General features: G+C 39.7%; 3 protein-coding genes and 1 long non-coding RNA gene across 6 annotated transcripts; all 4 read right to left on the minus strand.

Moving 5' to 3' along the window:
* Nucleotides 1-5,912: 5,912 nt before the first annotated feature.
* Nucleotides 5,913-8,501, minus strand: gpr85 (G protein-coupled receptor 85). 3 transcript variants are annotated; one of them, XM_038286515.1, is made up of 2 exons: nt 8,322-8,501; nt 5,913-7,233 (listed from the first exon to the last, which is right to left on the minus strand). In XM_038286515.1, the coding sequence occupies exon 2, from the start codon at nt 7,067-7,069 to the stop codon at nt 5,936-5,938; it is 1,134 nt and encodes a 377-aa protein (XP_038142443.1). In that variant the 5' UTR covers nt 7,070-7,233; nt 8,322-8,501; the 3' UTR covers nt 5,913-5,935. The 3 variants fall into 3 exon arrangements, with proteins under 3 accessions (XP_038142443.1, XP_038142444.1, XP_038142445.1); XM_038286516.1 differs by lacking the exon at nt 8,322-8,501 and adding an exon at nt 8,039-8,285; XM_038286517.1 differs by lacking the exon at nt 8,322-8,501 and adding an exon at nt 7,367-7,598.
* Nucleotides 8,502-11,284: 2,783 nt separating this feature from the next.
* On the minus strand, nt 11,285-12,266 carry LOC119784466 (small integral membrane protein 30-like). The gene is made up of 2 exons (XM_038286513.1): nt 11,897-12,266; nt 11,285-11,811 (listed from the first exon to the last, which is right to left on the minus strand). The coding sequence occupies exon 1, from the start codon at nt 12,138-12,140 to the stop codon at nt 11,949-11,951; it is 192 nt and encodes a 63-aa protein (XP_038142441.1). The 5' UTR covers nt 12,141-12,266; the 3' UTR covers nt 11,285-11,811; nt 11,897-11,948.
* Nucleotides 12,267-20,295: 8,029 nt separating this feature from the next.
* On the minus strand, nt 20,296-21,423 carry LOC119784469. Its single transcript, XM_038286519.1, has 2 exons — nt 20,594-21,423; nt 20,296-20,500 (listed from the first exon to the last, which is right to left on the minus strand). The coding sequence occupies exon 1, from the start codon at nt 21,418-21,420 to the stop codon at nt 20,785-20,787; it is 636 nt and encodes a 211-aa protein (XP_038142447.1). The 5' UTR covers nt 21,421-21,423; the 3' UTR covers nt 20,296-20,500; nt 20,594-20,784.
* Nucleotides 21,424-43,261: 21,838 nt separating this feature from the next.
* LOC119784460 lies at nt 43,262-44,600 on the minus strand. Its single transcript, XR_005280935.1, has 2 exons — nt 44,470-44,600; nt 43,262-44,333 (listed from the first exon to the last, which is right to left on the minus strand). It is a non-coding gene; the product is annotated as an uncharacterized LOC119784460 (long non-coding RNA).
* Between the last annotated feature and the right edge of the window lie 27,489 nt (nt 44,601-72,089).

The following is a 72,089-nucleotide window of genomic DNA, read 5'->3' on the forward strand; positions in this document are numbered from 1 at the left end:
GAGCTAAAAGCCACTATTAGAGCAACCTGGGCTATCATAACACCTGAGCAGTGCCACAGACTGATCGACTCCATGCCACGCCGCATTGCTGCAGTAATACAGGCCAAAGGAGGCCCAACTAAATACTGAGTGCTGTACATGCTCATACTTTTCATGTTCATACTTTTCAGTTGGCCAACATTTCTATAAATCCTTTGTTTTTATTGGTCTTCAGTAATATTCTAATTTTCTGATATGATGAATTTGAGATTTTCATTTGTTGTCATTTGTAATCATCAAAATTAAACAAAATAAACATCTGAAATATATGAGTTTGTATGTAATGTATGAATATAATATACAAGTTTCACTTTTTAAATGGAATTACTGAAATCAATCTACTTTTTCATGATATTCTAATTTTATGACCAGCACCTGTAGGTAGTGAATTTAACATCCACATGGACTGACCAAGGAAGTGGTGGCTGTTTTAATATTTAAACCGTAAATCTCACCTAACATTTGTAACTCTCTGTTTTATTAAGCCAAATGCTCCCTGGAGAAAATTGTTTGATTAGATAAAACAAAAACTGAGCTAGTGTTCCTTTCAAACCAAAGAACAACAGGCAGGCATCAAGTAAGTTGGTGGCAGGATAATGCTGTGGGACTGCTTTGCTTTTTATGGGTTTGCACCAAGAGGAGTCTTCTACCTACACAGAAACAGGTTTTAGGATATATTAAGTAGACTAACAGTGCTTCTAAGATAACCAGTCAAATGCTTAAATATCAATCCTCTCAAAAATGTATGCTGACATCCTGGGTTTACGCCAGGAAATCAAGCAATCTAAATAAGGTCAGCAGATCTGCCAAAAAGAGAGTACAAATATTGAGCCAGATTAGTGTATAAATTCTCAGCATGCTTCAAAGGGACATTTAACAAAAAATAAATAAATGGTGTATGTGTATATGTATGGATATATATCTATAGATAGATGTTTTTGATTCTATAGGCATACTTTTTACAGCTTAAAGCAGTACATTTCATGCCATAGTCCTCTAGGAAAATGGATCATCATGTTCTAGAGCTGTCTTTGTCCTGCACACCTGATTTCAATTACTCATTATACTCAGCATGCCATCAATTGCAGTACAGCCCTCGTCATCATTTATTTACTTAAATCAAGTGTTCTTCATCAGGAAACAACTAAAATATGACACAGTCTGCTCGCACAGCCTTGTTTAGGGCCACATGTTCTACTGTTTGCACAGATTTGTACTCCAAATTCTTGTTTCTGAAATTAAATTATACAGGGGTTGTGTCCTTTCCAATAACAGCAACCTGTAAAAAAGAATGGTTTAGATGCATTCATATTAGACTGAAATAAGTGACAATTACCTCAATAAATATACTTAAATTGTTTCTGCAGTTTAAGTATATTAACAAAACTGCATTTCCCTTAAGTCTGTGAACACCATTTCATCACCGTATTTAGTATTATCCTTAGTCTTGGCAAAATTCATTATGAGTTTTTTGTTTTGTTTACATCAGTTTAATGTTTCTTGAGGAAGACTCTTTCTTAAAAAACAAAAACCCTCAGTTAATAACCATATACATCTTGTAAAGGTTTTGTTTGTTATTCGACCTTGTAAAATGTAATTATTAATGGAGGAAATTATAATTCCAGGTTCAGGTATCATAAAAAAGCTTATTTCAGGATTCAGTTTTGTTTTTTTTCTGATAAAACCAGCGATGACCCTCCCACCTCCGCACAAATATACACACACACACACACACACACACACACACACATACATACTCTCAGACATATCCATTCTAAAGAAAATGTAAATTTACTCTCATTTTCATATTTCACAGCTCATCTTCCGTGCAGATGCATGTCAATGTGACCTTAAAAATGAAAGACTAGAACAAGCTGCTATGTCATTCGCTCCTCCAGGGCCCAGCAAGCTGTTATCGGGCACCATTGTTCAATAGGGTGGCTGTATACATGTCATGTGAGATCCAGTGATATTTCTCTTTAACACAGAATGACAACCTGCTAGGGTTAGACGACCCAGAGATCAATTCAAACAGATTATTTCCATTAATTGTCGAAGCTGATTTACATTTAGTTACAATGTTCAACTTGAATACTGTAGTGAAAAGCTGCTCCAAAAAAACATTGGAGCGAAAAACTATTTTCATATGTAAAAAGCTCTTAAATGAATTATGCATATAAAACATTCAAGAAATGCCAACCAGCAATAGTCACTTAAAAACACACTTTAAAGTGATGCTTTTACACCAGTTTTTGATGTTTTAAAAAAAATTTCTGCAAGGGAGAGAGCAGTTTTTCCAATGTAGGGTTCTTTGATGGGGATATAAGTAATAATCATCTTACAGCTGACGATGGTATTAATTTAGACAAAGACAAATGGGTATAGGCATTACAAGTGGCCTAATGTCTAGTAAGGGCAGAGCAGATCATTTGCCAACTTAAAATCACTCAAATACCTACAAGCTTTAAACAAGCACTGCTCATTTAGTTTTTCAAAGTTAATATTTTATTTATGAGCTGTTTTTTCAATACAATAAAATAAATTGATTTAGAATAATATATACTTGATTTGATTTTTTTTCTGTTTTTTTCATTTGTTTAAAATTAAAGATTATTGCAACCAATACCACTTTTCATTTCCATCTAATGTAAAGGTGTCAGAGGTGAAAATGTTTCAAGCACATTGCCTAACATCTAGCTATTAAGGGTTTTGATTCAATACACCCAAAAAAATATTCAGCTCATTACTGTGATGCTCAACAACTTCATGACTAGGAGGAAATATGGTGATTATATTTTCTTATACGTGTTGGACCAGGAACACATCAAAAAGTTTCTGGGAGCTGGGCTTTGAAGAATAGCTGAGCAGGCTACAAGTTTTTAAGACGGGATCATCATAAATGAAACTGTTTTACTTCCAGGCTTCGTAATGGATGATATAGACTTAATATTTCATTATCATCATTTTTGGGATAAAAATAAAAACAACATAGAAATGAGGGCTATTAAAAAATCATTACAAAGTCACAGCTACTGAATTAATTGTTTATAATTTCTTTTTTATGTGTTGACTTCAGTCATGCTTTTATGGAGCAAGTTTTGGAAAATAAAGATAGTTAAGACAACACTATTAATAGCAAAACTGTCACTTTTTGGGTTATTCAGAATTAATTAATTCTTATCCACAACCCTGTACCTGCTCCAGAGAGGGAACGCCTATTAAATGTGTTTGAGAGCATGTTCAAGCCCATTTCTTGTCGTGAATGCTCTGTTTACAAGTTGCTGTTTGGATCGCTCATACAAATTTACTCTCCAAAAGAAGATTTGCGATTTTTCCACTATTTTCTCTTATGATCCTTTGCCATTTTTAAAGAACCGCGGTGAGAAAGGCGAGCTTTAATGACTAGCTGAAACCGTAGCTCACCATACATATAAACCTGAAGATTCGCATGCACATAAAAAGATAACTACCTAAGGGGATGAGCCTTAGGCAAACATAGTACCAGAATGATTGACAGTTAGGAGAACCACTTAGTTAGATGATCCACCCGGAAAAAAACTCCTTACCTATACCTTTAACTAATTTGAGATTTCCCATATCAAGGTACAATAGAATTCTTGACACAACTATGTTTCCATAATAGAAATAAATAGTACTTTAATTACCCACCCTGACTTAGGCTTACTAAACATTTCCTTGCTCTATTTCTCTGAAGAATTTTAGCAAAACAAGATACTTTTGTGATCCACAAGCAACAAGGATAATTATTATCAATTAGATTTTAAACCAAAGTTGAAAAAATTATTAAATGTTTTACACATGTTTATAGTGGACTTGGTTTTAAAATTTTAGTTTTACTTTTGGAATTTACTTTACCAGCTTTAACAGCTAAAAGCAACATAAAGCAGTTACCAAGAGTTGCAAGTAATATAATCAATTAAGAGGTAGCATGACAAAATTTCTCTCTCCTAATCCAAACCAAAGTGAATAAAGGAGGGATCTCCTGTTTCATGTTATCAGCACAATTCACAAATCTCATGAGTCATTTAAAATGCAAATATAGTAAGATCCATGTTACATCTTCATAGGCATATCAAACATAGCATAAACAGAAAAAACATTAATATTACCATTCTGTATTATCCCCTCCCAGTCATATGTATGTTTTAAAAAAACAGTTTCCTTTTCTTTTCAAAATTGATACTTTCTTTTATTTTCAAAAAGCAACAGATTACACAGTTAACTTTCAGCAAATGCAATCCTAACTGAAACCGTTACTCACAGTCGGGACTTCAAAATGAAAGACTCACATACTTACACACTATCTATAATATACAAAAATGAATACATAATAAATATTAAAATGGCCACAAGAGAAAAAGAAAGTAAGTCATTTAAAACAATCAGTAAAGATCAAATGTTGGGAAAGTAGAAACAAGACAGTATGCCTTAAATGTCTTTTTTTCCCTTTTATGTTTTTTACAAATTGTGCAAGATTTCATACTAAGGCTCTGGTCTTGAAGTGAAGGTTGTCTACCTCACACACAGTACACATCCACTGCAACACACACATCCTCTCTTCCATACACACACTCTCTCTCCCTGTGCTCGCCGCACTCTGTGGGGTGTAGCAAACCATTGCAGAATAAAAAATGGGCTACTCAGTGTATGGCCTGTGATGCTCATGGGAGTGGACCAGCTTTTAAAAAAATGGACATGCATTAAACGCTGATGTGACAAAAAAAGGGGGAAAAAACTCCCATTGCATTTACAAAAAAAAAAACTTTTCTTTTTCTTTTAGGACTGAATGGAAATATAAAAAGAAACCATGACAATATCATCACCATTAAGGCAAGAACACCCGGAGTGGCATTGGCAATACTGTCACAACATGATAGTGTTTAGGTACATGAATATGATGAAACATTAAACTACATCTTCAATGTCTTTTTTTAAGCACAAGTTCTTTTTTAAAAATCAATCACTTTGTAATTCAAACCCATACATTGCTCCATCTTTTTCTCCGTAAAATCAGTTAAGAAAGTAACAATGCGAGACACTATGGACATATGGATTGTAAAACTACAAGAAATCATTTCTAGTTTTAAGTTGCAACTTCAAAAAGCACAAAATCGCAAACCCCTATCCCCCTTATGCCCACCCACCTGGTAAATGAAAAAAAGTAATCACTTACATTAAAACCATCTTATCCTCTTGTGATGGTATATCCCAACAGTCACCATGTTTTGCTTTACTTAAGGTAAAGACAGTTGTGTTGTCTGTTGAAAATTAAAGCATTCATTGTTCACGTTGAGGGAAGAAATAAAACAAAGAGAGAGGAAAAAGTTGTCCTTGCAATGCAGCTGTCAACCATCGACCAAAGAAAAAGCAACTTTACATCTTCTTATTAGTGCAACTCTTACTGTAAAACATTTCCAATGATTCCTTGAGAGGTATTGTTTCTTCGTTTTGTGTTCATTTTTTTTCTTTTTTTGTATTTCACACATCACAGAGTAACTCATCTTCAAAATTTCCAACAAAGGAGGTTTTGTATTCATTTTGTCAAAGGAAAAATCTTAAACTTTTTGCTTTTCTGCATTGGCATGGCCTTCCACAATGTTTGTTTACTAGAACATAAACACGGGATAAGATCCATACCTTCTCTATATTCCCATTCCATTCGGTTTCCACGTTCAGTTGGACTTTTTGACTTGATCACCCAGGCAGAGCCGCATAAACGGCAGTTCGCCCTCTACCCTCCATGAAGGGTCGTGAATAGGAGGAGCAAGAGAAAATTGGAGGTTGAAGGGGAAGGATGTAGAACAAGAGCTGTACAATTGGGACAAGCCCACATCAAGATAAATCAGGGTAATGACTAAAAACCCCAGAAAAACCATCATATAACGCAGTAGGGTTCCCTTGGTAACCTGGATTTTCTACAGTAGAGGAGGGTGGTGCTAAAGCAACGCCGAAGCTCCCTGTTGGAGAAGATGCAGATAAAAGGATTGACCCCAGCCTGGGCAAAGCTCATCCACACAGCTGCTGTAAGGTAGCCTCCGGGGACCGCAGGGCCCCTTGCAAACACACGCCAATAGCAGGCAACCAGGTAGGGCCCCCACAGAGCCAGGAAGAAAAACGTCATTATGTAGAACATCCTACTAATCCTCTTCTCCGTTTTGAACTCGTCCAGTACTAGAAGACGTCTGCGACCGGCGGCGTTGCTGTTCTGTCGGATTCCCAGCAAAGTAGGGGGGGTGGGTCCCCGGCCAAACCCGGCCAGCCAGTTGGCTGCTGCCTGCCCACTGGCACCTGGCCCGTGAAAGGTCCAGTTCTGGCTAACGGCAGGCACAAACTGGACGGGCTTCATCTTTCGGCGGTCGTGGACGAAAAAGATGAGTTTGAGGTAAACCAGCTGTGTGGCCAGGAGGATGAGCGCCAACAGTAGCATGAAGCCCAGCGAATCGTTCGCCCTGAAGGACCGGTGCTGAAACGTGCACTGATCCTCCTCCCGGATGAAGGAGTACGTCCCGACATCTAGCACCGGAGGAAAAGCCATAGCCACTGACAACGTCCACACCATGCAAATGACAGCTAAGCACGTCCAGAACGTTAGCCTCTTGGTGTAGAAGCGATGATGGGCAATCGCCAGGTAGCGGGTGACACTTACACAGAAGAGCATAAATGCCGTGTGGAAACAGGATAGCACCCCAAGGAAGGCAATCACTTTGCAGGTCAGCGTGCCATAGGTCCAGGCAGATCCATTCTTTACAGAGGTAAAGACAAAGGGGAAGCAGATAGCGGAGCGCAGGATATCCGAGGCACACAGGTCCAGCAGGAAATAGTAGGGTGCCCGGTGCAGACTTTTGTCCTTAACCAGCAGGATGGAGATCAGGAGATTCCCTACCACACCAACTCCAATGATGAAACCCAGGGAGGTCAATTTGAGGAATGTTGCAAGAGGAGAGACATTCTGCAAGATGGTGTGGTCCCCTGCATGGCTATAGTTCGCCATAGATGGAGGAGGGATCATAAATGTACTGGGATAGCTTCAGCCAAGTATCATGATCTAGAGGTGGCAGGGGGAGGTGTTTGATCCATTTGGTGGTGTGCTTTGAAGAGGTTTCCAGGCGTACAGGCAACCTCCTCTCTAAGGCATCCTTTGTTTCTTTGTCTCATCACACCTGGAAAGGATCCCTGAAAAACATCATCCACCCATCAGCACTGAGTCCCAAACAACTGCACATTCATAGTCAATAAAAAGGCACCAGTTTTCCTCCTAACAATAGGCTAATAATTTGTTTTACATTAAACATGATGGAGAATTAACCTGAATACAAGATGGGATGAGAATCAGAGACATGCAGCGGCTGATGCTCGATGAAAGTGACATAAATTCCCTTTCATGACGCCTCGGAATTTCCAGAACAAAAGATGGCAACAGCGCAGTCCAGCCTTTCCTGAGAAACGACGCATCTTTACGCGTCGGAAAGCAGAGTTTTACATTTGCAAAGGTTTATGTTGCATTTCCAGTCCGCCCTCCAACCCCTCCGCTTTATGAGTGAGAGGAAGGAGGGGGGTGCGTTTTCGGCGCAACTGTGAAACATAAAGACAAATGCAGACAAAAATAAGCAGCTCTTGCTCACACCCAACATTTCCTCTTCGGAACAGAGGAAAGGATCTCTTTATATAAAATATACATTTACGCACAATGCAACATAAACGTTAAAGTGCCTCTATTTCTCTATCATTATCAGAGGTTAAAGGGATTATACGGTAAACACTACGCGCATTAACGCATCTACTGAGCCAAACCACCATTTTCCTCAGAATCTGTGTTTTATTTTGTCTTATAATTTTTCTCTCTGATGGTTCCTCTTCAAACGGATCGAAACGGATCGAAAAAAATGAAAACAATAAGCTGCCTTTTATTAATAATATGACATACTTTCGCATTGTTTACAGCTTTTTTCGGTTATAAAAGGCATTTGATTCTACTTACGCGTTTCATCTGCGTCCTCGTAATCTTTAGGCACCCGCAGCCGATAGATTTCCATCTATTGTTTTATTATTAATATAAATAACAATCAAAGGAACGGAATAATAGTCTGTGCATCCCACTGTGAGCGGATCCGCGCCTCCATTAGACTACAATCATTTCCAAGGCTCCGCTATGAATTGGCCAGAATTGCAGCCACCAGATTAGAAGACATGGGCCACAGGAAAAAAAAAAAAAAAAAGATGAGAAGACAGACATCCGATCAAACGATCAATCAAACTCCTACCTGTTGATAATCCCAAATCGTGTTCCTCTGCTTGGTTATTTACATTGCGCACGGTCGGGTTTTTTTTAGCAGTTTTTTTTTTCTTCTTTTTTTTCATTTAGTGCCTGGCCCCCCCTTTTTTCCCTCCACGGCGAATATCCTACAGTAAACGGAGCGCAATGCGCATGCGCCCTGCATCCCTCCTATTTGTGATCCAAGACGCGTCTTGTCTCTTGTTGCAGCAGCAGCAACTCTGTCTCTCTGACGGTAACATCTGCTCAACAGGGCCACTGCTGGACGGTAACGCGTTACTACAGTATGGAGGGAAAGGATTATTGCCTGGATTTGATACAATGAGCAGATAAAACGAGAAGTGATCATTACTTTAGAAGTTTAAACTAGTTTTTTTAGACCCTGTGAATTTTTTTTTATTTAAAAGATCTTTATTTTTTTTACACTTTTCCCCAAACAGGATAGTGTTTTGCAAAAGTATTCTTATCCCCTTGATTTTTCAACATTCGGGTCTATGGATGAATAAAATACAGATGGGTGCAGGAAAGTATTTATTCTCTGCCTTTTTTTTTTTTTTTTTATTACACAATGTTATTGCAACCATCTGGCTTTAGTAGCCACATAAATATAGTCCACCTGTGTGTCATGTAGGTTATTCTCAGTATAATTACAGCTGTGGAGGGAGAAGAAGCAGATCCACAGCCAAGGTGGAAGAATGTGATTGGATAATAATTATTCAACTCCACAAATCCTTTCAATCAAAGGGGGGGGGATAGAAAAGAAAAAAATATATATATTTTTCATAAAACTGCTATATAATGTGGTATTGTCATGACTTTATGTTTTAGAGTTTTAAATATTGGTTGATTCAATTCAGTTTATTTATATAGGGCCAGTTCACAACACATGTCATCGGAGAGCACTTTACAGTTCACCAGATCATACAGTCAAATTGATTCAAAGTTTTCTGTCTAAGGAAAACCAGTTGATTGCATCGACTCATTGACTCGAATGCAATCCCTCACACCAAGCATGCTTGTAGCGACAGTGGAGAGGAAAAACTCCCTCTTAACAGGAAAAAAAACTCCAGCAGAACCAGGCTCAGTGTGATCGGCCATCTGCCTAGGACACCTGGGGTTCAAGTTACTGGGGTTACAATTCAATCTTAAGATGACCTTTTCTCTGTAAGGCATATCTTCTACCCAATAAAATAGACTTAACACTTTATTTCCTTTTTAAATATTTCCCATAGCTATTATTTTTTATTTTGTTTTTCCAGCTCTAGTTGGATAGTTTTAGCCATTCTTATGTTGATTTTCAGGTTTATATGCCTGCAGTGTTCCCTCTTTAGAACATATCATTAATATCTCCTATTGTCTACACTTCTGGAGCCATTTTCCATTCTGCAAACAACTTTCTTTTGTTTCATTTTGTAGTCCAGCTGTTTTTTTTTTTTTTTGCTTTACCATCTGCTTTTATCACATTTTTTTCTTTACTTGCTTTTATTCATCTTTTTCTCATTCTATTGTGTTGTTTAATTCATGTAAATCACTTTGAAATGTCTTTGCACTGAATTATACTATATCAATATGATTGCCTTGCCTTCCACCTTTCTCTTTGCCTTCCTCTTATTATTATTAATATCCCATTTTTATATTATTTCTACTTCAGACTCTGATAAGATATATATTATTATGGTTGTTCCTCAATCAAATTAGCTTTGCTTACATATGAGAATTTCCAGCAATCCAGTAACACAGAAAACTCCCTAATCATCACCATAAGCACATCATTTTCGAGGTGAAACCTGGTTGTGGCATTGTCATGAGTGCGTGAAACAAACAACTTCAACAATATTGTTTTCATTAAATCATGTTAAGACATTAGGCCCTATCAAAGTATAAACATTAATCTAAGTGAGAAGCCGAGGCATCACAGGACTTAAAAATTAATTTAGAGACGTTTGATTCCAGCGAGGAATTAACACAAACCAGGCCATTATTTGTAGAATTATTATTTCATCCTTTTAGGAATTTGGTTCCAACATGACATAATGTACAAGACGCTGTCATTTCATGCTACTGCAAGGGTTAAATCTCGTTGCCTGGCTAGCTTTGGTGTTGCATGGGTTCCTATGTACGTGGGACATATGCATAATTCAGAAGCACTTTGCACTTGCACAGTTCATTCTGCCTGGTCAGCATAAGAAATTCATAGGATCTGATTTCTCAACCATGTACGGCAGACCTGTGATGTCACAAGCATCATAACCGTGGGGGAACAATGACTCAATCAGCCATATGCACTCACACTCAATACATGCTGGGGAGAATGCAAGGAAAACGACTTTGGATGGAGTACTGTAATGAACAGGAATTAGCTTTTATCACACATAAGGGAAATGTCAACTTGTAACTATAACTTCCATCCTGCACAAAACTTTTTTCATTATTGTTGGTACATTTTAAAAAACCCACCTGACTTTTTTTGTCAGCCTTGTTTCATCAAATTCCAAATTCAAAAACCTTAAAGTGTCCGTTAAATTCCTTTTAAAACCACATATTTTTGCATGTCACTTTAAGGTTAGGTAATAATAGTGTGAATAGGCAAAGTAGACATTAAGTTTTACAATTCTACTCCCAAATCATCAAATACTGATGCTTGGCAAAATCCCAATTTAATTTTTAACTCCATCCCTATTCCTATTAAGGAATAACATTTCTACAACATGAAGCTGCTATCTCTATGTTATGGGATCAAAATAATGACCAGTGTTGGTTTTCCTCTAACAGGCTTTTACAAACTCATTAAGACCAACATTTTGGATTACATAACTAAAAATAAACCACTCCAGCATAGTAAACAATAGTAGCTCAATCATTTTTAATACTTAAGAGCGATTTGTTGACCTCTACCGTGGAACGCCATTTTGTAATGCTCTGCCGGAGCTCTTCAAACATACAACAAAAATGCTCTGTTTGTATTTTTTGATTAAATATGCTTCAAATATCAAGTAAAAAATAAAATCATGTTTTTCTAGCAATATTGGGGAAAAACCTCAACCCAAAAATATGTATCTTGCCCCAATAAAATGCCATTTGCATCGACATTAAAACATGTAAATAAAACTTAAACACTCAAAAAACATAGCCTTTCTCCAGGAAATGGGAAAGTTGGGGATTTTGTATAGAAATGATTGAATGAACACATACAATTAGCATTCATGGAAGTTTGATTAGGGAAGTTTATTCTTTACAAAAGGTGTAAATCAAATCTTTCAAATGAAATGTTCAACGTAAAAGCACAAAATGTAAGAAAAATGATCATTTTAGACAACGTAAGTGGAATCCGTCAAACAGTCCTTTGTTTTAAGGAAAGCAGGCAGCAGTCTTTTTGTATAAAACAGTCTGGGCCATAATCCCAATTTTGCAGTCTGCACACTTCCTGGTTGTTTCTCTCCTCCCCTCCTCGGTTTCACGTGGTTCTCCCAGCTCCTCATCTTTGGAAATATACATCAAATAAGGCACATTTCAGAGCAGAACTTGCAGGAAATGATCCGTGGTTTAAGCAGGGGGCGCATCTACCTATTGGGAAGTTTGACGCAGCATAGTGTGATTAGTTCAGGCTGTTTGATCCTCAGAGCGGCCCGTTGCGCTTCCGCGCGTACCAACCCAGGCAGGCGCAGAACCCGACCACCGTCAGGATGGTGCAGAGCAGCAGGGCCAGTGCGTCGCCCGCGTCGTAAGCCTCCGCTGCGGGGATCAAGGAAGAAAACACCAGCAGTAACACCATCACTGCACCGCCGGGAGTTCTAACTCTAGGAACCATGTTGATCACTTTCTTTATCTGTCGATGTTGACTTTCGGAAAGCAGATGCGCCTGCGTCACAGTCAGATGACAGCACAGTTTTACTTCCTGGTGCGGTCAGCCAATTGCCTCGCTTGTTCAAATGAAACAGATCATGTGGATTTTAAACGCCCATCACATATCTTCTGAATTAGAGGATATCAGGGGCGGAGCTAGATGGGGGGCCAAATCTCTGGCCACCCCTACCACCAGAGGCGTAGCCAGAAAGTTTTTATAATGGTGGCAAGGCGAAAAACTATTTACACTGAGGGGTGGCTGAAAGTGGAAAGGTGCCAGAACCTCAGGGACAATCTACCCTTCTCCAAAAGGAAAATTAAAAAACTCAACATCCATATTATACCTTTTTTTTTGTCTTTTTTCTTATTTTCTGGTGTACATGTCCACAAGGAAAAAAAACCACTAAAAACAAAATCACTCTGAGCAATTTCTCTGTCCTTAGATCCATAAAAAGCTTCAGCTCACTTCAGGAAATCACAACACAGCCAAAGAGTTTTAACATTAAAAACACTGTAGATATTTTGTAAGGAATCTCCTCACCTTTTTGTTTTTGCGGCCACAGGCTGTGGAGATTTTTCCATCGGTGGCCATGTTGTTTTGCTTCCAGGTCACAGGCGAAAACACCAATTGGGTGCATATTAATAGATGCATATATTTAAACAGCTGCGGTTTCTGGATAAAAATATATAGTGAGTAAAATTCTTTCAGGTTTGACTTGTGGGGCAGACATCTTTTCTATTTTCATTACTTACCTACTTTTATTAATAATCCTTCTGCATAAAATTGATATTTAAAAGCACTAATATCTACATAAATTGATTACTTAATAAGTTTAAGTAATATAATGAATAAGCTAATAAAATAGTTATTTATCTATGATTTCACTGAAGACTTCTAAATTACTTGCAGAGACACATTATTCTCCCTTTACCCAATAAAACACAAAATCTAGCTCTGAAAAGAGCAGGAATTCTGTACTTATCATCTATATTGTTAGCATATTGTTAAACACAGTGCTTTTTGTTGTCAATAAATTGTTAATATATGAAAATTTTAAATGATTTAAATATTAACCTTGATAGTATCTTCCATATCAGGAAACAATTTTCCAGTACAAATGATTAATTTTGCTATTTCTACAATTTAACTTTTTAATCTCCATGCCTAAAATGCCTACTCTGCTAGGCTCTGAGTTGGGACCAAATACGCCAGCATCTTCCTCCATGATACAAATTGTATGGCTTGTTGAACCATAGGAGCTTGATTTTTGCAGCATCTGTTTGTCTCTGCGTGCTCTTTCTGTGGCGCTCTGCCTGTAATTAAATCAGCTCTAGCCAAAGTAAAATATTGACCTTGTAAGGCCGTCATACCTCTGTACCTGCACTGCTTTGCAGTGAGGAGATGAATGGCCACACGCAGTCTCTACACACTGCTTCCACGTTTGAAATAATCCTCTCCCTCACCGGCTCCTGCTGGCAGTTTGGCAGACAGTTTCACGTGATGCGCACACTCATAGAAGCTTTTGTGAGTTGTGTCTGATCTGCATGCCTGCCTTCAGCGGAGCACATGGCAATTATGAGGTTCTAAAAGAGATGTTTTGCAAGAACAAATCAGATAAAAATATGTTGCGTTTGATATAATATTTGTTAATCTGTAAAGAGTATAAAAAATGTTTTCTGAAAGATCTGGCACTATATAAACTCTGCTGGTGCGCATGTATAAAATTGTCTTTATCATTATATTCCTGACAATGCAAAGTATTTCTTTTGGGGGAAAAAAAGGCTTTATGATAGCAATAAAAGCTGCAAAGGTCATTTTTCATGTAGGAAGGAGAATTAATGAATAGGAATTTATGATAGAAATAATAAATCCTTCCCAGATTTCAAAGTTCTCATTTCAATTATGCATCTCCATTCTGTTATGGCAAGCAAATGTTTACAGTTCTATTTTTCTCTCACCTGAGCTTTAGTCTAACATTAATAAAAAAAACGTTATGCACAAGCCCATTTAAAAAGATTATATATCAATCTCATTTAAGTTTTCTGAAAAATCTTCCTGACAACAAGGACATTTGCAGCTCTACATAGAAGATAAATAACCAAGAACCCACGTGATTTGCAATACGTAGGCATATTTGGACATCTCAGAGCTCCACAATGACATGTACATAGGTGTGCGATTATCATAACTGAAAAAAGAAGCCTAGCCAAAGTGCAAACCATTACAGCTCAGTATATACCAAAACAACCAGCTTTGCTCAGGCTGTTTTAAGTTGTAGACATAATCAATGCTATCGCCGCCTTACGAGGAAAAAAGTCGATAGGATTTAGGTCTTGGGATCAACACTTAGTTTAAACTCATTATTCATGTTCTCACATTAGAGGCACATTCATGGACACTGATTTTATGCCAGATGTTCAGTTCATTAATCAGCTGTCTCATTAACAGAAACAAAATCATAAAAGCATCTGAAAGCACATGGAATTCATGATTATGTGTTTTTATAGTAAAGTAGAGGTAAAAGTTTGGGAGAATTATGGATGGTTTTGAAAAAACAGCTTAAAATGAATACATACAATACATACAAACTCTGTAGTTAGAGTTGTTGTTGAAATGCTTTTCCTTTAAATCTACTGTTTAAAATAGGAAGTTCAGCAGCTCAACTACTAACATGTATGTAAGCCAAAGGGATTGTGTATACAGCTTGTCTAACACAATAACTTTGGACCTCAAAGTTTTTTGCACTCATCACATACTTGTAGCAAACAAGTCTTAAAACCGAAATTGTGTTTTTGCCTTTTAATAATCAAGCAAAAGGGTAACATAGAAAAAGAAATTGGTCTCAAGACTTTTCTGAAAAGCTCAACTAAAAATATGTGTAATTTTATAATACTAAATAACTGAAATTCTGATACAGAAAATAGAGCAGGGATGTTCTTAAAGGCCATATCTCCCAAAAGAAGATGTTTTGGCTCTGAGTCTGATATTTATCTGTGTACCACTGGCAATTTCTCATGGAACACTAGGGAGGCAAAACATTCCTGTAAATTTCCTAAAACTTTTAGTAAAATATGCATTTAAACACATCATTAATGTAGTCATTAAACTGCATTAAATATGCACTAAAATCTTTCTGATTTCATGAGCGTGTTGCGCATTATAATCAGCTGTTTATTCCGTTCTCAGACGCGATCCCCCCTTCACTCTTGAGTAGCAGGACGCTCTATGAGAAATCTTTGTTGAGGTTTGAGCCTTCATCTATTGAGTTAAGCAGCAAGAAAATAGAGCCCTAAATGGATAACATGCCAAAATACGTCACTTTCAGTGAGGCTAAACCTCTTAGGGGGTCTATGGAGCAGGGGAGGGTCATGAAGCTGGCTGCTCGATGCTGATATGTAAAAATACTTAAGGATTTTTTGACTGACAGTGGCCAGAAAGCGGAGAGATGTTCATTATAAGTCGAGACAGAAAACAGAGAATTCCTGTGTTTTTTTTTTATTTCAAAGTGCTTCACAACAGCTATTTTTAGCGTTGTAGCCATGTTTTACTATGTGTTTCAAAATTCGTTAATGCAAAATGTGATGTTTGGACTTAATTAACACCGTTGAATCTCCCCTGTTTTAGACAGCAGGAGCCACTACTGCTTTGTATACCTTAGATGGCCGTATATTTTTGGATTATTAGCCAGCTATAAGCCTCACTGATTGGCAAGGGTAATTTTTTATGTAGATTTGTGAGGCTTGTAGATTAGAATGAACCTGTCCCAGCATTTAATTCCCATTATTCCTGGCAGAGTTCCTGAACCTTTAAAAGAGAAACAGATCAATACTTAAAAAAGTAAAATACCACAACAATCTCCACACCTGCCTCTGATCACGTGCTAAGATAAAGGCCAATAGCTGCTATAGGTTAGCCCAAAATAGCCATTGCATTCTTTCAATTCTCTAGTATTAAGCTTTGAAGATTTATTTTATTTTCTTTACATCTTTTAAACTCTTTTAAAAAATCTCCCCGTCATTCTGACTCCTAGGTTCCGCCTTATGCATGTGATAAGTGTCTGTGGATTAAAAGGGCTGTGGGAAAAAGTTAATGTTTTTAATATATAATAATTTTGTGTTAATTTAATAATAATTAACTTTTTGGGAGTTGCAATGTTCATTACCATTCTCTTTTAAAAAAAATGTTTTATTGATTGTTTACTCCCAGTCTTCCCTGCCTGATTTATATGCACTTTGCGACTCCAAACCCTTCCTAATGACAAATTTTATTTTGTATTTTCACTCAAATGGGATATGTTTTACTTTGTAACCGTGTCACTCTTCCTGTCAGACCCATGAAACTCACTGAATTGCTGCAAAGTCTGCAAAGTCTATTTCAGTCAGAGCTACGCAAGCATCCTATCTCTTTTGGTTGCCTTCTAAAGAAAAATAATGCTCTGTCAGATGGTTACTTCAAATATTTTTATTGAAACTGTGCCAAACTATTTTAGAATTAATACATACATTAACCTATATGTCAAAACTTTCTGGCAAAACATTACCTTTTATCTTCTGCACTGACAGTTTTTAACCGCATACCTCGTGAAATGCTTAAATTCATTTTTAGTCAATGCAGAGGAATATAGGCAACGGGAAATCGCCAAGTCCCTGTCTATTTTTGACAGCTCTCTCTTGAGATTCCCTAAGCTACTACTGCCAGATTAGTTTAACTAGCTCAGTGGCCAGACTGGTCTGTCAAAGGGACTCTGCCATTCTATAAACATATTTGAAGTTACAATCATGATCTTCATCAACAGACTACACAGATGAAGTTTTGAGGTGCCCTTTTCCTTTTAAAAACATGTTCAAATAACTTTTTAATTGACCATCAATGACGGATTCTCTGACTGATATTAAAGCTGCCGTTAGCCGGTCACACTCCGTACCCAGGCATTGTACATTCATAGACATGACCCACTCTGCTCGGGCACTAACCCCTTTACTACAAATTAAAAGTTTTTTTTTTTTCTTAAAAAAATGACTACAATGATGAAGTTTTGAGGTCTATTTTCTCTTTTAAAAAAACATCTCAAAATGGTGTTTTGTGTTAAAATAATTTCTGGGTAATGACCATCTGACTGACGGATGTTGCAGTTGTGTTTAGCCAGAGCTCCCACTCCTCATACTGACTTAGTAAGCAGCACACACCAGCCTGCCCTAATGACCCGAGGCTCTGCTGCTTTGACACAGACTTCAAAGTACAGATACTAGGTTGAGGGAGTATTTTCTCGTTTAAAAACCTCTTAAAATGTATTTCATGTCAAGCATAAGGTATCACCAGTACTTGAGTTGAGTGGGGATGGGGGAGGATGGCATCCCCCTTCTTTAAAAAATAAACAAAAACATCCCCCTTCTTAAATGACCATCCCCCCATACCATCCCCGGTGACATTTTATTACTGAATGTGAAAAGTTCTACTATATACTATATTAATTGTAATAGCAACAATATTGCCCTTTCAGCATTTGGCAGGCTGTGGGCTTATGAGTAGCCAGAGCAAAATAAATAAGATCAAAGAAATGGCCCACCATGACAATGAAGCTGATCCCAGTGGTATATGTTTCCTCTGTATTTGTCCTTAACTACGTAGGGGTAGTGATAGCCATTCCAGTCCAGGGACTGATTGCAGTTCTACTGTAAGGTGCGTTGATCACAGTCAATGACTGGCATACCTGACATTTGACAACTCTACCATGCATATTGCTTTAGGTTAACAGACTGTATTGATTAGGCCATGTATCCTTAAAAAAATAATAAAAAATTCCACAATCCCTTTTTTTAGGCAACTAGACTACTGGGTATCGTAAACAACATTTGTACATTCATCTTCATTGGCTACTGCAGCTGTACACAAACCATACCTCAAGAGCTGAGAAAGTACTGAGTCTCTAGAGGAACCACAGCTTCTGGAAAGTAAATTTAATAAGGTGGAAATGTTACCTGGGCCAGTCTTTTGATTGAAAATGGGAAAGGGGCTAGTTTCTTTTATTTGTGTAGGTGTGGCTTCTTTATAGATGCCTCTTAAACAACCAATTGGGATTCCAGATATTATCTATTGATAGTGACGGTGACTGATACCTGATGATCTCAAATTACCAACTTTTTTTGTAGTTCCCCTTAATAAGAGCTGTGAAGATTTTTTTCTTTTTTATTCTTGCATCTTCGCAATACATGTTATTTTTTTCCCTCTCCTTTCAAGGATGGTTGAACATTCCCATGGTGTCCACATAAACATGAAACTTTCAGCCATTCTGGAAATTGTTACTATAGAGGAGCCAGACTGGACGAGATCTGTTTTCTTTCTGATTGTTATGCTTCTGTTAGGATATGTTTGTTTTAATGTCAGAAGGTGAAAATAATTTTCTTTTCAATAGAGCACATTCACAACGGGGGACAAATTTCTGATTCTCTAACTTCTAGTTTACAATGCAAGTACCCTGCTGTTTAAACAGTTCTTACTTGGACTAATTTACTGCTCTTATCTATCCTCAAATTAAGATGTTTCCTCTTCATGTTAGAATATGTTTTTCTTTATCACAAGACTGAAGAGGGAATTCTATTCCAACCAAAACAACACAGAGAATATCTCCCCGAGGATTAATTATTTTCATAAATTGGTTTATCTGAAAGCACTCCACGATGACCCTTCCTAGCAAATTCTTACTTTGCCGTGGTTCCATGCCAATATATATGCAGTTATGCTGTGAGGGACATGGCAAAAAGATCATTTAGTGCATTTCATGTTTGTGTTCAAGATGGTAAATATTTAGGACGAAAAACAAAAGTAAAGCAGATTGGATAACACAGTGTTGTACCAGGTGGACTAGCAAACTGTTAGGGACGTGGGATGAATTGAAATGCATAATAAACCTGCTAGGAGAAGAATGACCCAGTGTAATTATCTATTCATACTGCAAGCGAAGGGGGAGTAGGAGGCTGGATGCTTGAGAGTCACGCTTCTGTGTGTTACACTGACAGTTGCACGATGTTTTAAAGGGTAATGCATTCATCCTAATATTGTCTCTTTTGTTTTTGGCAGCCCCTCAGATGTGGTTTAACTGAACATTTAGTCATCTTTACTACAATGACACAATTTGTGTCATCATTTCAAATCACAGATTGCAATTTCAACCTTCCCTTCAAGCTGCATTTTACTAAGAGAATGAAACCATATTAAAAAACATCACTTTGGATACTTGGATCATATTTTGGCTTGGTAGGGTCACTGCTGTGAATTTTGTTCACATTCTGTTCTGTGAACTTGATTTTTAGATTTGCCAACAAATTCCTTGAAACCACTAAACAATAACAATGACAGCTGTGATTGATTTTCTTAAAAGAGACAGTTCTGACAAGGGAATTTACTGTAATGCAAGGAAATTAATCGTTTTTATAAAAAGTGGGTCATCAGTCTTAGACAGTGGTTCCAAAGCCGGGGTCTAGGGTCCCCTGTGACTCATAAGAAATGCTTGACATTTAAAGCTGTATTTATAAAATGCAACCTGTGATATTTCTTTATACCATATTGTTAAAAAACAAAACAAAACAAAAAACTTCAAGCAGGAATACTGATGAGAATTAACATAAATTATGTCCCTAGATATTACCAGTAAGCTATTAGGTTGTGTAGCAATTAAACAAGTGCTTACTAGCTACAATAGAATATGATAGACACCTTTTAATGTGACCCTGCAAATGAAACGGAAATGGAGCATTGAGATTCACACCATGGTCAATAAAGATAACACAATAGAAGAATAGGATATTGTGCGGTAAGACCAATTTTGTAACATTAAAAGATGTTGTATCCAAATGAGTATAATAAAGGATAACATATGAATGGGTAAATAAGCAGGGTGACTTAAAGAACTGTTCAAAATGCCTGTGTATATTTATGCATAAAAAAGGAAACTGACTATTTACACATGTAAAGAGACTGTAATAACTTTAAAGATATACATGCTGATAGATTTGGTTGGAGCAGTGATATTAGTTCACCATGATGTATGAGATCTGATGAAGTTACTCTCAGAAATGTTCATTATTATGACAGATTTCAATTTAGTATCTGTTTTGTGTGAAGGCTAGGTGCTGGACCCAAAATGCAGACAGCCAGGCTAGGAGAAAGGTGCAAAGTTTATTCTTTGGTTCACAGGCTGACAGTGAAGGAAGGTGTCTCTGGAAGCAGTGGCAGTTGGAGGTGGCAGGCAAGCTCTCAGCAGCAGTTAGAGTTGAGGGAGGTGGGTGGTGTGGCTTGGTAGCTGGAGACAGATCAGGAGCTGGATCCTGGGTAGACAGAGCACAGGTAAGATTAATTCTTCCTATTTCAAAAAATCAGAAGAGATAATTTCCACAAGGGAGAGAAGTTGGCACATCTACCAACAAACGGTGACCATCAGGCAGTGAGCACACAGGTGGCCAGGCTTCAAATACTGCTCCAGAAGAAGATTAGTCTCAGCTGTGTGCAGCCAGCAACTCCCAAGCCACACCTATTAGAGAGGGAGAGAGAGGGGGAGAGGGGACTACCTAAACTGCACATTAACAGGCTCAGACACCACAGTACCCCCCCCTTAAATGACGCCTCCAGGCGTCTTTCCAGGCTTGTCAGGAAACTCCCGGTAGAAGTCATCCAACAACTGCCGACTGAGAATGAGCCGACGGGAAATCCAAGATCGCTCCTCCAGACCGTACCCCTCCCAGTCCACGAGGTACTGAAAACCATGTCCCCGACGCCTCACATCCAAGATCTTCCGCACAATGAAGGAAGGATGGCCATCAATGGACAGGGCGGGAGGCGGGGGTTCGGCCGGAGGGCTAAGGGGACTGAAGGACACAGGCTTTAGCAGAGAAACATGGAAGGTAGGGTGAACCCTTATAGAGTCCGGCAATTTCAATCTAACAGCAGATGGATTGATAACTTTCTCCACCTCAAATGGGCCGATGTAACGGGGGGCGAGCTTCCGTGACTCCACCTGTAGAGGGAGGTCCCGTGTAGACAACCATACCTTCTGACCAGGTTGGTACAGGGGGGCAGGGGAACGATGTCTATCTGCTAGTACCTTGTTGCGTTGGGCAGAACGAGAGAGGGCTGCTCGGGTGGCCTTCCATACTGCTTGAACTCTGCGAAGATGGGCTCGAACAGAAGGCACTGCAACATTACGTTCCTGGGTGGGGAACAGAGGAGGCTGATAGCCATTAGCGGCCATGAATGGGGACATACCTGTGGCAGAGCTGACTAGGGAGTTGTGGGCATATTCTGATTAGCACGCTCCGTCTGGCCGTTGGATTGTGGGTGGTACCCAGATGACAAACTTGAGGAAGCACCAATGGCTTGGCAAAAGGACCGCCACACTTGAGAGGAAAACTGAGGGCCTCTGTCAGAAACTATATCCACAGGAATCCCATGAATCCTAAAAACATGTGACACAAGGAGGTCTGCCGTCTCAAGGGCAGTGGGTAACTTGGCGAGAGGGACAAAATGAACAGACTTCGAGAAACGGTCAACAATAGTGAGGATGACAGTGTTACCTCTAGAAGGTGGTTGACCAGTGATGAAATCCACAGCTATGTGTGACCATGGGCGGCCAGGTACAGGGAGAGGCTGTAGGAGACCAGCAGGTGGAAGGTGAGAAGCCTTACTTCGGGCGCAGACGGTACAGGCAGCCACAAACTCTCTTGTGTCCCGAGTCATGCCTGGCCACCAGAAACTTTGCTGGAGGAACAGAAGGGTACGTCGAAAACCAGGATGGCAGGTGAGTGTGGAGGCATGCCCCCACTGCAACACTTGGGAACGAGCCGTTTCAGGGACAAACAAGCGATTAGCTGGGCCACCGCCAGGATCAGGCGAGGTTTGTTGAGCTGCCCGAATTATAGACTCAATCTCCCACTGTGCAGCTCCCACAAAACAGGAGGGCGGCAGGATGGGCACAGGCTCAGAAGAAGTTGAATCAGGGGAAAACTGACGTGAGAGAGCATCAGCTTTGGTGTTTCGGGAGCCTGGGCGGTATGAGAGCGTGAAGTTGAAGCGGCTAAGGAACAGGGACCATCGAGCCTGCCGAGAATTTAGGCGTTTTGCAGAATGAAGATAAGCCAGATTTTTATGATCAGTCCAGATGAGGAATGGGTGTTTGGATCCTTCCAACCAGTGTCTCCACTCCTGTAAGGCTAACACTATAGCCAACAGCTCGCGATTCCCAACATCATAGTTCTGTTCTGCTGCAGAGAGTCGCTTGGAGAAGAAGGCACAGGGGTGAAGCTTGTTAGTCTCTGGATGGCGCTGAGAGAGGACAGCCCCCACCCCCGACTCAGATGCATCCACCTCTAGCACAAACTGTCTGGAAGAGTCAGGGTGGAGGAGCACAGGAGCACAGGTAAACAGGCACTTCAGTCTCTGAAAGGCATGCTCGGCCTCAGCTGACCAAGAGAATGGAATCTTAGGGGAAGTGAGTCTGGTAAGAGGGGTAGCTACTTTGCTATAGTCCCGAATGAACCTGCGATAGAAGTTAGCAAACCCCAGGAAGCGCTGCAGTTGTTTGCGTGAGGTGGGGGCAGGCCACTCTGCCACAGCTCTTATCTTAACTGGGTCTGGCTGAAGTTGACCCTTGGCAACAATGTACCCCAGGAAACTGACTGATGACTGGTGGAATACACATTTCTCTGGCTTAACAAATAACTTGTTCTCTAGGAGGCGCTGCAGTACTAGGCGAACGTGCTGGATGTGCTCCTCTAGTGAACGTGAAAAGATTAAAATGTCATCCAGGTACACATAGACGAACTGAGTTAGCATGTCTCGGAGAACATCATTAATGAGGGCTTGGAAGACAGCAGGTGCATTGGTAAGACCAAAGGGCATCACCAGATATTCAAAATGGCCTAAAGGGGTGTTAAATGCTGTCTTCCACTCATCTCCCTCACGTATACGCACTAAATGGTATGCGTTGCGGAGGTCGAGCTTAGAAAAGATTTGGGCATGACATAGAGGCTCAAAAGAGGGATCAATAAGGGGCAGAGGATATTTATTCTTCACAGTTATGTCATTCAGTCCTCTGTAATCTATACAGGGGCGAAGGGTTTTGTCCTTCTTCTCAACAAAGAAAAATCCAGCACCTAACGGGGAAGAAGAAGGACGGATAAGGCCTGCTGCTAGCGAGGAGTTAATGTACTGCTCCATGACCTCTTTCTCAGACCGGGAAAGGTTATACAGACGGCTGACAGGATATTTGGCACCAGGGAGGAGGTCGATAGCACAATCATATGGTCTATGGGGTGGAAGGGAAAGAGCGAGATCTTTACTAAAGACTGCAGCAAGGTCATGATAAACTAAGGGGACACTGGAAACATTGGGGGGTTCATGTGGCTGAGACTGTAGTGTGCTAGAGGTGGGAAAAGCCGCATGGAGGCAGTAAGAGTGGCAGTGTACACTCCAACTGATGATGGAGGAAGTCTGCCAGTCTATATGGGGATTATGAAGTTTTAACCAAGGGAGCCCTAAGACCACAGGGGAAACAGGGGAGGGGAGCACATTCAACTGAATCTTTTCCCGGTGGTTGCCAGAAATAACTAGGGAAATGGGTTTAGTTCGATGAGTTATGGAGGCCAAGTGTCTGCCATCTAGCGCATTAGCATTCAAGGGTTTCTCGAGAGGGATTTGCAGCTGATTTACCAGCTCAATATCAATAAAATTGTCGTCTGCTCCTGAGTCCACTAGAGCTAGACAGGGTAGAGTTACCCCTGCACTGGTAAGAGATGCAGACACATTAATACGAGTTGGAGAGCTAGGTTTTGAAAAAGTCTGGCTCACCAGGGAACTCTCCCTTACTGATGAGCCCGGTCTTTTGGGGTGTGAGGGCAGGTAACAATGAAATGACCAGTCTGGCCACAGTAAAGGCAGAGTTTAGATTGCATTCGCCGTTGGCGTTCCTCAGGGGTTAAACGAGCCCGCCCAACCTGCATGGGCTCCTCTCCTGAGCCAGACAAAGAACTATTGGAACTCGGAGGGTTAACTGGCGGACTAGAACGAGGCACAGCTTGGGAAAGGGAGAGAGGAAAAGCGGCAGCTACTCGAGCCTTGTCAGTCCTTTCTCTAGTCCTCTCCCTCAGACGGTTGTCTATACGTATTGCCAGTGAGATTAACTCATCTAATGAGCTAGGCTCTTCATGGGAAACTAACCCATCCTTAATCTGGTCAGAGAGACCATTTACAAACACAGCTCTCAACGCCCTGAAGTCCCACCCACTTTCAGCGGCTAGTATACGAAAATCTATCGAAAAGCTAGCTACTGAGGAAGTCCCCTGACGTAGGCTTAACAACCTCTTTTCGACCTCCCGACCCTTAATAGGATGGTCAAAAACACGGCGTAGCTCAGAGGTAAAATCTTCATAAGACTGAAGAGCCCCTGACTCCCCTTCCCATAAAGCAGTCGCCCATTGACTAGCCTTACCTCTAAGTAGATTGATAACATAGGCAATTCTAGAGCGATCATCAGGATAGCTGGATGGCTGCAGATCAAAAACCAGGGAACACTGTAACAGGAAACGACTACAGGAACCAAAATCACCTGAGTAATTCTCTGGGGGTGGAACAAAAGGTTCTCTAGCCATAGGTGGGGGGTGTGCTTGAGCCTGAGAAGGAGGATTACTCACTGCTGCTGGGGTTTCAGGTGGAGTTTGAGTGGGAAGCCGAGAGGCAATGTGAGCTACCTTGTGACTCAGATCCTGCAGAATGCTCATGGCTTCTGTAAGTAGCTGGTCATGCTTTCCAATTAAGATTCCTTGGTTGGAGAGGGCCTTCCGGAATTCTTCTGGGTCTGCTGGGTCCATGGTGTGGCCTGATGGTACTGTGAAGGCTAGGTGCTGGACCCAAAATGCAGACAGCCAGGCTAGGAGAAAGGTGCAAAGTTTATTCTTTGGTTCACAGGCTGAAAGTGAAGGAAGGTGTCTCTGGAAGCAGTGGCAGTTGGAGGTGGCAGGCAAGCTCTCAGCAGCAGTTAGAGTTGAGGGAGGTGGGTGGTGTGGCTTGGTAGCTGGAGACAGATCAGGAGCTGGATCCTGGGTAGACAGAGCACAGGTAAGATTAATTCTTCCTATTTCAAAAAATCAGAAGAGATAATTTCCACAAGGGAGAGAAGTTGGCACATCTACCAACAAACGGTGACCATCAGGCAGTGAGCACACAGGTGGCCAGGCTTCAAATACTGCTCCAGAAGAAGATTAGTCTCAGCTGTGTGCAGCCAGCAACTCCCAAGCCACACCTATTAGAGAGGGAGAGAGAGGGGGAGAGGGGACTACCTAAACTGCACATTAACAGGCTCAGACACCACATTTTGTTTATTTAACACATTATTTCATGACCCTAGCATCTCTAAAAAACTTGTTTAAAATTACTATCAATTTAAAATAACTATAATACTAATTATAACCTGTTTACAGTTGATGAAAATGGCCATATAGAAAAAAATGTTTTTACCCTCCTGATATTTTTTTATTTTTAAGATCATATTTTTCTTCTTTACTTTGACATTTTGACAGTCACTACTTTAATATTTAGCTTTCTCCACAGATTGTCACAAAGTTAGGACTCTGACCTCAATGTTACTTGTAGAGAGAATATTTTTTTGGTAAAATAAAATTATTACCCCTGTTAATACCCCTGTTTGCAGCTTGATATAGGTGTCAAGCAGCAAAGAACAAATACTTCCCGACCTTACTCAAGTCGAAATGTTGCCTATCTACTCTATACATTTTGCACAACTTTTTATTTCTTCTCCTTACAGTTTTGTTATGGTCTGTGGGTACTTGAAAAAATAAAACCCAACAACATTTTTTGTTTCATCCAGACATTTCATTTCTCTGTGTTTGGAGCTGGTGCTGCACCAGCTTGTTGTTCATCACATACCTCAATACAAAGTTTTTCAAGATGATGCAAAGTTAAATTTGACACTGTTGCCATTTTTTTTTTTTTTTATAAAACTAAGAAACTTAAGTCTAAGGAAGTTTTCATCCAGAATTGTAGAAAATGTTTTCCTTTTTCTCTGCATTATTTTTACATTTATACTTTAACTAGTTTAAAAAATTGTACCTTTACACTTTTACTTGAATAAACAGCCTAAGTTGATACTCTAACTTCAACAAAAGTGTTTTTAAACAGTAGGATTTAAACTTCTACTTGAGTAATAAAAATTAATACTTTCGACACACTGTTAAATAATGCCTTTAGGGTTATAATAATGCCTTTAGGGTTAATTGCATTGATATTGTCAACACATATGAAAAGAATTAGGGAAAATCTGTTTTCAGAGGCCCATTGCCAGCTTCTCCTCAAAAAGCTTCAACCCTATGCAATTAATATGTGGCTGTTAAGTCACTTATAAACAGGACCATTTAAAGCAAATTTTTAAACCCATTTCTTGTCTATTTAGGCCTCATTTGTAAAATCAGACTATTTGGTGGAATGGCACCCCACACATCTATTAACTAACAGTGATAATACATATTTTGGAAACTGCCACAGAATGATCAGGTTTCTGGTATAAGTAACAAGAAAATAATTTAATTTGATTCCGAGATGAAAACGAAATAGTTTTTATAAATAAACTTGTTTGAATGTACTTGTCTTTGCTAAGTGTGTGAGCAAAACCACAAGGGGTTCTAAAAAGATTGAAACAAGCAAAAATAGACTGGAAGGAATTTTCAAGAATGTGAGATTGCATTTCATGATTTCTTTAACAGCTTTGCTAATGACTGTCTGCAATCGAGAAAGAAAGATAATGAATATGTGCAAATGATGGAAGATGTTATATGAACGGATTTACCCTCAAGGTATTGGAGCTTTTTTCCATTCTGTAGCCATGTCAGATATGGCCGTTGGCTAAGTTCATCACGTTTATTCATAGCATGCAAGCCTCTGTGTGCGTATATTTGCAGGGGAGATTGATAGCTCATCATTTTTCCTGTCATAGTGTAAATGTCACCTCTGCTGTTGGCTCTGATAACAGAACGATCGTGCGGCTTGCTCATCGTCTGCTGTGTGTTCATTTACATTTAAAAATGGTCAAATCAGTTTTTGAATGCAAAAAAAATGAACAATAAAAACATGTATTTTAATAAAAGTTAAAGTTCTTTCTTTTTTATGTCAAATTCTGTTAGTGCAGTTTTGAAAACAAACCACAGGAGTCAGAGTGTATGATGACCCAGTGCATTAAATTACATTTTTCTTAGAGACAAGAGTAAACTTAATAAAAAAAATATCTTAATCCTTTTGTGCTGAGGCTAGAAGTGTGGTTTACTGTATTTGTTTACTTTTGTAGCTCCAAAAATCTTAGTATATAAAAAATATATATTTTTCTTTTCACTGTTTTTAAAAGTGGCTAGGTATGACAGGGTACTCACTCATTAGAATACTGTCTACACTTAATGTGATTACTATCCCACATTTGGATCATATTTACTGTTATGATTCTGGCCTTTGTGGACTTTTTTTTAGTTTCTTTTTAGGTTTTCAGTTAAACTGCTATTTTTTGTTTTCTTGGTCATTGGTTTCTTTTCTGTTTTGTCTCGTTGTAGTTGTTTTCTAGTTATATTTAAGCAGTGTTGTGTTGCTCTCTGTTGCCCCCTTGTGCCAGTCACCTTTCCCATTGCTTCTATCCACACCTGCTGCTTATCAGCTGATTAGCCAGGAGTCTTTGTAAAAGATAACAAGTCTGATTAGTCTGATTTTACAAATGAGGACAAAAGATAACAAAGACTTTGTCCAGTCTTTGTTATCTCTTCCATATATACTCCTCCCATGCAGTTTGTCAGTGCTTCATTGTTTTTTATCCTCATGTGTTTCCCCCCTGGTGTTTCCTGGTTTTGATTTCTTATTTTTTATTCCTGTATTTGTGTTTCTTTTGCCACCTGCATTCAAATTAAATCTGCAAGAACTCATCTCTGTCTCCTCAACTCTGCATTAGGGTCCTCAAACAACCTCCACCCAACCTTGACATTTTCGAGTTTTTGAAGAAAAAAAAGTACGAGTTTTAATAATAACTGCTTCCAAGAGTTGCATTGTTAGTACATTTACGTGGCTGTTGTTCTTGGCTGGTAACAAAGAGGCAATGGTACATGTAATTTTCAGGCACAAAGCATTTTAATCTGCACCGGTCCTCTTGAGCGCATTTTTTGTAAACGAAATTGTTGTTTTGCTACAGCCTATGAAGTAAACAGCACTGAAGAACAATGTGAATAAAAACTCACAGCATCACCTACACAAAATAACATCACTTGTATTTACATAAAGAGTGCATTAGTTGTAGTTTACTTTGGCACTTTTTAAAGCATGTATCAAACTTAATACTATGGGCCAAAATTTAGTTGCCATTGTAATTTATTTGGCCTTTAAAAGTCTAAAAGGGCATATCATGTCATGAGGTAGAAATTTAGATAAGTTTAGATAAGTTTAAACTAAACAGCATCACCTTATCTAAGTAATACCAAAGATTTGATGGAGTTCTTAGTTATTTTTTAACCTGAAAAAAAAAAATAGAGTAATTTCATATAGCTGCAAAAGACTTGATGATGTTGATGTGGCTTGATATAAAAATATATTTTTTAGAGGAACAAACATGTAAAGCAATGAAGCAGGTGGTTTTCATCAACTTTATGTATATCCAGCTAAATGGTGATTTAGAATGGCATGGCGAAATAAAATGGAAGGTGTTATTAAAGTTGTTGGTAACAAACATTTGCCTTACCAACTCTCAAACATTGTGGTGGGGGGGTGGTATTGGTTTGTGTTGCAGCTCCAGAATCCAAGTAACTTGTAACCACTAAGTAAACCTTGAACTCAATGTCAATTCATTAGGTGTCAAATATGTGACTGTCTGACAAATAAAGCACAAATACCCACAATCCCATCAATGTTTTTATGGACATCTGAACTATTGTATTTGATAGGTCAGATGGAAAAATCAAAATGAAATGAAATTCCTCTATTTTGCAAAAAATAAAATATTAATAATCCTGAAAAAGGATTTAATGCACTAAACAGGAGATGGAAACACATCAACAAATGGAAACACGTTTGAGTTTTCATGTAGCTAACATTTATTTATATACCATATAAATGGTTTTGTCCAGTCTCTGCTGTCTGATTTTGTCTATATTGCCCCTTTAAGTCTCAATGTGAATATCATCTGCAAGTGACTGTACCATCCATTTCAATATACAGTTGGGGGTTTTACAATAAAGGCTACTAAGCAGTGGACACCTCTACGGCTGAAATGACAAGCTGTAGTTGACTGAGTTCTCTTTTTTCAAATATAATAATAAAAAAATCTCTTAAAAACTGCTCAGACTTATAATCAATGACTGTAGGTGTGTGTGTGTGTGTAACTCACTTGTGTTACTGTAGTCCCAACATTTACTCACAACCTTGTATATTAAGTTTTGTGGGCAATGCCTCCTGTGACCTGTTGAGGTGGACAGATCCTGTCTACTGCGTACCAGATTGTGTCCTTACCTAGTGGTGAAAAGTGTTGTGCATTACTTTGACCTCCACTGCACCTAATGAAATATAAAGTACAAAGACATGACTGGTTATGCTCTTTAATCCTAATGGCAAATTAGAATGAAAATAGCTTATAGCAGAAACAAACTGTATATTATAACTAAAAATTTAAATATCTCAGCTTCAGCAACATCTGACCGATCCCAGGATGTTGATAATGTTCATTTTTGACCATGCACTGTTTGCCACCAAGGTCCTCTGGGATGTTATCTACTGGACAAAGAGTCCCTCCACTTGCAGAGTTTGAGGTTTAGGTTGCTGGTTTAACAGATACATATGCATTTTGCACATTGGCTTGAAGTAGTTCTATGTTGCAGAAGCATCTGAGGATCTATAACAGGTGGTGCATGGAGTAGTACCATCACCTGATAGAGGATAGATGAGCCTTTGATGGTAGGCAAAGTAATGTAACAGCATATTTAAAAATCAAGTCATACAGCATCTATAAAATATAAACTCTGATGAGCTTCATTTACTAAAAACAGGGTAAATGCCAAAGAACTGGTTGAAAATCGATGACATGGGTGGTGGTTACGTTTAAATGTTACCATGAGTGACTTCTGAGTAAATTTCGAGTTTATTTCTGAATGACTACTTTAATTCCTTTTGGATGCTCCCTTCAGGGTTTGCCACAGCAAGTCATTATAACTTTTGCACAACTTGACTCCAGAGGGACAATATCTAATGCAAAATTGAAATATGAAAACTACACTATGGCTCTTGACTTTAACTGGGTCACTTTACCAGATGAATACGTTTTGACCCTGACAATTTTATTGACACTTCAGCTGGTGAACTTTGACTCCCAGGGTTCAATTCTTTTGCAGCCTCTGACAGTTTTTTTGTTTTGTTTTTTTCCCAGAACTGTCCCATATTTATTCTCTATGCTTCATCTCACCAGGCTTGATCAGCAATTGCTTTGCATCTCTATAACATGAGGGTAGTTGTAAGAGATTTCACTCTGCTGTTGTAGTGTTCTGGAACTTGTGTAAAGGGTTAGATTTGAACCACACATGGCATTGTGTGTGGACCAAATAATTTAACCATTCTCCTACATGTTTGTAGTGTCCTTTGCATGGCATGTGGTAAATCTTAAACTTGTAGCCCCTCAATGTTCCTTCAAGGCGTTTTGGTTTTATTTAGTTGTGGCACAAAAGAGGAAATTATAAATATGCATGTTACTGTTTTTGTATTTGTTTACTTACTGCATTTTTAACATACTGCATATGTTTATCTAACACATGAAAGTAAAATAAAATATATTGAATTTGATGGTTTTAACATAACAAAATGTGAAAAACTGTAAGGCTTCTGAATATTTTTGTAAATCACACACAGTATGTCTGATTCAGCAGACAGCTTACAGACCCCTACTGCTGTAAATTATTCCTTTGCACTCCCAGGAACACTACTCACATCATGGAGGGTAACAAATCAATGCTGGGAAGTTGGAAAGATTCATTTCTTGAGATTCTGTCATGTAGGAAGGCTGCAAACCAAAAGTAATAAAAAAGGACTCAGTCATTCTGCTTATCTGGGGCTTTACTCATCATGCGGAAGGAAATACACATTTTTACATAGACAAATGTCTGTTCATTACCTTCTGGGTCTTGTCTGGCCACAATCAACTCACCTTATTTCACAAATAATGTGCACCCACTCAATGTTTACCTTATTCTCCCTTTTAGTCCTAGCATCTTTTCAATATCACATATTGAACCTCAGCTGTCTCTTGCATTATGTCAAATTGCAGCGATGAACAGCCTATTATGTGACCTATTTATCTGGGCCAATTCTGCTGGCTCACTCAGCCCAATTACTTTGCTGCAGGAATCTAGTTTGTTCTCCTTCACATTCTTTTATGATTAAATCAATACTGTCCGAGAGGCGGAAAGCTCTTCTCTTTGCGAGCAGTCACAGCAGCACCTTGTGTTACATAGTGTAAGAGAAATTGTAATATTTTTTACCTTATTTTTTAAATATTTGTGTTTCCATCTGTTGGTGAACAAGGTCTTTTTAGTGGGGAGATGTTTAATGTACTGCAATGCGAAACTGAGCATTATTTGCATTTTTCTGAATGCTTAGCAAGGAATGCTTCATGATGTCGGTTCCATTTACTTATGAAGTTGTACCAGTGCATTTTCCGCAATTGAGCCGTCAGGGGCTGTCAGTCAGGTGAAATTAACGAGTGTGCTGATTGTGCTGCTGGTAATTACAGAGTGCAGCTGGAACAGTGCTGTGTCAAGCCTGGGAGGCATTTCAAGCTTACGTCTGTCCTTTCTCCCAAACAGTCAGGTCAAGCAGTGTATCTGCAGAGAATCAAGAAAAAGAGAGCACTGACCAAGCAGCAGGAATGTTTATACTGTTATAGAAATCCCAAAAATTTAGTTATTGATCGTAGATCTAGTCACCATCCTCCAGGAAGACACCAAAGTGTGCAGTTAAGGTTTCAAAGAGTGTCAATAACAATCCACTTAATATGTGGAGGTATCAGGACTATTGTGGTTCACAAGTGCAGCTATTAGCAGGTCAGCCACAACCCCAAATTATTGAACATCTAACAGCTTGTTTGCACACTTCAATTCTCCATGATTCAGTTTTGAACATCTTCTTGAGCCAGAGGTGGAGTATCTGCCAGCTGCACTAAATGACCTCCACGTTAAGGATGATAACCAGCAACAAGATTGCACGCCAAAACAAGGTATCTAATCAGACCCTGAAATAATGTGCTAACCAACTCTTGCCATCCTCAACCAGTCGCTGCAATGTTTTTTATTGCCCCCGTCTGCCTTAGGTCCTTGTGCCTTTGCTGAAAAAACAAAAAGGACATCAAGGACACCATGGAAGTCGCCCTACAGAGGGTGTTGTCTTGTTAGCACCTTACACAGCCATGACTCATTTGAAGAATCACAACATATATGTTTGAATGATATTTGCTAACTTCTGTTCAGCTTTATAAACCGTCCGTCCCACAACAGACCCCACAACCTGGACTTATCCTCACCACCTTTTTACTTGATCAGTGACCTCCTCACCAACAGGCCCCAGGCGATGAGGATGGGGGAAATTCACATCTATAACACTGATCCTCAACACTAGCACCCTGCAGGATTTTTTTCTCTGCATTGCCCTCTTTATTCTCTTTACCCATAACTATTCTGTTAACCACACAAGGAGCATGGTTGTTTAGTTTGTAAGCAACACTAACACACATGTAACGTGATGTCCAGCTGGGTGTTGGGTCTTTTCTTGCGTCAGACCAAGGTCCTGAGGAAGAGAAAAATAAAAAAAGGTTTCTGGTGGTTTTAAAGGTGCTGTGGCTAGAGGATGTGATTTCAGAGGGATGGACTCAGATTACATCCATAATCTGATGCTCTGACATGGGAGTTGTAGTTCTGGAACGGGAAGTTGTAATTCTGATCTATAACACTGCACAACACTGCACACATGGGAATGTTGTGGAGGGTAAGGTCCACATAATGTTCCTAGGTATTTCCTCTAACCACTCTTGGACTGAAAGGTCAGAGGAAACTAAGTAGGCCCTCAATGGCTCTTCTTTCATAGAACATCAAAACAGACTGTTCTCTCTACTCAGCCCTTTTTAACTTATTTGGGGCCAGGATTAAAAGCTTACGATTTCACATCATGTCAGCTTGGCATAGCAGCTCCACAGCAAAGGACAACAAGGACATATCTCAGCCTGCAAAGACTGCATAAGAGAAAGTAAGATCCCATCTCCTGGATCTGGAGTCAATTCATGCTGTACAAGGCCATAACATTGCCAGATGCATTGTCAGATGATTACATCCAGAACATCTCCATTATTCACAATCTTTTAGTGTGTTCACTATTTATCCTGCATTTTATTCATACCAGTTACTCTTTCTGTCTCCCTGTCTATTGTATCAGCTAGTTCCAATTGTAAATAATTATTTTTTTTAGATACAGACTTACCATAAACACAATTTTGTATTTTTCTGTAGATTTCAGCTTTTGTAAACAATATATACAATGCTTTAAAAACATCCAATGATAGAGACTTTTTTTTACCTTTTTTTTTATTTAGGTCCATTATATAATTAGCTGGACGTGAAACAACTAGCATATCAGTTACTTAATGTTTAGTTACATAGATTCTAAATTATCTGACTTACATTTGAATATTATCAGAGTAAAAAAATAAAGAATATGACACTTTTTCTTCATTTACATAAGGCTTGCAAACAAACAACACCACATTTATATAAATTCCCTTCAGAATTAAATATTTCTTTATCGATTTTGCAGTTTTTTATTTACTTCCGAGCAGAATTATTATTTTTTTTTCTTTATTGCTGACAGCTATTAAAAACAGGCGATGCTGGAGTACAATCCAAGGTGAAATGCTTGCACAGTCAGTCCATAAGGCCCTATTTAGCAAATGGCTTGGCTGCTTGGCCTCCAATGTGTCTTTTAAATAAAATAAAAATGCAATAAGGGACTATATAAATGTCCTCAGCAAACTCCACTTGTTATTGAGTTAGATTCACTGTCTAGGAAGACATTTTTTTTTTAAAACCAATAGATTAAATCTTCATGAGGTTTTCACCAGCCAGATGTGAACCCTCTACATGAAGACGGTTGGTAGGAACATACCCTAAAAGACTAAAGGCTAATATTAATGCAGTAAAAGATGCACCAAAGGCTTAAAACTACATGTACTCCACAATTTTCACATTTTATGTCTGAGAATTTGTATTCCACATTTCATTTTGCTTCCACTCTCAATTAAGTATTGCTTTTCTGTTGACATGCAACATAAAACCCTCTAAACATGTGTTAACTTTTGCGGTTGTAACATCAAAGGCAAAATGAAATTATTATATTATTTCTCATTAGAAGTACTACAATATATTACAATAGGTTTCCAAGTTTGATTGGTATAAGTATATCATCTTAATGTCGTAAAACATAAATAAAAAACATTTATTTCCTCATATGTTGGATTTCATTGACTACTTTTAATTTCTAAGTTCGTCTGTGATTAATAAACAGTTTTCTGTCTCATGCATCTAATTCAAAGACAAACTTTCTGAGTAGCTCATAGTAAAATGAATAGATGCAGAATATAAATTGAATAGTACTTGCTGATTTTTTTTTCTTCTTAAAAGTATCTGGAATGGATGCCAAAAGTTTGAACAAGGATCCAATATATTTTTGTGTAGTTTCTGGTCATTTCATGTGGATGACTCTCAAAATACTAGTTGTCAGTTGTTCTCTAATCAAGGCTTGGTAAACAGCATTACATTAAGAGGCGCATCATGATTTGTTGCCATTAAAGCAAATATATGCAGGGGTTGTCTTGATTAGTTATGGGGAAATTATTGTGCTGTAGTTCTCTTGAAATGGATCATTTTAGTGTGAAGAAAGGCAGTAAAAAGTCTGAATTAGAGACATTTGACAATATAATGGATTAGCTTTGTAATGTACAATAACATATGTTTAGGTAAATAAATTAACAGCCACAGAGTATGAAGATAAGCAAAACTATTTTGCTTAGTCAAATTCTACCATCTTGGTTAAAGTTATCAATGCTTCTAGCAATTTTTTCTGCAGATAATCAGTTACTACTTTGCTGGTTTCCTTGTGCCTTAGTTTCGCAAATCTGATGTTTTCACCCTTCTGATTAGTAAATCGGATTAAATGCTAAACTTTTTCGGCAAAACAACAATAGGCATTGATCTGAGCACAAACATAAGTCAGGCCTTGAATACAAATACCCACTTAAGATGAGCAAACCTTCAAGAGAACACACCTATGCTCACAGGCTGCTGACTACGTGTCCTCCGCCTTTATGCCAATCTTGCAGAATGGTCAAGTCTCTTAAAAGTATAATGGTGGATTTTCACCAAATTTTTTAAAAGACCCGCCCCCTCTGCTTTAAAAAAGAAAAAAAAAATGCACATGCACAACCCGCTCCTGAGGGGGAACGTCTATTTAACACGTGCAAGAGTGTGCACGAATCAATTTCTCCTCATGCATGCTTTGTTTAAAAGTTGCTGTTTGCATCGCTCATATGTGCTTACTTTAAAAACGATTTACATTTTTTCCGGTATGTCAGACTCGCCAATAGTTAGTGAAAAATGGGGACGAGCATGTAGGACGGCCTTAGATATTCATATCACTAGAATGATTGACAATTAGGAGGACCACTTATTTTGATGATCTATCTGGAAAAACATTCTCCACTATAACTTTAAGTATTCTCAGGTTCTCTTCTATTTCAAACACTCCATCATCATTCTAGTGCTCATGAAACTTATCATCACAAGATTACATTTCTGTAGACGTTTGACATTCATGTCTTTAGTTATTAAATAGACTGCTATCAAACCATCTGTGTGACATCACAGGTCTTCTATGGATCCTTTGTAATTTGGCGTAGTGGGCCAAAAGTTTGGCAGATGATACAGTAAGGTTTATTTATATAAAACCTTTCTCAGACAAGCATCTCAAAGTGCTGTACAATATGAGGCATAAAACACATATATACAAAATACATGAATAAAAATTAGTCTAAAATGCTTGGTTAAAAAAGAATGTTTTAGTTGTTTATTTAAAATCAACCATGGAGTTTACCAAATGCAGGTAAAGTTATAGTCCATTGCACAGTCTGGGTGTGAGAGCTTGGGAGGACCTAACGCCTCTCGTCCTAAAACGGCTTCTTTCAGACTGTGAGAAGAAAAGTGAGGCTGAATCAAGTCTAAGATATAAGATATAGCCTGTCAATGCAGGGCTCCAAAGGTTAGGACCAGAATTTTCAATTTTGATAATCCAGCACTAGTGACTGGCCTGAGAGCTGGTCCTATTGTCAGGTGAGCAGGTGATTCTGATGGGGAACAGGGTGGAGCTGACAGGTGTGTTGAATTCTGAATAAAACCAGCACAAGTGCCAGGAATCAGACCATTTTTCAATATTTTTTTTCCACAAGCAAAACCCATCCCAAATTGTAGTCAAAGGTGGTGTTTAAAAGGAGGAAAAACAACAGATGTTATGTAAAAGAATTTTGGTTATAAGAAAATAGGCAAACTTGTGAATCACAGAAGCAAGAGGTCACTTAGCTCAGATAAAGAAATCAGACAGGCTAATGAAGAGAGTAGTGGAGAGTTGTTGGAAGGCAATGGCGAATAGCAGTGAAAACAAGCGACACAGAAGTTGTGCGGTTATAAAGCTGCTGTGGCAGAATAAAAGCAGGGAAGCTGAGGAACAAACTAAAAAACACAAATAGAGGGGAGCTTGAAAATATCTATTGAGCAAAAGAAAATAATCTAAAAGTAATACAATTTAAATGTATAAAACACTGAACAGAAACACAAATTTAGGAGCTAACACTTTAATAGTACAAAAACGCCCTTGGATATAAGCATCAAGGGTATTCTAAAACGAACCCAAAGACCTGGGTAGCATGACAAGTATGATTTTTAGAAAGCATATAAAATCTAAAAAAACATATCAAGTGATCTGAAAACACATTTGAGCCTTTCTTGGAAAAAGGGGTCAATGGCTTAAAGTCACAGCTTCACTTCAGCTTAAGATTTGTGTTATATAATTCTTTCTCCATCTCCTGATTCACATCTATCAGACCGCGCTCACCCAGCTGTCTATTCATGCAGTTCATGTTGCAGTCATGGGTGCTAGGCTGCTTGTTTTTATATGTGTATGTGAGACCATCAAGCTTACATAAGTGTTGTTGTTTTTTTTTATTACAGTAAGACTGTTCCAAGATGACGATCGGAGAAGCATTGTCAAGGATTAACTGATGTATTCCCTATAGGCTCATCCCTACAACCAGGGCAATGGATATAGACTTAGCTGTGCAAGAAACATAAAAAAAACAGTGTCATTCCTTTTCTCTCACTCTTTTCATTATATTTTTTTTGTATAGCTGCTACTATGCATTACAGTTTTTGCACCCAAAAAAGTCATCACCGAAAGGTTTACAATGGCTCTTATTCTTCTTTGTCCACATTGTTTGTCGAGGCTTTTTTCACAAATTCAAAAAAAAAAAAAAATTATGTGAACAACTAAAAGTTTTTGCTGTGATGAAATCTGAAATCCTGTATTTTGACTTTTTTTTTTTTTTACAGCTTTACCAGTTCATACAAATATAATAAACGGTGCTAATAAATTGGCCATGTAACAATGTTGGCATACAAAAGCAAGCAGCAATTCTTTTGATACTGGAATTACAAGCTACTCTGTATTCTGTTCACATTTTTGGCACCCTCTGATAAGTAGTTACAAAATAAAAGAGAAAAGGTAGAAACTTTTTGGAATATTGAAATTGTTGTTTTTAAGTACAGTAAGCAAACTATTATGAGTGTGATAGCAGTTGATGGCTGAACAGACTGGTAAATGGCAGAACAGGCTGGAGAAAGATAGAACAGACCGTGACAGGCAGAGACAGAAGCCAATAAGTATCCTCTGATTTTCAAGGTGAGCACAGGAACACAGAAAGGCAGCACACAATTACTGGAATAAACATACAAGCAAGGAGAAAATCTGGCGGACACTAATAGAAAAAGACAGGTATTAATACGCCTTATCACCACTGGAAGGAATGAGGTTGACAAGGAGAGAAGCAGGAAAATCTACTCACTCTAATTAACAGACTGGAGCACAAGGATTATGTTCTTCCGGGGCTAAGGATAAAAACTGCAAATTAAACAAATGCAGTAAACAACTTAAAGGAATAGTACACCCAAAACATGATTAGCCTTCATTTTCTACTCACCCCCATGCTGAACAACACTCTGGAGTACTTTTTTGATATCTCAAATGCATCTGGAGATCTGGGAGGCTTCTTGCTGTCTGCTGACATTCAAATAATGGAGGTCCATGGTGCCCGAGACAGAAAGGTCCATAAAAGTCCACAAAAAACGTGTCAATATTCCTCCATACTGCTCGTCCAATGTATTCCAAGTGTCCTGAGTGGGTAGCATCCAGAATTTACTCGAAACGAAGTCATTTAGAATGTTTTTAGAGCATAAACAGTAGTGTATAGGATTTCCTGAAAGCGCGCACATGCGCGCTCACGACGCTACGGAAACCGGCAGACCAAACCAGATGAAAGTGCGCATTCAGCGTCTGCTCTGCCAATAATGCAAGCGTAGATGAAGAAATGTGCTGTTTACCTGTGCAAAGAAAGAAACAACGAAAGAAAAATGTCTGAGGACTTCAGTGTTGAGGAAGAGCATGAGTTCTTTGCCGAGCTGAATGCGCTGGTTTGGTCTGCCGGCTTCCGTAGCGTCGTGAGCGTGCATGTGCGCGCTTTCAGGAAATCCTATACACTACTGTTTATGCTCTAAAAACATTCTAAATGACTTCGTTTCGAGTAAATTCTGGATGCTACCCACTCAGGACACTTGGAATACATTGGACGAACAGTATGGAGGAATATTGACACGTTTTTTGTGGACTTTTATGGACCTTTCTGTCTTGGTCACCATAGACCTCCATTATTTGAATGTCAGCAGACAGCAAGAAGCCTCCCAGATCTCCAGATGCATTTGAGATATCAAAAAAGTACTCCAGAGTGTTGTTCAGCATGGGGGTGAGTAGAAAATGAAGGCTAATCATGTTTTGGGTGTACTATTCCTTTAACTTCTTAACTTTAAACCCAAGACTAAGAGGGTGTGTACGTCTTCACGTGCCACACAGAGTACATGGGAAGAAATTATGTATTGTTATAACATTTTGTGAGCTTGCCTGTAAATGTCCCATATAGGTCTATTTGTCCTGGGAAGCAAATAATTGTATGCAACCATATAGCTCCTATGTTGTAGGTAGGAACATTAGGAGGTCAGTATGCTACATGAACAATTAATAGGAAGCACCCCACCTCCTCCTCCTGACCCCCTTTCTTTCTGCCTGTGCTATTAAGAGTACACTTAGATGACAATGTTTGATGCTCTTTCACTTTGGTTGAAGTATCCTCATTAATTTGCCCAATTCATCTAAAGAATCTAAAGAACTAGATACAGGTTTAACCTGTACAAGGAAAATTATGTTTATTAATTTCTCAGGCCAGGTCTCTAAAACCAAACTCTTTATGCAAATTACACATGCTGAAGGTCAGCTCTTTGGTTCTTCTGATTACTATAATCTTGCTTAGTCACCAAATAAGTGTGGCAGCCAAAACTTTCAGCACTAACTATTGTGTAACATTTTTTTCATATTATCCTGTCACAGTGATTACTCTCTATAACTTGCATGAAGTCAGCTCAAACTATATGGATGGATGCAATTGCCACAAATGTTAAGCGAATTTTACCAATGGGGACTTCTGTGTTTACTCCCATATGACAAAATAGAAAATGGCACTTCAACCCACTGTACTAATGGCATAATTTCGACTGTACAGGGGTTACAGTTTACAGGTGAAAATAGGCTATAACTCAAAGGAAATATTAAATAATAAATATATCAAAACCATCTCTCAGCTGTTGGTGGACAGCAGATTTATATAATTCTGTTTTCTATTATTAGTTTCATCCATCCATCCATCCATCCATCCATCCATCCATCCATCCATCCATCCATCCATCCATCCATCCATCCATCCATCCATCCATCCATCCATCCATCCATCCATCCATCCATCTTCTTCCGCTTATCCGGGGTCGGGTCGCGGGGGTAGCAGCTTCAGTAGGGAGGCCTAGACGTCCCTCTCCCCAGCCACTTCGGCCAGCTCCTCTGGGAAAATCCCAAGGCGCTCCCAGGCCAGCTTTTTTATTCCTCTATGTAAGAATACCCCACCCCCTGATGATATAGAGAAAATTTAGCAGACCATTTAAAATCTGTCGGTAAAGTTACTCCTATAATTTATATTCTATGTTGTTGCCATCGCTTCTGATATTTCTCTTTAAGAAAATAAATAAATAAAGCAATAATACTAATAATCCCCAAACTACTGCCGCGTTGTTCAGAAAGATATTACATCTACCTGTTGATCTCCGTAAAGCAAAAATATTATTCATAGATCTGTATTAATAAACCGGTTTAAAATAAGTTGCCCATAATTTTTCATTGTGAATAAGAAATCTGGTGTGTCAGTTCACTTATCTTTTTTTTTTTTTCATCTGTCTTGTCCGATGATCCCATGACCTTCCATCAACCCATCACTGCCAGTGTTCTTTTCTCGTCCAAAGCAGTGGGCATCCAGTCATTTCCTTAATGTTCGCATCTCAGCAGCTGCAAACCATCCCTCCTTCTGTAGTTTAGGAGCAAAGTTAGTCTCTGTGTCCCCTGTAGGTTAATCCATCCTGCGACTCAAGAAAGAAAGTGTCCAATGTCTCTCCAAACAAAGATCCATTGTTCATTTTGAAACATTCCCATCCGTAGTGTAGTCAAAACTATTCAAAAAAATTTAACATGCGTGCCACGTCTTTTTTTTTTTTTTCATAAAGGCTAAGATGTTAGTAAACAAACAGAAAACAGAAAACAAACAAACATACAGACACAAACAACGACAAACATGTAAGACAACAAAAAACCCCAGTGGTGCCTCCGACTTCTCCAAATAGTTGTTGGTTCATCTTGTCATTCGTTAAATGCCTCTGTCAGCATGACTGCTCTTAATGGGGGCGCAATTCCACCCCAACAAAAGTCTGTGAGCTTCAAACCACCACATCAATCTGTACCTCATAGCTCATATCAGAACCAGAGAGGAATTAAAACAAACCCAGACCTCACCAGAATGGCCTTCAGCCGGGAACAAAACATGCAGCCACAATCTCTACACCCTGTCTCTGGCATGCTGCGTTCTCACACCATCTCTCTAATGTCCTAATCCATGGTTCCGATCCAGTCCAGTTACTAACCAAGTCAGTCCAGTCAGTTCGAACCTATTCAAATCCTCCTATCAAAAAGTTTTCAACTATCTTAACCCCCCTCTCTCTCTTGCTGTAGTCACTCTCAGCCAAGTTGTCCATTTCACATGCCAGAACTTCTGCAGCTGTTGGGAAAATAAGGGTTAATGCACATCTTAAACAAAACACAATGAAGGATGAGACTTTTGTCAGCCTGTCCTGGAAGAAAAAATGTTAACATTTAAGGATTGTTACAAACACAGCCTGAAAAAGAAAAAAAGAACATGTTTAAGCAAAATGATCTCCTGATCCTCCTTAAATGGGCCTCTGAATAATCCTGCCTGCTCCCTGACAGCCGCACTGTCACTCTCTACAAGCAGGGAAAAAGTAAATGACCCCTCTGGTTTGTTACCAGGAAAAAGCAATCAAAAAATTCATCAATTAGTCAATAGTTAATCACTTCATTCACAGAAATTTGTAAAGTTAGCAGAATTTAACAAGTCATGCAAAGAAGGTAAGGCCCAGATGAACAGTGAAAAGTGTTAGTGTTAATAATGATTAGAGAATCAAATTAATCAGTTCGTGCTTAGGCAGTTTCCAAGCGGCATTATACACAGATAAAAATACTTATGGATAAAAACTGAAGGCTGAGAAAACCCAGGGTCAGGTCACACCGAAATTGTTCTTAACTCTCCAGTCTTGTTTATAAAAGTTGACCCCCCTAATCTGCTGAGCTCCTGCGGGTATCTTGGCCATATGCTGTGTCCAGTTCCAGCTCGAAGTGTGATTTATCCTGTCCCTAATCAATCACTAATAAAATCCTAATGAGAGAAAAATGAAACTAATCAATCTCTAATGCAATTCTAATGATTGAAAATGAAACCACCTTTAAATTAAAATCATGTAATGCCCCCGTCTGAAATTTTTAGTTTCCCAAAAAGTAAAAACACCCACTCCCATAATTACTTATATATTTAATTATTATTTTTTTTTATCTATAATCCATTAATCTAGAGTATCTCAGCTGCACTCCACACTCAAAAATTACCTCACACCTTACAGCAGCAACCTGCTCTGGTCTTGTCATGGCCTCTCCTAGGTGGGGCCCCTGAGCAACATGTTTGATACGATTACCCTTCTGTTATGCCCCCAGTGCTCCTTCTCAATCCTGTAAAAATGCAAATCATGTTAATGTCACATCAAAAAATATTCTTAATCATTCCCAACTTGACCACACACATTCTACCTCACATGCATTCCACATTTAGGACAGACAGACAGACATTGGCCACATAAAGTTTGTTTAATCCATCAGTATCAATTTAGATTTATCTTCTTAGAGGATTCTTTCCCAATTTAAACAAAAATCATAATCTTTTCACCAGTCTGGTCTTAAGACCTCTGCACCAGTGCTTTTCAGCCTCATTTTAGGATCCTTGTTAAACTATATGTGCACATTTATGGAAACCTAAGATTTATTTGCTCACGTTAGACACCAAAATAAGTTTTCACACCCAATGATTTTTAATTCTAAACGTCCCCCAAAAATGACATGTTTGAATTTTCAAATATGAGAACACCTCTAAGGGGTTCTGAAAAAGTGGTATGTTTTGTTTTTCTCCTGAAAATCCCATTACCCGTGTAGTTTTTTGGCAGGTGGGCACATAAAGATTCATGGGGCTGTATCTGGCCCCCGTATTAACCATAAAAGTACAGTTGCTGCCCTCAATCAAAATATCTATCACTGCTGCTGGAAATTTCTCAAAAACTACCTCCATAACTAAACAAATAGTGGGATCCCGGCCTCCCTAGTATTGCTGCATTGACTTCCTTTCTCTAATTCTTACTGAACCCGCACATCGATCTTCTTTGCCCATTTCTCCCCTTCTCTATCCAACTCACCCTCCATTTCATCTACTGCTGTCTGCCTCTCTTTTATCCACTGAACTCAACCGTCCTAATTTATCTATTTGATGTAACCCACTCTATTCTGAACAGTTGACTGAGTAAAGATCCATTTAATCCACCTTAGAGTATCCTCAGTGATCAGTGTCTAATTTATATTCACTTTGCTACAGTTTGACAAACCTAGCTTGTGTGGTCTAACATTTTCAAATATAAGCTCCTGAATCAGTCACTCTAAATGCAGATTACAATACCATTCTAGTGTAGTAATTGGTAGATGTCTTTAAGGTAAAAACTGCTTCTAGACTCCTGGGCCCTGCCTCTGCTGTGACCGGCCCTGTGCGCACTCAGTCTCTCTGTGTCTTCTTTTTCTTCTCTCTCCTGCCTCTAAGTGAACGGCTGCTCTGTGTGATCCACCTTCTGGAGCTCAATGTTGGGCGGGGGTTTACAGCACTGAAAATGTACTAATTGATCTTCTTACCTTTAAAATGTTCATTTCAAGACATCGTAAATTGTAAATATATCAACCTCTTATATTTTAAGCTTTCCTTTCCATTTGTATCATATCTTCCTCATTGCTATCCGTATGTGGCTTCCTCTGCTCATCTCTCCCTCTTAGACTGTCAGCTGCCCCTAGACTGTGCCCTTCATGTTCTGTGCCCATGCTATCAATTGTTGACATTCGCTGAAATGCTTTATTTACCGCCTCCTCTATTAAATCTTGCATCTGAAACTCCTTTCGTACCTCTTGTCCCAATTCTTCCTCTGTAGGCCTTATTTCACAATTTATCTGACCGTCACGCAACTCCATAACAGGCATCTGCACACATGGGTTTGATGGAATCATTGCATCACCAGCCTTACGAAACATTTCTCTGACACCTTGGTGTGGACTGGGGTCCATAATAGGCTCTGTTTCTGCAATATTAGATGTACTCATTAAAGGTTTTTCTTACCCTCTGAAGTGTCGAGTGCCTGCTCACCTCCCTGAGCCCCGTTTTGCTCCACCTGTTCCTGTTCAGGGTCCTTGTCAGAAAAATAGTTACTAAAATTGAACTTGGTTTGTCTAATCAAATCCAAAAGTTTTTTCCTTCTGGTGTTTGTCTCGTCCGAACACACCAGCACCAGCCATTTTTTCACGAGCTTGTGACAGTCTATTTTTTAGTGTATCCAAATAAAAACCACGTTGTGAAGTGTTTGGAGGGGGCCCCTCTAATTCCCCAAACATTCAATTTTTTCAACCCATTCATCAAATTTTCTAATGTGGTGTTCTGCATCCTTCAATGGATAACTCGCCATGATCATATTTCTCCCTTTATCCAGACTCGCTTTTAACGAGGTGTTTCTGGATTCAATTTCTAGTCCACATGCATCCATCTTTCACACCTTCCGTTCACACAGTGTATAAAATTAGACCTCGACGTCTTACGTGAGATCCCTCGGTGCTTTAAACTTTTTACCTATAAACTTCAGTGAGCCGCTTCTCTGCTAAGGAAGTGCGTCCGTCAAAGAAATACGTCCGTCAGTGAAAAGGAAAAAAGAAAGGAAATTTAGAGAAAAGAAAAGATTTAGATATAGTTCCGCCTAGTTCACTCCACCAACTTTTAGGATTAGACAAACAAGTTACCTAATCCGGGCATCAGTCTCTACTAGTTTTATGAGGAATATCATTTTATCGTCTCTCTCTTTTCCTTTTATAAGAGAAGGAAAGAGAAAAACACCTCAAAGGTCCGTTCCAACCTGATCCGCGCCTTATCATCAGTCTCGGTTTTTCGTAAATGTCCTTATGGGAGGTATACTGGCAAACTCTAGCCGGCTATGTGACTGGTTGTCTGTGCGTCTGTTTTCAGAAGTGCATCTTTCGTGTCTGCAGGCAGACCGGGAATAAAATCACCGTCCCTTTCTGCATGCAGAAACCGTTGGGCTTTCCAACCAACTTATCCTAGTGAGTAGTATAGTTCTTGAAGACGTTTGCGCAGTCGCCTTCAGTCGGACTTTCAACCGCTACCCCCAGCAGAACGCACGACTTTCTTTCTCTCTCTCTCTCCTTTTTCTCTCTTTTTTTTTTTTATGTGTACACGTTCGCAATGTAAAAAAAAAATAAAAACCAACAAATACAACAAAACAAAAACCGCAAAAACAAAAAACTAAAATCACTCTGAGCAATTTCTCTGTCCTCTTTTGCATAAAAAGCTTCAGCTCACTTCAGAAAATCACAACACAGCCAAAGTGTTTTAACAGTAAAAACACTGGAGATATTTTGTAATAAGGAATCTCCTCACCTTATCAGTTGTTTCGGACGCAGGCTGTGGAGCTTTTTCCATCGGTGGCTCTGTTGTTTTGCTTCCAGGTCACGGGCGGAAACACCAATTTGTTAAAGTGAGGAAGATTTGTCCCCTTGGAAGTAAAGGCTGTAGCGCCCCGGGGCCTCCTCACACGGTTCTTTTCCTGGGAGCAAGTTATTTACTACTCTTAACTCAAACTCGGTAAAACCATATAAAAAGGACTATAGAAACAGGAGTAAAAAAGTGACAGAGTTTATTCTAGATCAGGTCGTTACAGGACAGAGAAAAATGCTTTGAGCTATGCACAGCTGTGGTCTCAAAAATCACGTCCGCAAGCGTCCGGCAAAGTTTGAGCCCCGATGAAGGTCATCCCCTGCTTCTTATACCTTGTGAGTCTATGTGTTGCATCATGTGGATGCTTAGCTGTCCGTATCAGAAACTGACACGCCATCCATGTCTTGAACTCCATGCAGGTTGCCTCTCTGTCTCAGGGTTACAGATACAGCAGCTCTCCTATCAGACCGGCTCCAAGATGTGCCCATATCCTTTGTACTCTTAGAGACACAAAGGCTGTCTTGATTAGATGACCTCCGCACACACCGTGATATCCACAATGTGAAGGAAGGCCTTCTGCTCTGTCTAATCTGACAAACAAATTAACAGTGCACATGATGTATAAATAATAAACCCTAACAGAAAAATAGTCCCTCCAGCGTGTCCTGGGTCTCCCGCTGGGCCTCCTCCTGGTGGGACGTGCTCTCTCTTCACCACAACAGAGCGGTACAGAGCCTGCTTCACAGCAGACGCCGCACCAATCCGCCTATGGATCTCCCGCTCCGTCTTCCCCTCATTTGTGAACAAGACCCCAAGATACGTCCTCTCCAACCCGGATATTATTAGTTTCATTTACTTTAAATTCTTTTCTAGATATTTTAAGCTCTGTTTTGTTACTCTCTGCCTTCCCATAGTGCCAATCTTCCTCCCCCGGAGCTCCCTTCTAGCTACTTCTGTCCAAACCTGCTCCCAAGGGTCCTACTCCTCTACTGCAGAAAATATTTGCTGGATTTTCTTGATTCCCTCCTGAAGTCCTGCATTTCAATTTGTATTGGTTCCTGTGTTCCCTGGTTACTTATTTAAGGATTTATGTTTCTGCACCACCACTGAAATTTTAAAATCTGCAAGAAACAACTAAGTGTTTGCATACCATGTTAACATCGAGCCCTGCTCCCGATAATTAGTCCTTGTTGGTTCTCAATGTTTCTCTAAGTTCATTCCCTTCTTATTATCTGTTGTGTATCTACTCTGCCAAGGTTCCAGTAGAGGTCGGATTACGTCTTACCTTAAAGTAGGATATTGTCCTCCTGTTTCTTCTTCTGAGGCTTTTAATTCCTGTTTCTAGGATTCACTCTCTAAGTTTCCCATTGGACCCCCAGGTTAAATTCTCCATGACTAGCAACTGCTCCCTTTGGCCTCCTCACCACTCATCTGCCAACCTCCCCATCCTGCCTTCTCTGTGATGGTTTAGTCAGTCAAGCCATCCATTCTATCAGTCTCGGGACCTCCACCCAGATTTCAGCTCCAGCCACCAACCACTCCCTTCCTGGTGTTCAAGATCTCCAGCCCAAGTAAGAAGAAACCATTCTTCCTCTCAAAGTTCTGCTGTCCCAAAAACACCTCACGCTGTTTCTCATTTCAGAGCTTTCCTGCCGTAAAAGACCTGTTGCCAGCTGCCCAGACTCATTCCCCAGCAGAACATTCAATAAATCATTGTTAATCGTTGTCTCATGAGAGCTTTCATTAATTTGGTAAGAGAATTACATAAAGCAATGACAGAACACTCAGAAAAGAATCTAACATTTGCAGGGAGGATAAAATGTTTTTGGTAACTCTCCATTGAAAAACATATCTGCTTAAGTTTAGGGTGCACACAAAAAGTAAGGCATCCCTACCAGTACAGTTTTCTTAGGGTTAAATTTTGGCTTGGTTTGATTTTGTGATTTGCAATAAAAAGAAAGGTGGACACTCTGGCGTCCAGCGGCAAAAGTTTAAATTTATTAACTGAAACGTTGGATGCTTTGAGAATTCAGAATTCCCGACGCCAGAACGCTTTGATGCGGCACTCCCGATGCTCGGTCACAGCGCTGGACCTCTCCACACTGTCTTGCTTTGACACCCAAAACCTGTTTGGTGTAAACGCACCATTAGTTTATCTTTACAATAAAAACTGAGTTGACTCAGTTTACTTTGTTAAAACCCTATTGCTCTACAGTGTGGAAGGGTTATAGAACTCCATCTATCTGCCAATGACTTACAAATCAGGGATCACATTTTCCATTTCCACTTATACAAGTAAGAATAAAAGGATGGATGAAAACATGGAATGAAAAAGCTGCCTTTCAATCTTGCAAGAAGACCATTCAGGGAATACTCCCCCTGGACCAAAGCTTTTTCAAGGTTGTGCCCTACTCTACAAGCTACCTCTATAAAAAGGTATGTGCATCTTGTGTGTGCTTGCCTGAGTGCATGTTGTCCTCTGGGCCTCAGTAACGTTCAGTCAGGCTGATATCTGTCCCCATGCTGAAACAAAAGTGTGAACTGTGGGTGCAGTTATGTCATATGTGTGTGAGTGTGTGCTGAGCCAACTGAGCGCCAGAGGTTCCCATCAGACTCCTGTGTCAGATGGAGGGTAAACAGCTGTCGGCCACAAATGTTCTTTGTGTTCATTTTTTTGATATACAACTGTGGCCAAGACAACATAGATCAAAATAAGTTCATGGCGATTTTATTGTTTTATGTAAAATGGATGGCTCCTTCTATATACTGTAGCACCCTGCTGGCTTTAAAGATATTGGAGATTCTGAAAAAAAACTCATTATCAAATAACTGCAAGAATTCCTACTGTACTCTAGAATGTAATTTGTGATAACCCTATCCTTTGCTTGCATAATTTTTAAAAGTTCAGCATTGTTCGGTGAGAGACAAACACTATAGAGTAGTATGATGTGCAATATGCAAAAAAATAAAACTGAAAAATGTTTTGCTACAGTTGTTCAAATGTATGCTGCGCAAATGCTACAGTTTCCTAGAAGTGGGTTTTGGAGTTTTATCATCTCCCCTAAAACTTCAAACACATCCTTGCATATCTAACTCACATTTTAACCCAATGACATAGGAAGTAACCCTGCCTTAGGCAAATAACGCTCCAGCATTGACTTTATACACCCATGATACTATAATTGATCTTTTTCCTGCCATTTTAAACCTTTCAGGCATTCCTTCGACTGCAGAAACAATATAGTTTAACAAAATAAACTTTTTCCTGTAACCTTATTTGACTTATGAAGATTAAAACTCCTCTTATCTTGTCCGTTTTAAATAATGGTCATTGCCTCTGTACAACTATGAGACATCACATTCAATCCATTGAGAAACCTAAATCCATTAATCACTATGAATGTTCTGATCCAATATTGATATAAAATAATCAGTCTGATAGCAGCCAAAAAACAAAAATAGGAAAATATGGCCTGCAATGTCAGATATTAGCATTTTGATAGAAATTCTTTGCTTCTGTTTAAAGTTTATCTAACCAATCGGGGTAATAAATAGTTGAGCTGTTCTCATACCTACTGTTGTTGACTATTGTTCTCTGTTTAAGTAAAAATCATGACAAGACTTTTACTATAATACAATAATAAAACTATGTATAATTCAAACTGATCGGATCAATATTATTATCGGTAAATACTAAAAAGTCCAATCTCAGTCTCATATCAGACATTAAAAAGTTGTAGCAAGATATCACTAAAAATGAAAGGCTTTATGACACGTACATCACCTAAGAAAACAGTATAAACCAGAAAAATATTTTGTTCAAAAAATGTTCTTAATATTTAGTATTGTATGTATTGTTTTTTAACCTGGCATAATCTAAATTGAGACATTTAGTTCAATTTTAATTCTACACTGTATCAATGGGTGTGTTTCCATTCGCTTTTTCTAATGCGCATTTTGAAGTATCGCACAAGAAAAGCTTTATGGAAAAAACAAAATTTGAATGATCTCCCTTAAATTTGCAAGAAATATTTTTCGGTTGCTTGAGGTGGTTTTTGACTTCTGCATAAAACGGTTCTTATGCAAAACGGGAGATGGAAGCACTTTTTCAAATCAGCTCTGATGTAGCAAACTTTTACTAAAATGACTGATCAACAGTTTCTGCTGTCAGCATATGCCTAGATGTTCCTACTATGCATGTAAACATGGCTGGAAGTAACATCGCCATTACTAACTGACATGTAAACTTAAGTACTTCCCCAGTTGCAACCAGTCATTAAAACCTTCCTACATTATTGATCACAAAATTCAACCTCTACTTCCTGTTTACTACAGCAATGTATGACGACGTAATATGGACAATGACGTAAAATGGAATTACGCTTTGCAGTGCTTGGTTAATTCACTTCAAACTAAATGCAAATTTGCATTTCCTTTTTCCAAATATTTGAAAGTTGGCTTAAAATTAGAATTTCAATTGAATGGAAACATTGCTAATATAATCTGGTATGGCTATTGTGTAAAATTTCCTCTGCAAAAACAAGAGACAGTCAGTACAACTCTTGCTGATTGGGTAAGTCATGCCTCCATGTCAAACTTTTAGCCAATCACAGCAGCAGTAGCAGCACCTGTGTCATATCATAATCTTGATTTGTTTCACAACTAGTTGAGCTCACTGATAAATCAAACTTTTACCAAGTGTGGTCGGGAGGAATGCACAAACATCTCTACCATCGTCAAAGGTACAAATCATGTCCTTTTCTCTTTTATTATTAAAAAAATGAAGGCATTCCAGCTAAAACCAATGGCCATCTTTGTTATGCTTTAGCCTTTCACCTCATCATAAACTTCAATGCAAGTTTATGAATTCACAAATCTCCCAACATTTTTTTTCACATGCAAGGTCAACTATTTCACAATGACTGGAAGCTTAAAGGACAACAGAGAGATCAGAAGAAAAAAAAAAAAACCAAAGCTGGCACGTTTATTGGGATATTTATGTTATGTTTTAGGAGAACTGGTCAATCAAATAAGTAAAAAAATCATCTAATAAATTAATTCAATCACTTTATATATTTCCTTTTCAAATTTTCCTATTCCAGCTGTTGCAATTTTCTGTAATACTTAATGAAAACCCAAATATTCCGCTTAAGAATTTATTCTACTTTTAAATAAAAATAAAATACAGAAGTACTCAAACTATTTTTTATAACATGAAAAATGGGGAAAAGACATTTAGAAAGAGAGAATATAAAGAAGATTTTAGTTTCCAAGATACTTGAGATGAGGCAGACTTTCACTGGCTCAGTTATTACTGCATTTACTGTACGTTCCTAGGCTCTTTTTAAAAGGTTTATTTTAGAAAGCCATGTAAGGTTATCTCCACCACAGTATAATCCAAAGCCGGTGGTGGAAAAAAGGTTGAATATTAAGTTGTGACTTCAGCTGAAAAAAATCTAACTCTGACACTGACAATTTAAATAATGTCTTCCTTAAGCATGCCTAAAAAAAACTAATGTGAAAAACTAAAGAAATGAATTACTAAGTGGGAATAATTAACTTTTATGATATCTGATCAGCCATGGGTCTTGATATTGTGTTACACACAAACATGATATGTACCAGAAGATTGTCAAAGACATAATTGTGGTTTTTCCTCAGCTTTCGTTAGTATGTCAAATCAGATTTTTTCTTCTTTATGTTTTCTCTAATGTAAGATTTATTCAGCCCTGCTTTCATTATGGCTCAAAGAGCAGCTTCTCGCCAAAGCTGTGATTTGTTCATCTCTTTTTCTCTCCTTTTCCCCCACCACTTCCCATTGTTGGTTAGGTTCCGTCCTTGGTTTAACCTGCCCCCAAAACGAGTATACATTTGCATGCATTAGTGCTCTCCCGTGGCTTGCCTCCTACCCACTGTGCCGTCGAGTCTGATTAATGATCTGAGTGTGCCACTTCTCACAGCAGCGGAGCGGGCTGCCTGCCTGTGCTCATATCAAACATAAAAATGCTAAATAAAACAAAAAAAAGGATTTTCATTTTCCACAACAAAGACAAAACAGATGCTTCCCTATTATGAAAACCCCAAGTTATGTATGTAATGATGTACAAATGATGCAAATAACCTGCTTCTTGGTAAGTTCATGTTAAATGCATAACACATTATTTGAAATTCTCCATTAAGTGTCTGATCTTCAAAGATTCTAAACAAGAACCATTAAAAATAAGCATATTGCATGTTCTACAGGCAGTTCGAGGATGAACTTAAAAGAAAGATGAGGTTCAAAGCCATGGAGATTGAGTTAATACTCATAAATCTAAAAACAAATTAATACAAAATATTCATAGTGCACCTATCTCAGAGTACTATGAACACAATTAAAAGGAAATAAAACATAACTGCCTCTGTTTTATTCAAGTTAAGAGTGAAAAAAGTCTGTGTTGCAACAGCATGCACAACCCCCCTTTTGTCTTTTTTTCTATAAACATACCATAATATGTAATCTTTTGCTTTTGATTGTTTAATTATGTATAGATTGTCTTCCATACTGCTGAATTATTCTGAATCGGCCTGTAGACACCTTTTATTTATTGTTAATATAATTTTACTACTATTATTTCTGACAGTCCAAATATGTTAGATGGGCCCAGAAACTGTGTCCATCTTGTGGCATTGTATCAATCCCTCCTTTTCTGTCGTGTTGTTTTTTAGGTTTTTGACCCACATGCAGAAACACCTGCAGAACCAATGAGCTTTAATGTTTACTTTACAAAAAGCAATGTGATTTTGGAGGCGGAGAACTGAAGGAGGTCAGTGGAACTGAGCTCCGAGCTCCAAGCTTGTCTGCCTGGCTGTGTGTTTTCTAGACGGGGCCACCTTTTACAGTTGCTTTTTGTATCTCTGCTTCTGTCTCCTTGGACCCCAGTGGGCCTCACACTGAACCTGGTTCTGCTGGAGGTTTCTTCCAGTTAGAAGTGGGTTTTTCCTCTCCACTGTCGCTACAAGCATGCTTAGTGTGAGGGATTGCATTCAAGTCAATGAGTCGATGAAATAACTGGTTTTCCTTAGATAGAAACTTTTAATCAATTTGACTGTATGATCTGGTGAACTGTAAAGTGCCTTGAGATGCCATGTGTTGTGAATTGGCGCTATATATTGTAAATAAACTGAATTGAATTGAATTGAACCAACTTGGTTTAAGGGATGAAGGGGAGGTAGTATGGATATATAGAGGTTCGATTCAGTGAGCTTTGCAGATTGTACCCCAGAGGTCTAGGACAATTTGAGTGACATCCATAAAAGCTGGTACTTGCTGGAGAGCGGGAAAACAAGTGAGGAAGACTGCGAACTGCAGCACATAGTAAAAACCTTTTCCATGAAGAGACAAAATGAGCTTCACTGTTTGTCTGGAACAATAACAGAGTCCACATTAAAGTAGATTCACAAGAAGACAAAGTTCAACAAGGAGGATATTCCTAGTTTAGGTATTTAGCTGGAACACTATCAGGGGATAGCTGAGTTGTCTTAATGGAAGATAGAAGTCAACAAAGAGAGATGAGATGGCAGGCTTTTGAGAAGCAGTTAATTATAGTGAGGATGATGGTGAAACCCTGATGGTGGTAGTCAAGTAACAAAATCCAAGGCGAAATGTGACCACATATGTTCAGGGATAGGCAATGGCTGAGGAAGAGCACTAGCGTGCTGGTGACTAGCTTTGTTGCATATACACACTGGAAAGTGCCCTGACAAGGGATTTACAAGAAAACACATTTTCCTGGTTTAGGTCTTTGGCTGGAATATCATCAGGAGTAATCATCCAGTGAAGATAAATTATACTTCACCCCCTTATATACACGCTAGTCGTCTTGATTGAGAAGTGTTCTCCGGTGTGCAGCAACACGGGTTGTCCCAGCCACCCACATAGATCCTCTCTGGGACAGGAAGCTCACTCAGACCAGAAAAACCCCAGACACCCTAACATTTTTTACAAAATTGGCTTCAGATATTATTGTGTTTCAGTTTGCACCTGACTTTCAAAAGTACTAAAAGGGTGTCACGGTTTAGTTGGAGAACATGGAACAAACTGGAGAACATGGAACAAAGTAAAGCACAGCAGAACAAAGACCATGACAAAAGGATGCTAAAACTGCAGTTTAGTTCCAAATTTGAAAAATCATTCTCCATGTGGTAAATGTTTACATTTACATATCCTCCACCCATTAATTTAAGGGGTTAGGTCAGGCATCACCAAAGTCGGTCCTCGAGGGTCGCTGTCCTGCAGGTTTTAAAGGTTTCCCTGCTGTAGCACAGCTGATTATGATGATTGTAGTTGAACAATGAGCTTTCAATTAAAATCAGCTGTGCTGGAGCAAAGAAACCTCTAAAACCTGCAGGACAGCGGCCCTCGAGGACCGAGTTTGAGGATGCCTGGGTTAGGTCATTAGAATATGATCTACTGTACATAGGCACACACACAAAAAATTATGTGCACATGCTGTCTGATCTCAAAACTCTCAGGCTAAATATTTTAGATTTTATATTCTATCACCTACAATCTTTACCAAATATCTCATAAATGCTTTATAGTTGCATTCAGTCAAACTAACATCGGACGGCAGGAAATCCCAGAGCCCTGGATATGACATATCTCTCTTGGGATTTCCACTACTACTGCTGGTTAGCTCAGTTAGTTAAGCAATTAGACTAGACTGTCAGCAGGACTTTGCAACTTTTAAAAAAAAGCCTGTTTAAAAGTGTGCAACACAGAGGAAATTTTGAGGTGCACATGTCAAATAGAAAACATACTAAATTACTTTTTGTCTTAAAATAATTAGGAGGTAATGACCAACTGACTGGATGATTTATTGACTGTTGTTAGCTTGAGATCCTACTCTACATCATAGCTGAGTAGGCAGCTCACACTGATGTGAAGAACCAAGGCTCTATCACTTCAACACAGATTTAAAAGTAGGCTATTTCTTGAGAAAAACTACTTCATAGATAAAGTCCTGATGTGTACATTCTTATTTCAAAATATCTTTAAACATATTTTTTGAAAAAACTTAAGGTATGAAAAAATTTGTACATTAATCTCCATCAGTTATTGGCACCACTGGTGAAACAATGGACTCCAGCTGTACAGAATCCACGTCCCCAACATGCCAAGACAATACAGTGTCTGTAGAGTGAAGTGAATTTTATTGAGATAAAGACCAAGGCTTTGATGTGGCAATGGAAAAGAAAAAAAGACAAATGCAAGTTAAGAGGGTCAGAATCATCAGCGAATGAGTTATGTGACCCAAAGCTTGCTTTACGACAAACTTGGCTCTTCTTGAAAAAAAAAGAGCTGAATAAGCAACGTTTTTGAATAGCAACAATAACAAAAAAGAAATGACAGCTGATCTGACATATTTTTAGCTCTCTAATGTGACATTTACTCTTAAGAGATGAATAAGATCTTGTTTTTACAAGTAACTCCACTCTTTCTGAATCTGCTGATCCAAAGTGGTCTGTCATAGATTCCAAAACACCAAGGGAGGTGGTTTCATTTGTTTACAGAGCAGTGTTGACATTTGCTTTCAGGGGAGTTAGAGGTAACAGGTCTAGTGCCCCTAGTGGCAAAAGTTAAGTTGTTTCTTTTTTCACCATTACTGTATATGTCATTTTTTTCACTAATCTTTAGAAACTACTAGATTTTCTGTTCATCTTCCTGATTAATTAAAAAATTACTATTCTTTGATGCATTACAAAACTCCCAGCAAAATTATTGTTTTCATAATAGCTAAAAGTGAATTTTGTATTACTATCCAGATTAACACATCAAAATATCACTACTGCATACCTTTAGCATATTAAGGACCTATAACAAAATACCCTATACGTATCTTTTTTGTTGTACATGTTTGTTTGCATGGGTAAAGCTCCACAAACTGACAAATCCTGATGGTAACCTACAACAGCTGTGCATGCTGTCATGTTCATTTACCCTTTTACCTTTTTTTTTACAAGGCAGAAAAAATGTGAACAGAAGGGAAGACTCAGACAGGGAAGGAGAATGGGAGACCTGACGTTGAAGAAGATTGGGGGTAGCCGTGGAAACCCTCCTTGCATGAGCTGCCATTGGTTAACAGCTCACTGTGTTCTAGAGAAGGATTCCATCGCCTGCTACTTGGAATGCACCTCTCACGATCGCTTCCTTCTGCCTCTTTATTTGGTCTCTGTATCTAGTTTCTTCCTGCAAGAGATGAAAAAAAATTGAGTCTCCTACCCTCTTGATAAAAAAGGAAAGCAGAATCAAAGAGGAGAAGAGAAAAGGGGCTGCAGATGATTTTAGAACAGTCATTTTTTTTGCTCTTCATTGATACAAGGGCAAAATGTACTAGCTGTGATGAGTTCTGTTATGATTACATAAACACCATATCATAACAGCTGTAACTATGGAGCCCTTTAAACACCTTAAGGACAAATTTGCCGTGCACCAAAAATAAAAAAGATAAATCAATATAAAAACAATATTAAAATCATACTGTGCTTTTGCTTTGGCAAGAATGTGATCATCCTGACCTATTCCTAACCTTCCACCGAAAATGCCTTGAAATAACATTTCTACTTTTTAATCTTTTTTAAGTTCTTATGAATGCTTCATTGTTGTCAAACACAAATGTGTTATTAGTGAAGTTCATTCAATTGTCAAAAAAGCAACACAATTATGCTCTTACAGTTTGCAAGAGTATAATTTTCTTACAAGCTGCAAGGGCATAATTTGGTCCTTTCTCTGTTAGAAAATGTTAGATTATCTACCTTACAGGAATGACTACTCCAACCAGGTTGATCTAACTGATGTCAAGCACAATTTAAACAGGGGAATGTTAAATTTAGAGCAGTATAGCCTCTTTCCCACTGAAAATACAGGGTTAACATGTGTTTTTCAAACATGGGATGACCCGCTAACAATCAGCATTTGGCTCCCTTCTCACTGGCAAAAAAAGCCGGAACTAACCGCTATCTGGCAAGCTGCATCTCCCTGCCCCTGCGTGTCGGGTGACACCATCACGTAGGGTTAGCATTGATGCTGTCCCAGTGTGACAGAAATCAGGATAGTAAACAATGGAGAGCAACACGGGAGGAAGCCAGCACATAGTTAGTGTGCTTTATGGTTTCATTCTTTTATCTGTCCATATCCCTCTTACCAGTGCTGCTCCATGTTTAGTGAATGTAAACAGAGTTGTTTCGGCTTGTTTGATCAGACACAACTGGCACGGTGTGTTAACGTAGGTATCTTGCCGAGTCGTTAGACCTGGGTATACACGGGTCAGTGAGCTGTTCCCACTGTCATTAAAAGCCGATTGTTGCTGGGTTTAAACTGTTTTTTCAGACTGTAGGAAAGAGGTAAATTGGAGTTTAAATGTGGTGATTCATCTTAAAGGAATTTTTATTGTGTCATTTTTTTGTCTTGCTATATATATCCATATCACCCATAGCTAATTTCCATTTAAGCTGTATAAGATACACACTGTTTAAGATATAAACTGCTCAAAACTATAAAGGGAACATGTAACAGAGAATTGTAGAAAGCCACACGTAAACAACACAAGGGGGAACAGGAGAAGTACTGCCAGAGCCCTGCAAAATTGCCTCCATCAGGCCACAAATGTGCATTTGTCTGCACAAACTGTTAGAAACTTACTCCATGAAGAAGATGTGAGGGCCTGATGTCCACAGATGGGGATCATGCTCACAGTCAAACACCCTGCAGGATACTTGGCATCTGCCAGGGAACACCAGAATTGGCAAATTCACCACAGGTAACTTGTGTACTTCACAGATGAAAGCAGATTCACACTGAGCATATGTGACACTGTGGAGAGAAATCTCCTGCCTACAACATCTTTCAGCATGACCGGTTTGGCAGTGGGTCAGTACTGGTGTAGGATGGCATTTCTTTGGAGGGCCATACAACAAAGGTAGCATGACTGCCAGTATGTACTGATATGAAATCCTCAGTCCCCTACTTGGACAACAAGCTGGAGGTGTTGTCCCTGGGTTCCTCCTAATCTGGGACAATGCTAGACCTCATGTGGCTGGACTGGGTCAGCAGTTCCTGCAAAATGAAGGCAAGGAAGCTATGGACTGGCCTTCTCATTCCACAGACCTGAATCTGATTGAACACATCTCGGACATCATGTCTCGATACATCCACCATTGTGACGTTGCACCACAGACTGTACAGAAGTTGGCGGATACCTTTCTCCAGGTCTGGGAGGTGATCCGTCAGCGTACCAACTGCAACCTTATCAGGAGCATGCAAAGGCATTGTAGGGATGTCATATTCTGTAGGCATGTGGAGGCCAGAAACAATACTCAGATTCATTTTGATCTGTTTTAAGGACATTAAATCAAAGTTAGATCAGCCTGCAATGTGTTTTCTACTTTATTTCTATTGATTTCAATTGATGTCCATTGATGATTTTTGTGTGATTTTGTTGTCAGCATATCCAGGTATGTATAGAGCTATAAGTATGAGTAGAAGTTTGTAGCTGGAACCAAAACACAGAGCAGAGAAGGTTTCTTCTAGATTTAATGATGAAGTAGTATAATCCAAAAGTAAGTCAATGAACATGGGAACCAGAACATAGTACATTGGAGATGACTTAGAGGAAGTGATAAGGAAATGAAATAAAGATGACAATCCAGCAAAGACAAACTGCTGAGGAGGGGTATATATACACTGAGGAGGAGATTAAGATGACAAAAATTGGAGTAATGATCTGTTTGGGAACAGGTGTGCAAATAAAGATCTAGAAGAAAAGCAATGGGAAGGAAGGTGGCAGTAGGGAACAATGGAGAGTAACTGGGAAATATAACCTAAAAACCACCAAACAGGAACAGTAAGAATAGAAAGTAATTCAAAAAAAAGATGTGTCTTAACAGTAAAAACAGAATAACATTAATCTAAGCCTAATTAAAAACCCAAAGAGAAAAGTAAACAGAACCAAAAATCCCAGAATAGCAGATCAGAACAAGAATGAGAATATTTAATTAATTGAGATCTTCAATGTGTTGAATGTGTCCTTCATTTTTTAGCAGTGTATATAGTCTTGTATAATTCAGTACATTTTAAAACAATCTCCTTTTTTTAAGTTATGTGTTTTGAAAGTAACGTACAATAATGGAGTAAAGATGTTCAAATGTGTAATGTTATCGAATCTGGTAATATGTGTATGTATATGATCAAATTTTTTGTTTTTCTTGATTTACTATGATACAGACTTTTTAATTTAAAAACAACAAAAGGTGGAGACTATTACTCCATTAGGCTTCTGGCTTGTCTGTGTAGCACTCTTTAGAGACCACAAATCATTAGTCGTTACTATAAGTTTTGAGACCTGTACTCATACTTCCGCTTCATCCGGGACCTGGACTGGGTTACAGGGGCATCAGTTTCCACAGACTAGCAGAGTTTCCTCTCCCAAGAAACCTCCTCCAGCTCTGCTGGGGGAAGCATGAGGCGTTTCAAGGCCAGCCAAGAGACATAGTCCCTCCAGTGTTCAGGACAGTCCTGTGGGACGTCCATGGAACGGCTAAGGGGCATCTGAAAAAAAAAAAAACAATGTCAGTCACCTCACATGACTATTTTCGATGTGGAGAAGAGTCTTTAATTAGAGCCTCTGATTAAAGACTCACCCAGTAGCTGCCACACCCCAGCCACCCTCAAAGAAAGATAATTTCGCCCGCTTTTGTGTCAAGTTTTCTTCAGTGATAATACAGCACATGTTTTTAGTAGGTGCATCATTAAAATATTTTATAACTTTCTGAATGTATTGACCTACTTTTGATCCAGAGCTGGCTGCCGTTCTGAAGAATAAATCTTTAAGTTTTGTCCTTAAAAATAAATTAATGAATAATTAGAAAAAATACCAATGCCTGATCATCACTGAGAATTAATTTAGAGCAGCAAATGTACTGCTTTAATTTGAACCTTATCTTTGGCCATCTAAGTTATTTTAGATCAAAAGCATGTTTGATCAAAGGAGAGGTAAAAAATGTGTGTCATGTAAGATTGTATGCTTTCAACATCAACCAAGGTAAGGATGAAACCAAAGTCTGGTAACTCGTTATAAAAACAGAACTGTTGTCTTTTTATGTTTTGATCTAAAGTTAAGGGATTTTTTGTCATGTTGGGGTCTAAGTGTCTAACCCACATGCAGAAACACTCAGCAGACAGGGAAAAAGTTAAGAGGTTTATTGAAAATGTTTACAGAGAAATATGAATGTTGTCGTCTTGGTTCGTCAGGCTGGTCACGGGAGGGAAGGAACTAGAGGGGGACAGATCGGTTAGAGAGGATCCAAGACACTTGCTGCTTAACGGCGGCTTAGGCTACGTTCACACTGCAGGCCTTAATGCTCAATTCCGATTTTTTTGTGAAATCGGATTTTTTTGCGTGTCGGTTCACACTTCCAAGTATATGCGATTTGTATGTGATCTACTGTGTGAACTGAAAGCGTTCAACCGAAGTGTCCCACATGCGCACTCGAGGACACGATGACGTCACATGTAGCAAGCGTCCTCAGTGTTTGCAGAAGTAAACATGACTCGTAATACCGCAGCGTATATTGTGTTCTTTAAGTTCTTCTCCAACAGGAGCAGGCACATTACGAACGAAGAAGATCAAAAAGAAAGAGAGCCAGATTTCTTGCAATGGCGTTTTGTGGGGCAGTAATAGCAACGTCCGTACAGAGAAGCGTGTGGGTGGGAGTCGAAGCCAGGAATGGTGGGATAGCGATGTGAGCGGCTTTAGTGATACGGAGTTCCTTCATAACTTTCGAATGAAAAAGGCAACCTTCATGTGCGTCTGTAAATGGCTCTCTTTAGCGCTCTCACGCATCAATGACGTGTAGGTCGGATGAATGCGACCTGGCCGAACAGACACAGGTCGCATTTGAAAAGATCAGATACGTATCGGATTCAGGACCACATATCCAAGTGGCCTGGGTCGCATTTGAAAAAATCCGATCTGTGTCGTTCAGACTGTCATAAAAAGATCAGATACAGGTCACATATGGGCAAAAAAATCGGAATTGGGTCACTTCAGGCTGCAGTGTGAACGTAGCCTTAGACTTATACCTGCTCAGAGGATATTCTGATCAGCAGGGGGGGAACCTTTTGGGGAAGAGGCAGGTTGGCAGCCTGAAGGCTGAGAGCAGAGGTGGAGACAGAGGCTGAGGGCAGACAGGCAGGTTCCAGGGAGCGAGAGTTTTCTCCAGGACTTTTCTGGTTAACAGGTTTGTTATTTTTAGAGAGGCAGAAAAACACAGAGTCAGAGGGTTCACAAAAAATCAGGAAAAACAGATCAGATTAGGCTGGCTCAGGTTTGCTGGTACCATTACTGGCAAACACTCTGGCAGGGAAGTGTCAGCCTCCTCCTCCTTAAGAAGGCCTCTTGATGAGCAGATGGGAAACAGGTTTGTAGAAGTCAGCTCATGCCCTCAGGAGGAAGATCTCAGGCGCCCTCTGGTGGAGAAAGATGGACAAGCCTCCAGATCCCAAAATTTTTTAATTAATAAAGAACACCACAGGTACTTAAGATTTTTAAGGAAATGTAGAAATGCTGAAATAGTTAGGGCTTTTTTAGGTTAAAGTGTAACTTACCCCAGAATCAACAATTAAATTTGATTTGATTTGTATAAACTGGGTCTATGGATTGCTACTTTAATATTGCTGAGTTTTTTTTTTTTTTTTTTTTTTACATTTCTATGTTAACTTACACTTCTCCAACATTCACACTCTGGTTTGGCTCCCATTTTTTATGAGATGAACTCAAAGACCTAAAACTTTTTCCACATACAAAATATAACAGTTTCCCCTTAAGAAACCAGTCTAAATCTGTGATAGTGAGCACTTCTCGTTTGCTGAGTTAATGCATCCCACCTCACAGGTGTGCCATATTAGAAGGCCACCCTGAAAGGTACAGTTTTATCACACAGCACATTGCTACAGATGTCACAAGATTTGAGGGAGCGTGCAATTGGCTTGCTGACAGCAAGAATGTCAAAGAAATCTGTTGGTCATGTATTGAATGTTCATTTCTCTACCACAAGCCATCTCCAAAGACATTTCAGAGAATTTGGGAGTACATCCAACCAGTCTCACTACCGCAGACCACATGTTACCACACCAGCTCAGGACCTTCACATCAAACATGTTCACCTCTAAGATCGTCTGAGACCAGCTACTTGGACAGATGCTGAAAAAATTTGTTTGCATAATTAAAATATTTCTGCACAAACTGTCAGAAACCACCTCAGGGAGGCTCGTCTGCATGCTCATCGCCCTCATCGGGGTCTCCACCTGACTCCAGTTCGTCGTCATAACCGACTTGAGTAAGCAAATGCTCACATTCGCTGATGTCTGGCAAGTCGGAGAGGTATTCTCTTCTTGAATCCCGGTTTGCACTTTTCAGGGTAGATGGCAGACAGTGTGTGTGACGTCATGTAGGTTAGCGATTTTGGGTTGTCATTGTTGTGGATCAAGTGGCCCATGGTGGTGGTGAGGTTATGGTATGGGCAGGCTTCTGTTCTGGACATTGATGGAATTTGGAATGCAGAGAGATACCATGACGAGATCATGAGGCCCATTTTTGTGCCATTCATCCAACGACATTACCTCATATCGTAGCAGAACATGTACGGCCCCATATTGCAAGGATCTGTACGCAATTCTTGGAAGCAGAATATGTCAGAATTCTTGCATGGCCGGCATATTTACCGGGCGTGTCACCCATTGAGCATGTTTTGGATGCTCTAGATTGCCGTATACTACAGCATGTACCAGTTCCTGCCAATATCCAGCTACTTCGCACAGCTATTGAAGAGGAGTGGACCAACATTCCAAAGGCTTCAATTGACAACCTGATCAACTCTATGTGAAGGAGATGTGAGGCAAATGGTGGTCACACCAGATACTACCTTGTTTTCTGACTCCCTGCTTTCAAAGGAAAACTTTATTATTGCTGAAACTGCACTAGTAGCCCAAAATGATAAGGCTCTGGCCCTCAAAAATCAACAAAGGCTCCATCAACCTCTGATAAGAAGAGGGGTGAAAAAAGTCCTCCACCTCAAAAGATCTATCCTTTGCATAACTGCTAGTGTCACTCTGTCTGTACAATCACAATGTTTCAATAAGGTTAAAGGGGCTTAGTCCCACACCTTATCTATTTTTAACTGATACTGAACTAATTTTTCTGATATCAGTGTTGGATCAGTTTACCTATTCCTTTTTTAGTGTAAAGAAAATTTTGCACTGTTGGAAAACCAACTCAGCAATCTCAGTCCTCAATGACAGTTGACCTGTTGCCCTTTTTTGCTACATCATTAAAGTCCTAGAAAGATTCCTGTTGGTCCACCTTAGCAAACCAATAAGCATTTTGTGTATCGCCATGGAGTTGAAGTGATACAGTATCAGCTATTCCAAATAGCCCTTCCCAGTCAAATGCCAGCCAAATGGCAGCCCACTTCCCTACAACTCCTAACAAAATCCCCTCCAACTTCCAGCCACTGGAGTAAACCCCTCCTTCTCCTGGGCGTGCATATTTTTTTACTCCACCATGACACCATCGTTTCACTGAATAACAGGGTCTGACCAGGAGAAGGCACATCTCTTTAGATGTTAATGTCCACAAATCATGACAAAAAGAATATTCTAGTACAAAGATTGATGTTAAAAAAGGAATTGTAATGGAGACCAGCCAAGGAACAGCCAAGGAGCAGCCAAGGGCCCATCAAGGAAAGTGTGGACATTTTGAATAGCTACTACTGTAGATGCCATAATACATCTGCAACAAACCCACTCTCATTTAGACAAGGTAGACAATACTCTGGGGATCATGTTTTTTTATTTATCCAGTGCATTTAACACAATTCACCATGATTTACTTCATCAGAAACTCAGTCAGACACAGGTGGAGTCTCAACCCTTGAGCACATCACAGATGGACATGAAATTGAATACAAGGAGCTGGTTAACCATTATCTGAGCAATATGTGAACAAAAAACAGGAGATGATTGTAGATTTCAAAGACACCAGAAACAATTTGAACACTATTGAAATCATGGGAGAAGAAATGGAAGTGGTGAAGGAGTATAAATACCTTGGTATGCACCTAGGTAACAGATTTGACAGATGCAACTGTGAAGCCGTCTTTAAGAAGGGACAGAGCAGACTGTACTTCATTCAGAAGCTTAGGTATTTCAGTGTTTGCAGCAAAAGGTTGAATTTCTTCTTCTAAGGGTGTTATGCAGACTGCCATCTCATCTGCCTTAATATACTGGAGTAACAGTTTCACAGAGAATTACTTAAAAAATGAAAAGGTTGATAAAGAATGTTGGGCATTATAGAGACAACCCTGATCACCCTCGTCTAAAGATTGTTGAACAACAGGGTGTCTGCAGTCAAAGCTTCGCCAAATTTGGTGCAAGACAGACTGATACAGAAGATACCTTATCACTATAAATTACAACTTTTAATTTTCCTTTGGGATTACTAAGATCATGTTTAAATTGAATTGAAAATACTTTTTGTACACTTTCTTTCTTATTTCATTTCATTCCATAAAGCACTTTGAATTGTCATCTCACAGAAATATATGACACAAATAAATGTGCCTTGCTTTTCCTAGTATTGTGTGGGCTTCTGTTTTCACATCAGACACAGCGGGACAGACAGTACCTAAGCCTGTCAAAGAATGAAAGAAAGTACTTGAAGAGAGAAACCAGGGAAGTGTTGGAAGCCCAAGCATCTTTCTTCTAATGATTCGATGCAGACAGTCACCATGGCAACACAGAGGTCCAACTATAAGCGGATTCTACTGCTCGCCCCCTCTTGCTCTTCTCATGACATGGTTTACAGCCACACCACTGACAGCAAGCAATTGTGATATGTTTTTCAGGTGAAGTGTTGACAGAGGGGCTTCCAATCATTTCACTGTCTACTATCCATTTTAAATGTTTGACTTGGAAGAAAAGAAGGGAAAAAAACATAATGTTTTCTAAACATCTCACATTTCTGAAGCCTTGTAACTGCTGTATAGGAATAAAGTGATCATCTTGTATGCAATATAGCAAATAAGGTAAGGAGTACCCCTCTATGTTTGTCAAAATATGATGTGATCACAAACAGATATGACAGATTCTGAAAAGTGTCTTTAAGGGTAATAGGTGCTTTATTGAGGTATATTCTAAATAAAGCTTTCTGGATCTGAAGTGAAATGTCTTCAAACTTGGAAACAAACTCCAGTGGATTGTTTATTTTTTGGTATGACTATGACCTGGATGACTGAGAACCTTCTCCAGCATAAAAACAAGTCATACAATTTTATAACTGAGGGAACTAAAATGTTTTAAGCAACAAATCCTAAAAGTTTTTTTCACAAAAAAAAGAAATGTATTTATTTATAGCAACTACTGTATAGGTTTACCTAGAAAAACCACAGGCTACTAAGTACCCATGACAGTGGATATATTTCTCCTGACAGCATAATAAAGGTTATACAGTATTGGTGGTTCATCACAGACCATGCTGAGTTAAATTTATAATCACGGTACTCTTAGCGTTGATGGGGAGTAGAATGGAGATAAAATGGTTAAGTTAAGTGGGAAAACCTCGTGGAGACACCAAAGTACTTGAGTTTATAGGATAAAGCCACAAGGAGAAAGATTCTGAATATAAAACACAATTGTGAACTTGTAGGAAAATCTGAAAAAATATGACACAGTAAACTATTTCAAACTTCTTTGAAACTGTTCACCATATTGATTGAGTCTGTTTGAGTAAAGGTTTATACGTAGTTAAGCACATTTCAGTAGTACAACAAATCAAAGTGCTTTATATGAAAATAGAAGAAACATAATAGGAAAAGTATATTTCAGTGGCATGAATGTAATTAAGAAAAATCTATAAAAAAAGAATATTTGAAGAGAATAAAATAAACAATGCATTTGATATGTTGATTATAATAGAAAATTGGCACTGGGGATTACACAAGGATTGAGCCAAGACATTTTGGGAGGATGGTGCTTGCAGAAGCTCAATGTTATACATTAAATAATCAGGCTAGTGGCTGGGATTGAGCCAAGACATGTGGATGGTTGGGTGAATCCTTATGATGTGAGGTAGTTAGAGTTTGTGGGTCACAGGTTTTATAATCTTGGTGATAGGAAAGGGGCCAAAACATGGAACCAACTTGCACAGCGGGACGTCTCGATCTTAATCAATTTGCAATCTCTTGATGAACCCTGGATGACAGGAATTGTAAGAATTTTGCCAGAACTCAACTTTTGAAACTTCTCAACCAGGTTCTCAGGCAGAAAATGTTGAGCATTGTGGCTGAACTCAGGGATGGGTGGATTGCGGGTGGAGTCACTAACCTCCTTCTGCAGATCCAATCGAGTCCTGGAGAAAGAATTCCTCTGGCCCACCAGTGTAAGTGATTCACCTTCTCGAATGAATCTGATGTATAAGTCTTGGTCTTCGGTCTTAAAAATAGAGAAAAGTTTAAATTATCAAAGAAAAGAGACAATCTTTCCAGCCTATTGTGTACCCTTTTGGCTGTTTTATGGTATTCTAGAGTCTTGTGGTCAGTCCATGCAATAAATGATTCATTGGTTCTCTCTAACCATTGTCACCAATGCTCCAAAGCTAACTTAACAGCTAGCAGCTCTCAGTCCTCAACATCATAGTTTAATTTTGCGCTGGATAACTACCTAAAAAGAAGGCATGGGGCTGAACATGGTCATCCAGGGTTCTCTAAGTTAAAATAGCTCCTACCTCTGTGCTAGAAGCATCGACTTCAACAATGAATTGTGTTTAAGGATCAGGTGATCAGAGAAGCGGGTGGACGTGAGCAGGCTTTTAAGCTACGTTCAGACCGCACGCAGCAAAGGCAGCAAAAACGTGTGTGCTGCTTCATTTTTAATGCTTGTTTAGTTCTGGTGCACGGCTAAAGCATCTTTGCTGCTCTAGCTGCACAGTCTAAAAGTGGGTCTGATGCATGTTGGGCAGAGCTAACCTATCTTTTCTTTGCCTGTAGCAATGGCGGATGAAACTGAGAGCCGCTTGGTTTATTTCAATGAATAACGCTACGTTCAGACCGCAAGCACTGATAATAATCTGAGAGATTATTTTTAATACTTGTCCACATTAAGGTCAGATGTCCATTAAAGTGTTGCTGCTCCTGTGTTCATTGGCAGAGAGTGGCTTTGCTCTATTTCCTGTAATAAGTGGGTAAAACATAGTTTTAACATGTTTTTATGTGAGAAAGTTCACCTGAAAACTTTATCTGTGAGGTGAGCTCATCCAATTTACGATCCTGCCTTTAAATATTATTTCGGTGTCTGAGCCACTCAGACCACCGTTGTAGGAAGGTCTGAATGGCTCCGTAGTACGGCGGTGCCGTGTCACTAGGATTCCCGTTGAACAGCAGCCTCTGGCCTGGTTGCCTCTTCACCGACCCTGCACCAGGTCAGGTACCTGCAAACTCTACGGGTAGAAACAAAACCTATCTTATTTCATGGGTGCGACATGGGTAGCCTATATAAGAACAAAATGCGGGTATCATAAAGTTACAGCATGAATGAAACCCCTTTTTTTCTTTTCTTATTTATTAACTCTACTTGAAAAGTTTATTGATTCAAGAATATCCAGATAACAGCATTGTCTAAGGCAACAATGCGAATCTTCGTACTTTGGCTAATTTACAATTGTTAATCTGTGAGCTCAGTGCGCACTGGAAATGGGCTTGAGGCAATGTTCTGTTCTGCCTCTGTCATTATAAATGGATGTGTGTACACTTTGTGATCACGGGTCGGGTCGCATTTTATTGTTTACGGATCAGTGTGGTCTCTACCAGGCTTTAAATGGGGATAACTGTGGGTAACGGGTCGGGTCTTGGTTCTGAACTCTACCGGTGCGGGCAGTCCCGAGTTTTAAATGGGGATAATTAGGGGTAATGGGCCTGGTCTCGTTTCTGAACTCTACAGGTGCGAATACAGTTTTGAAAAATCAGACCCATGCCCTTTGGATTATTGGGATGTTACCAGAATTAATGATAAATGAAATCCCTTCTCGATAGCTCCCACTAAGGCATAAACAAATATTCCCCTTGACTTAGTCCTCTCAATGGGATAAACAAATTTTCTCCATGAAATAGTAGAACTGGTTAAGGAAATGCCCATCCAAAGCCAAGACATTTTGGGAGGATGGTGCTTGCAGAAGCTCAATGTTATACATTAAATAATCAGGCTAGTGGCTGGTTTAAACTCAATGAGAATTGAGCAAATACAAATTAAAACAGGACCCACACAACTTTTTCAAGTATTTTTCAAAAGCTTTCAAGTTCAGTTTTCAACCATTTCCAGTACCTTAACTAATGTGATAAAAACAATTCATGCACACACAAAATTGTCATGATGGGTTCTCAAATGGAGACCCAATTATGCAGAATACCACTTGACGGACACAAGGATGAAAGTTTAACACGTTTATTAAGCACAACACACAGAATGTACTGATGAGAGGTTCGGGCCTGGGTTCTGGTTTCACCGGAGTCTGCGTGAGAGACAGAGCGGTTAAGGACTGCTGACAGGATTAGATTTCCAAGTGAGCTCTGATTGTACCTTGAGGGTTCTTGAGGTTCTCTTTGGGAGAGTCACTGTTGGTTCTGGAGAGGTGTTTATCAGCAGAGTCCGTTTGCTGCTTCAGCGTCTCACGTCTAGCTTGAACAGACCTTAGCCTTGGTTTCCCAGCTCTGGTCCAGAGCTGCTTGGAGGTTCTCAGAGAATCTTCAGGGTTTGGCTCAGAGGGTCGGTTCGGCAGGTTAGCTCTTCCTGAGCTTTCACGGAGGAGACACGGGTTTCCTGGAAACACAGAGATAGTGGTTAGAATCCAACCTGGATTCAAAGTCATGGAGATACTCAAAGATCTAGGCTTTAGCGCTGACCAACTGGAACAACACTGCGGCGTTGAGGCAAGGTCTGAAGACAGCTTATATAGTGGATCCTCTGATGATCTAGATGAGCTGCAGCTGCGCAGGAGGCTCCCTCAGAGGATCCACGGCGGACTCTGCTGGAGAAAGATGGGATTTTCTCCAGCTCCCAACAGTACCCCCCCTCAACGACCGCCCCTTGGCGGTGCGGAAGAGGTAGATGGGCAGGAACGCTCGTACTCCTCGATCAGAGTGGGGTCGAAGATGTACGAGCCTGGGACCCACTGATGATCCTCCGGTCCGTAGCCCTCCCAGTCGACGAGGTACTGCCATCCGCGACCTCGTCGACGGGAGTCTACAATGCGGCGCACTGTGAAGGCCGGATGGCCATCGACCTCCAGGGCGGGTGGTGGGGAGTCGGACGGTGGGCACAGAGGGCTCGAAGAAACAGGCTTAATCTGGGAGACGTGGAATGTAGGGTGGATTCGGAGGGACTGAGGTAATTGGAGACGAACAGCTGAGGGGTTGATGACTCGTGAGATCTTGAAGGGTCCAATGAATCTCGGGGAGAGTTTTCGAGACATCCCCTTGAGGGGGATGTCTCGAGTGGAGAGCCACACTTCCTGGCCTTCAGAATACTCGGGGGCGGGGCGTCTCTTGGCGTCGGCGAAGCGTTTAATTGACTCGGTTGACTGGTTGAGTGTGGCGATGGTCTCCCTCCAAATCCTCTGACAGCGACGGATGTGTTGATTGACGGGGACAGCAGATAAAACTCCCCTTCATTGCAGGGGGAAAAAAGGTGGTTGGGAACCCAGGGCTAAATGGAATGGGGGGTCCATGGATGCAGATCGGGGGAGAGTTGTGGGCGAAATTTAATCCAGGGAGGGTAATTTAATCCAATTTAATGGGGTTTTGGAGGGGAGACAGCGGGGGGGATTCCCGCTGCTGGTTCATTCGTTTCCCGTCTGGCCCTTGGATTGGGGTGGTAACCCAATTTAAAGGGGTGGTTTGCAACCCGGGGAGCAGAAAAAGAAAGGCCCTTTTCCATTTCTTGTGAAATGAATTGTGGGGCCCCCCTTTTCCGAAGAGGATTTTCCTGGGGAACGAAAGAGCCCGGGAAAAAATTTTTTAAAAAAGTAGTGGGCTGTCGGCAAAGGGCCTGGGAAGTTTCAGGTGGTACTGATGGCAGGGGCTTCGAGAACGAAACAACCCAAAGGTTGAATTTGGGGGACATACTCCCGGGAAAACAAAAGGGGAGGTGGGCAAAATAATGGCTATGTGGGGAAAAAAGGAAAGAGGGAAAGGTGGGTTTTAAGCCCGGTTGGGAAGGGGGTTGGTTTTGAGGGGTTTGTTGCGGGCACATGTGGGAAGCCAACACATCCCCTTTATCTTGGGGGAGGGGGGTTGGCCCCAAAAAGGGGGGGGGGCGGGGGGGGAGGGGGGGGGGGTTGGGGGGGGGCAAAAATGTTCCTTTCTAACTCCCGATGAGCGGTGCTTTTGGCGGCAAAGTCCACTGGATCAGACGGGGACCGAAGAAAATGGGGGCAATAGGGACGAAATTTGGCCCCACCGGGCCCTTTTGGTTTTGTGGGTAGGGGGAAATTGAATAAATCCTTAAACTCCCAATTGACCACTTCCCCCGGTACATTGGGAAACTGGGAAGGCAGGTTCCAAAAATGCTCGGGGTGATCGAGGAAAAAAGGGGACGGAGAAAAAATCGGGTTTTTTTCTTGGGGTCCGGGTTTTGTGGAAAAGGGTAAAGGTTGAAACGTGAGAAGAAGTTGACCCCCTGGATTGGGGAGGATTTGCCCCGATTGGTTGACCCGGGTGGGAAGCCAAAGGGTTTTTTGGTCTTTCCATTTCAAAGAACCCGGGTGTCAGCTCCCCAGCCCAAAGGGTTTCCCTTCTTTCCAAAAGCCAAAATTAAAAGCCAGGGCCTTTCCCCGGTCCAAACCCCGTATAGTTCTGTTCTGCGGAAGAAAGTTAAAAAGAGAAGAAAGGAAAAGGGTTTTTTATTTCTGATAGAGTCCAGTCTGGGAGAAAAAAACCCCTCCCAACCCGAATCAGAACACCCCCCTTAGGATAATGTTTTTGTTGGGGGCGGTTGTAAACAGAACCCGGGGGCTCAAAAAACAAGGGTTTGGAAGTTTTTCAAAAAAATTTTGGGGCCCCCGGGGAGTCCCCCTGAAAAGTTGTTTTAAAGGAAGTAAAAAGAGGTTAAGGGGGGGCGGTTTGACTGTAGTTTCTTTTTTTAAAGAATCGGCGATAGAAGTTAGGGAACCCAAAAACCCTTTTTGCACTGTTTTTTGGTTTTTCGGAACTGGCCGTCCTAAGACTGTTTGAAACTTGTCTTTCCCGAAGGTTTTTTCCTGGGCCCGGCCCCCCGAGACAAACCCCAAAAAAAATGATGAAGGTTGATGGAACTCGACTTTCGGTTTTCCCCAAAATTTTTTTTTCCGTATCTCTGTAAGACCCAAAACGGACATGTCTCTTTTGTTTGGGGTCCCCCGGAAATTTGAGAAATGTCATCAATGGGACACAAAAAAAAACACGTTGGGGGAAAAACTCTGAGAACAAATTTTAAACCCAAAACTTGAAAACAGGGCGGGGGCATTAGTTAAACCGAAGGCATCACCCGGTATTGGGAAATTTTACCCCAAGGGGGGTTTAAAGGCAGTTTTCCCTTCATTTTGCCCCTTGTTTCCTAAGGAGATGATAGGGTTTCTTTAAAAAGCTTGGAAAACATTTTTGCACCCTGTAAAAGGTTCAAAAGCGAGGCGAGAAAGGGAGGGGTATTTTATTTTTAACTGTGATCTGATTCAAAACCCCGATAAACAAATACAAAAGGGCCCCAGGGGGAACCCTCCTTCTTGCCCCCGAAGAAAAAACCGGCGCCCAAAAGGGGAGGATGTGGGCGAAATTTTTCCAGCAGCTAATGTTCGTTGATGTATTTTTTTCCCTTTTTTCTCTTTTGGGCCCTTTGGGAAAAGTTATACAATCTGTGCTAGGAAAAAGGTGCACCCGGGGAAAAAGGTTTTAATGACGGGGGTCGTAAGGTCTGTGGGGGAGGTAGGGGGCCTGGGCCCTTAATGAAGGGAAAGGGGTAAGTATGGTATCAAGGGAAATGAAGAAAGGTCAGGGGGGGTCCCTCTTCCCCCCCCCATAGGAAACCCACCCTAGGGGCAGCAGACGAAAGGGAGGTTTCGTGGCACGTAGTGGGCCCTGATTCCCAAAAAAGAAAGTTTAAACCAAAATTTTGTGAG

The sequence above is a fragment of the Cyprinodon tularosa genome, unplaced genomic scaffold (genome assembly GCF_016077235.1).
Source record: "Cyprinodon tularosa strain WSP-4 unplaced genomic scaffold, ASM1607723v1 ctg227, whole genome shotgun sequence".
NCBI lineage: Eukaryota > Metazoa > Chordata > Actinopteri > Cyprinodontiformes > Cyprinodontidae > Cyprinodon > Cyprinodon tularosa.

Excerpts from the sequence above, each read along its gene's own strand:
- gpr85 (XM_038286515.1), bottom strand. The coding sequence starts at position 7,069 with ATGATCCCTCCTCCATCTATGGCGAACTATAGCCATGCAGGGGACCAC.
- LOC119784466 (XM_038286513.1), bottom strand. The coding sequence starts at position 12,140 with ATGGTTCCTAGAGTTAGAACTCCCGGCGGTGCAGTGATGGTGTTACTG.
- LOC119784469 (XM_038286519.1), bottom strand. The coding sequence starts at position 21,420 with ATGGCCGCTAATGGCTATCAGCCTCCTCTGTTCCCCACCCAGGAACGT.